Below are 63,048 nucleotides of genomic sequence, written 5' to 3' on the forward strand. Positions count from 1 at the left end.
TTCTAAAAATACAACTGAATTACAAATGATATATCATGTTTGCATAAGATAGAATACTCTAAATAATAATTGCTAGTGGGTGATGATGTGGCACACTTGCATGTTGAGCTTTAGAAGTTAGTGGGTACCAACTATATAGGAAGTATAGATGTGCCCTGTTAACCAAACCTCCCTATGGATATTTAATTAATTGAAAATATATAGTCCGGCGTAGATCTTAAAATATGTATTGTACACTACGATTTATCGGATGCTTGAACTAGCTAGTATTAATACCATATACATGTATGATGCATGTCACGTGCAGAGAGCCAGAGATCAGTTCTATATTTTTTTCCTTCTTCTTCTAGAATTCATTATAAAAAAATATAGTACTTGGTAACTGTAAAAGCAAACATTCTTCTAGAATTCATCTGACTAGATGAATATTTGAATGGGTAGTGATTAGTAAATTAATCTTGTCCTATGAATACATCTTTTTCTATGTATACATTGTTCTTGGTGCTGATGGACCTCGTATATGGTAGTAGTAGTAGTAGCTAGAGTAGCACTCACGCTTGGGGTGGAACATGAAAATTTTTGCGCCCCAATTTTGTTTATTGATAATTCGTCATGTTCTACTAGCTAGCAGAATCCAGCACACGCAACATATAGCCTCCTGCCTTATAGCCGACCTTTTGTCCTTTTCTTTTAGATGCCTTGAATTTGTAGAGATTGTACATCTGGCATGTACAGTTAGATTACTGATGCAGTTCACTGAATTTCCAACTCTACATTCTAGATATTAATTTAACAAATTCATCAATGAACAACCTCATTAGTGATGCTAAAATGAATATATACTCATCTGGGTGATGTCATTTATCGGGGGTTGTCATCAATTTAGAATCCAGACCAAATTAAATTTGACACAAAAGAGTAAACTGTCCCTACAACATAGGTTCGTTAGTGGTTATTACTTTGTTTTCTTTTTTAAAAAATATGAATCTATCTTACCGTGGTCTTCACGATTCCTCCTTAAACTCGACCTTATCTATATAAACTTTCATCTACCAATCGATTTTTTTTAACCGAATCCACTAAAAAACCATATCAAATTCGGGTGTTAACATATTGGTAAGATTGTACCATTTGGTGTAGTGGAAGACGACAGTGTTTTGGATATGATTTATGGCCTGTTTGAAACAGAGATGAACAAGACGATGATTAGAGGATGATATATTGCTTATAGGAATCGACTAAATATTATATACTAATTACAATGTTAACAAAATTATAACTTGGAAAAATCAATATGTATAATTAAGCAATGCTGATGGAAAGCTTTTAGAGTAACCGTATTTTTGAAAGCGTGACACGAATAATCAAGTGGAGATAAACTTTTCTAAAGAGTGACAAGTATAATCTGTTTAAGATAAAATGCAGTCATTAGTTTCGAACGGGTCTTATTATGTTGCTCCCTCTATCATAGAGTATAGTTATTTCTTGCTATTCACCTAGTATATATAGACGGGAGTAGGTGAATTTTGGAGCATGGCACTATAAAAAGATACGCCCTATCCAATATATAAAAAGTAAAATTTAATTTTTCAATAAATTCAGAAAAACACATCAACGAGCACTACACACTGTACTAATCTTGACGATGCATAGTATATATAGCAGCAGAGGCAACACAAATTAGGAGGAGGCTTTGAGTACATGAATGGAAGAGATTTTTTCTGTACAACTAACATTAGAATACAATAGCACTAGCTAGTTTCTTTTTGCTTTTTCGTAGTTGTTAAACTCCGGCGAGAACAAATCCGTAGCTGGTATTCGATCTCGGGCTGTTTCCTCTTGGATACCAGTGCTGCGGGTTCGGCCGCAGCTAGAGCAACTGATGGCGTAGTTTGGAGCAGTGTGGAGGACGAGCGGCCCACTGCTGCCAGTGACGACGGCATGCACTGTTTTCGCTGCTCCCGTGTGCCTCATTCGGTACCTCCTTATCGCCCTCAGTGATGAGAAGGCTGATCGGCTGGTTGGGATGCTGCCTTGCTTCTTTCTTCACGACGTCAATGGTGGCCTTGATGCCGGGGTTGTCGCTCTTGTACCATTTGGAGCAGCGGAAGACCACCTTTTGGAGGCTGAGCAGGTGGGTGATGCCCACAGCTGGATCATTGCTGGGCGGGCCTGCGTAGAACTTGAACTCGAGATGCTTGAGCTTGGGCATGGCTCCTTCCTGGAAGGTTATCCGTGGTACCCGGCTGTCGACATGGAATCTCTCCAGCATCCGGAAGCCTGTGTTGTTAATGATGATGGGCTCTCTTTGTGGGGCCTCGAACCTCAGCACAAGCATCTGGAGGTTAGGCATATTGTTGGCTAGAAACTCGTGGTCTTCCTCCTCTAGCTTCCACAGCCAGATGTCTAGGCAAGAAAGAACATCGAAATAATCTTTGAACACCTCCGGGATACACTTGCGCAAGCCAATAACCTTGAATATGCCAACAGGGGGAGATACTAAACGATCGACAATCGGGATAGACAAGACCTCCCTGCACTTTGCGAGGTCAGCCTCGGGAATACCCTTGATTAGATCTTCGGGTACGCCTTTGGGCAGCTGCATGCCCTCTTCACTGTCATCTGTAAGCACGCGCAGCGATTCCCAAATCTGCCCCGCTTGCCATGGCAGCTCTCTCACCTCCGTGTTCCTCACGTCTAGAATCCGTAGATGTTTCAATTCCCCAATCTGCGATGGCAGATCTCTGATACACGTGTTCCTCACGTCCAGAGTCCGCAGATGCTTGAGCTCCCCGATCTCCTGCGGGAGCTCTTCGATACGAGTGCTGCCCACGTACAAAATCTCCAGATGCTTCAGCTTCTGTATCTCCTGTGGGAGCTTAGTGATCCGCGTACCCTTGAGACCTAGGTACTTGAGCAGCCTGAGGCTCTCTAGCTGCTCACATATCTTCTTTAGGTGAGAGTCCTCTATATCGAGATTGTCTTCAAGGTCCAACACTCGCAATCTTTTAAACATATCAAAGGGGACTCCTGTCACGTCACCAAGGATGACGAGGCTCCGAGTGTGTGACACATCCATACTTGGAGAGGATTGTGTGAAGCATTTCATTGGGTACCCTCTTTGAAGACAAAGCCGGCGAATCGCCATTGTTGGAGAGGAGTAGGATGATAGAGATGCACTAGTACTAGTATCAGACCCCATACCCAAACATGTTACAACATTGTACTCCTTCGACTTGTATCTAAGGATGGCCAGCATCATAGGGTGGATCTCATACTCGTTCCACTCTCTATGCTTAATCCATCCTCTGCCGACAAGCTCATCAAAGTAACCTTCTGCTTCTTTCTCTTCTGAAACAAATCCTTCAGCAATCCACCTTGTGACCAAACGGCCCCTTTCAACAATCCCACCATCAAGCCAATGGTACACACTACAGCATAACAACAAAGTCCTCAGATAGAGAGGAAGATGGTCGTAACCACGGCATAAACTCTCTGCCAACGGCTTCAAGGATGGGATGTCCAAAATACCATCCTCTACCAGTCTAAGAGCCCTCCATTTTTGCCGTTCATCATCACCAGCTAAAGCTTGTATCTCTTCTGCCAATGCTGACGACACACAAATTAGTGCTAACGGCATACCATAGCACATGTCCACGATATAATAGCATGGATTAATGTTCATACACGTGACAGACTTTCTTGCTACCCTGTCACACAACAACCAAGCATCCAGATAATCCAGAGCCTCAGTTTCGTAAACAAACGCATCAATGTCATCATTGCGACACTTTTCAGCTATTGAATTAAGACGAGTAGTCATGATTATTCTACTACCCAGATCATTCTTTGGAATGGACTTTCTGATGACTTCCCACTCTTCCCAGCGCCAAACGTCATCAATTATAATAAGATACCTTTAGAAGTTGAAAAGAGTAAATAAGCCTCAATATATAGCATATTACTACTACTATATTAACACTAAGAGCAAGTTCAATAGTATAGCCAACTGCTGGCTCCAAATCATCTATAGCTAATCTAATAGCCCATTCATACAATAGTTACCTATAAAAATACACTACATCATTAATACGCAGTCCTACCTCTCATACACTCATAACGTATTGGAGTCCGTATTACAGCCGGCTACAAATCTGTAGCCCGCTTTCTTCTCTCTCTTCTCTTTTCTTCTCGATATGTGGTTATAGCTGGCTTATAGCCTGCTATTGTACCTGCTCTAAGGCTTAGTTCTATTTCTCCAACTTCAACTTCAACTCTCTCATTTTTCGTTAGCACGCTTTTCAAACGGTTAAATGGTGTACTTTTTTAAAAAAAATTCTATATAGAAGTTGTTTAAAAAAAGCAAAGAAATTTATTTTTCAAATTTATAATAGTTAATACTTAATTAATCATGTACTAATGAGGTTTCTCGTTTTACGTGCGTGAAAAATTTTCCTCCTTTTCTAAGCATCGAACCGGGCCTAATACATGCAACTAATAATATATAGCTTATCTATCCTACCACATGAGAAGCTTAATTCCCCTTTGAGATGATCGAACAATCAGCTTTGATGTCAGTTTGTCATCTACCCTCTTTTTATAGAAATTCTAATTAAGACCATTCTGCAGAATTTGATATCAAACATTTTTTTTCATTCATTTCTCTTATAACATATTTTCAATCACTGTGAAATTAAAATCATATAAAAATATTTCCAAATACGAATTTAATGATGCCATGCGCATATGACACTAAACTTAGTTTAATTATCTGTTAAAATTTTCAAATACTGATTATTTTTCCTATGAATATTGATGTGTTTTAGGCCGAAGGAAGTAGTTTTTTAAATTAAAAAGGAAGACAGAAGTGTTTGCCCTCATGGTAATTTTTTTTATTGATATATTTTTGGTACTGTACTGGAACTCATCGATCGAGGACAGCTGACAGCAGACAACATCAGCATTATATTGATAGTTTGTTCACTTTAATTTGGGCCACCGATCGAGGATCTATGTAATCTATAGCATAATTTCAATGTAATATTGTAGAGAGGTAGAGAAAATTTGCGGGCCTATTCAGACGATTGTTGGTATTTGGCAAAATGAATCTTTTCAAAATTTACAATGTTAAAATTTTAGCAAGTTGGTTACATTGCTAAATTTCCTAAAAAAAAGTTACATTGCTAAATTTTTGTAGCATAGATTAAATGTGTTGTTGCTAAAATTTTTCAGGCATTACAAATGTTTGTTAGCAAATTAAATGCATCAACATGTTTATTAACTTTTTTAAAAAAAGTAATATAATTTAAAACAACATCAATCTAAAAAGCTCTGCTTACTTTTTGGCGATGAGATAAGCTGATATGTTGTCAATGAGACACTGTTGGTGCGGTGTTCCGGTCCCACAATATGGTGTTGCATCATTATCTGCTCCTACTTGCAAGAAAATATCAGTAAGAGTCTCGGTGAGATTGGCACCCGGAGAGACTGACACGAAAGCCCGGTATTGGAATTGCTGCTCTGTCGTTGAGTGATGGGAGTACAGCAGTTTTGCAAGAGTTGTTTTGCCTGCGCCAGGCAATCCAAGGATGCATACTGTTTTGACCTCGTGAAATTCACAGGGCATCGTCGTCGTCTCCTCCACCTTTTTTCCCTTATCCTCGACCTGCACCAACTGGGCGTGGCCCGCCTTATTCCGGAGGGTGGACAAGAGCTTGCGGATGTTCGCGCCTTCACCATCCAACTGCAACGTATCTCCAAACAAACTTCCCGAACGAAATCGTTCAAACGAATCACGCGCCCATCTAAATGGATGGTTCGGGCCGCCCCACTCTCTCTCCGGCACCTTGACCACAATACTTTGCTGCAGCAAAAAACATTAGTTGATCATCGAACCATTCTGTTACTGCAGTCTACGGGAATAAGACGCTCCAATTTAATGGGTTGTGTTTTTCTTTTGACAAATCAATCCTTTTTTTTCATGTATCGTACGTTCACTTTTTACAACGCTGATCCATATCCAATAAAAATTGTATGTAAAATTAATCTAGAAAAGAAATAAAGCAATTAAGAAGTTGCAGATCATATTATACTATTTTTTTTAAAAAAAAAGACTCCAATAATAATGGTGAATAATAAACATGCTACCGTCCACCACAATTACCAAGTGAAATCCCTCACTTGGTAAAAAAGAAATAAAAGGAGTAGAGATATGTTTTACCTCCTTATCATGCCATGGTGTTGCGGTGCGCCACCGGGAAGCATATGTGCTTGTGTCCGCACCTTGTTCCAGCAATTTGATGAGCTCTTTCAAATGTTGTTCCATCTCCACGAGCTCCGACACATCCATCATGTTGTGGACGAAGCGAGCGTGAGGAGGTGGAGAGTCTACGGTTGCCGCGGTTAGGGATGGTTGATGTTGCTCCACCGGTGGCCTCCAGTACCGGCTGTCGGAGAACCGCTTGGAGACATCGTCAACTCTTGTCTTGAGCTCATCATCGAAAGGGCTACCGTCGCCGCCCTCCAAGAAGAAGTCGTCGATGGCGTCGTCGATGTCGTAGGACAGCTCCCGCACCGCCGCCATCAACTCATCCTTGCACAAAGCATCGACATCCTCCCCCGTCATTCCCAAATTAATCCTCGGGAGGAGGAGAGAGTGCACGGCCTCCAGCTGGCACCTGATGAACATGGCGTCGCTCCGGGTCCTCTCCGAGTGTTCGTCGCCCAGCAAAGCGGACAGCTTCGATAGGACGGGAGCCAAGGCCCCCGTAGCGACGCTGTATACGGCCATCGGAGCCGCCCGCCGCCTCGGCCTCTCACTGATTTTGGGCTGGTGAGTATTCACTAGCTAGCTAGCTTGTGGACTGGTGGTCACTAGGGTAGGGTGGATTGCGAGTTAAGTGAGCATCCGATGATTGTTTTTATCTTAGTGCCAAACCAGCGCCCGCCTGCACCAGCTTAGAGCTGAGTATTTAATGTTAAGCGGTTTCTTTAAAAATTGACACAACGGAAATATACTTTAGGTGAAGTACAGAATAAAAGGTGGGTTACATAGTTGTAACGGTAAGGGTCTGTTTGGCACAGCTTCAGCTTTGTCCAGATTCTCTGTTTTTTTATGGAATTAGTAAAGCTACTCCTAAAAAATGAACTATGAGAGTGGAGCTAGGTTTTTCTGCTCCATAACTCCGTTTCAATCCAAAAGACTCACAACCCTTTAATTTTTTAACATATTTACACAAAAATGCCACTGAACTATCCCCAAACTCATCTCCTCATCTCTCTCCCTCCCACCTCCCACGAGCGGGCCCCCAGGCGGTGGCCGACAGTGGTGCTCCAACAGGGCCGGGCTAGCGGCACACGGTGGCGGCGGACGGTGCACAGGCGGCTGTGTGTGGCCGGTGATGGGCAGTGCAAGCGGGACGACACACGGGCGCACAGGCGGTGCGAGCGAGGACGACGATAGGGCGGCGGGTGTGCTGCGCGTGGCGCGAGCGAGGACAGTATATGAATAATTAAGTATTGTATAAAAAACTTTATAATTTGGTTAATATGATTTTTTTAATAACTATTCTATAGAAAGTTTTGAAAAAAAAAATGTTTCGTTTAATAGTTCGGGAAACGTGCTCATGATTAGAAGTTGAGAAAGGGAAGTTCCAAACAAAAACTAATAGTTAAGGGTTCCTTTTTGAACAGAAAAAATATCTTATAAGATTTATTTCAAATAGACCCTTTTATAAGGGCACCTGAACCGTAAACCATGGGCCGTTCTTATTCCCCTTGTTAATTTGTTTTTCAGGGAGCGTCTGCACTCTACCGTACCGTAGGCTGCTGATGCCTCCGCCCAAAACTTCTACCTCTAGCTAGCTGCTGCTCTGCTCTCCTCTCCTCTCTGTCCCTTCCGCCTGTTCCCCCGTTCGCCGTTGGCTTCTGTTCCATGGGTGCCTCGTGCCCATGCCCATCCCTCCAGTTTTACTTTCGTATTGAGATCTCTTGGAGCTTCTGAAGAATCCTTGCCATGTTAGCCAGCCACCAGTTGATGTGTCTGCTGCCAAGATCTTCCGTGCTTTGCCAAGGTGAACAATCTTTTCACTCTTGGGTTTTTCCTTACTGCAAGCAATGAAGGTATAGGTACCATTAACTTTGAAGCTTGGAGGAGGAAAAAAAGATGTATCTGTTCATTTATTTGGTGGGGTGGGGTGGGGGGGTGGCAGTTGGTAAAATTTCAGTGGTAGGAGAGTAATGCTTTACTGCTTGGTACATTTGCATAGGTTGTAGATTGGTGACAATTTATTGCATGTTCACATGAATTGGTCATACTGATTCCAGTTTGTATACTATTCGTTATATTGTTTCTTACGAATATGCATGCATGAAAGAGGTACTGCGTAATAGAAGAATATTGATAGAGCATATACATATAAGTTCTAAAATTAGAAGAAAAGAAACATATTTACATGAGGTAGCACTGGACAAAAAGCGCTCCTGAAAATAAAATTACTTTCCAAGTATTATTAATGAGTATTCATTCACTGTATGGTTGGTTTTTGTTTTCATTTTTCTCCTTTTCCCTGGGCAGGCCAAGGAAACTCTCAGCTGGGGTTCAGTGCTTGATCTCAACGTACTGTGTATGTCTCACTCACACTCTCCAGTGCTTGCAAGAGCTGACAATTGCAGCGAAGAGTACAGAAGACAAGATGGAGTTGGTGGTAGGTGCTTCGGAAGCCACCATGAGATCTCTCCTGGGCAAGCTGGGCAACCTTCTTGCCCAGGAGTATGCTCTCATCAGCGGCGTCCGTGGTGACATCCAGTACATCAATGACGAGCTTGCCAGCATGCAGGCCTTCCTCCGTGACCTCAGCGTTTTGCCGGAGGGTCACTACCATGACAACCGGAGTAAGGACTGGATGAAGCAGATCCGAGACATCGCCTATGACGTTGAGGACTGCATCGATGACTTTGCCCACCGGCTCCCCCAGGATTCAATCAGCGACGCCAAATGCTCCTTCCTAGTCACGAAAATGTATGAACTCTTGACATGGTGGCCTCGTCGTGATATTGCTTCGAGAATTGCTGAACTCAAGGTACGGGCGCAACAGATCGCGGATCGGCGCAACAGATATGGAGTGAACAACCCAGAACTGCACTGTGACAGCAGCAACAGGCCCAGAGCCCGTTCTGCGGCTCAAGACATTGCTGAGTATCAGGTCACAAAACTTCAGATCATCGGTATAAAGGAGCCTGTGGCGATGAAGACTGTCATGGAAGACCTTGAGAAGTGGTTAACCGAACCTCGACCTGATAACGGGCGAGCTGTTCTGTCCATTGTCGGTTTCGGTGGTGTGGGGAAGACCACCATTGCCATGGCTTTGTACAGAAAAGTCAGTGGTAAATTTGGCTGCCGGGCGTCAGTAGCTGTGTCTCAGAACTATGACCAAGATGCAGTCCTCAGGAGTATTCTGAATCAAGTCAGCAACCAGGAGGAGGCCGGTAGCAGCACAGAAAGTAGTAGAGATACCACAGCAAGTAGAGAGGAGAACACTGCTGAGCCAGGCACTAAAAGCACGTTTATCAAATTGAAGAAAGCCCCATCACTGTCACTGCTCGGAAGAAATGATGATAAGACACCGGTCAGGCAGCAGGAAACAATGGACTATGTTCAGCTTCGCCAAGAACTGAAACGGCGCCTGGGCGAAAAGAGGTATCCTGTTCGTAAACATTTGTTTTGCTCATATGCCAATTAACTTGTAAATCCACATGTTTATTTCCTTCTACACACAACACCACCAGTTTTTGAACGGCATTTTTCTTCTCTCTGAGGTGTGCTCGTTTTCTTTTCATCATATATACAGATATATCCTCTTGATTGATGACATTTGGTCTGCCAATACATGGTTGGATGTCGTCATACCGTTTTTGCCGGATGAAGCTAATAACAACAGCAGAATAATAGTGACTACAAGATTTCATGCTGTTGGTTCCACATGCTCCCGTGGACATAAAAATGTTGAGGCCACATCCTCCCCTAGACCTGGAAATAATCGTGTGCATAAAAATGTTGAGGCCACATCCTCCCCTAGACCTGGAAATGATCGTGTGCATAAAAATGTTGAGGCCACATCCTCCCCTAGACCTGGAAATGATCGTGTGCATAAAAATGTTGAGGCCACATCCTCCCCTAGACCTGGAAATAATCGTGTGCATACTGTTGATTTTCTCAGCGATGACGAGTCCCAAAACTTATTTAATGCAAGCATTCCTGATTCAATGAAAAGTGCAGATAGAGACAAGGAGTTATCGAGCATATGTGGGGGATTACCTTTGGCCATTGTCACCATGGCTGGTCTTGTCGCCTGCAACCCAAACAAGACCGACTGCGATTGGAGTAAACTTTGCAAATCATTATTTCCAGATCCAGTAACTACTCTTAACCTGGATGGGGTTACGAGGATACTGGATTGTTGTTACAATGATTTGCCTGCAGATATCAAGACCTGCTTATTGTACTTGAGTATATTTCCAAAGGGTTGGAAAATTAGTAGGAAGCATTTGGCCCGGCGATGGATTGCTGAAGGTTTTGCTACTGAGAAGCAAGGGCTAACCGAGGAGGAAGTTGCAGAGTCATACTTTAATCAGCTCACAAGAAGGAACTTAATACGTCCTGTGGAGCATGGCAGCAATGGGAAGGTAAAAGCCTTTCAAGTTCATGACATGGTTCTTGAATACATCATGTCCAAGTCAATCGAAGAGAATTTTATTACTGTGGTTGGTGGACAGTGGCAGGTGACTGCACCAAGCAATAAAGTCCGTCGACTGTCGATGCAAAGCAGTGGATCCAAGAATGGAAATTCAACAAAAGGCCTGAACTTGGCTCAAGTGCGATCACTGACAGTGTTTGGGAACCTGAACCATGTGCCATTCCGTTCATTCAACTATGGGATAATACATGTGCTGGATCTTGAGGGTTGGAAGGGTTTGAAAGAGAGACATATGACAGAGATATGTCAAATGCTTGTACTCAAGTATTTGAGCATCCGGCGGACAGAAATTGCCAAAATTCCCTCCAAGATCGAGAAACTCGAGTATTTGGAAACTCTTGACATAAGGGAGACAGACGTCAAGGAGCTGCCTAAGTCTGTAGGCCAGCTAAAACGGATCCATAGTATACTTGGAGGGAACAAAAAAACACGGGAGGGGCTGAGCTTGCTTCAAGAAAAAGGAAATAAGACAATTAAAAACCCGTTGCCTCAAGGTAAAACAAAGGAGCCTGCAAAGAAAGGATTCTTGTCCCAAGAAAAAAGTAAAGGCATAATGAAGTCACTCCATGTGCTGTCAGGGATTGAGATCGATGAGAAATCAGCAGCTGTAGCTACAAGCCTTCATCAGTTGACAGGACTAAGGAAGCTTGCCATATACAAGCTCAACATAGAATGGGGAAGTGAAGTATTCCAAGAATTACGCTCCTCTATTGAGTACCTTGGCAGCTGCGGCCTGCAGACTCTGGCCATCAATGATGAGAATTCTAACTTTATCGACTCATTGGACGACATGTCCGCACCTCCAAGATATCTCATCGCCCTTGAGCTGTCCGGCATGTTGTACAGGCTACCCGAGTGGATCACCAGCATTACTACTCTCAACAAGTTAACCATATCTATAACAGTTCTTATGACTAAAACTTTGGAGATCCTCCGCAGTTTACCTTCATTGTTTTCCCTCACCTTCGCCTTTTCACTTAGTGCAGCGAAGCAGGATCTGGACAAAATAAAGGACATCCTTGAGAACAATAAATTGGCCACTGATGGGGAAATCGTCATTCCAGCTGAAGGATTCAAGAGTCTTAAGCTGCTTCGTTTCTTTGCACCTTTCGTGCCGAAGCTCAGCTTTTCGGACAAGAATGCAATGCCAGCACTCGAAATCATTGAAATGCGGTTTAAAGACTTCGAGGGTCTATTCGGCATCGAAATACTTGAAAATCTCCGTGGGGTGCATCTCAAAGTTAGCGATGGGGCAGAAGCAATAACCAATTTCCTAGCAAGTGATTTGAAGGATAATACTGAGAAACCAAAGGTATTTGTTGATGGCATCGTCACTGCATGACAAGTTAAATTGTTGCAAATCGGAGAACTTACAAATCATCTGATGCTGCCCCTCTATCATTACTCTTATAATATATTGCTGTTATTACTCTCCTGGCTAAATAACATAGGATGGCATGGTATATATGTTACCTCTTACCATGATCCCATCGTAGTTTGATTTCACTTGTTGTTATAGTGTCTGTTGAGCTGTGTTTTCTCTTAATAAAGGGGAGATCCCAGCAAGAAACCATTCTGATCCTTTTATTTAGTTATTAAACTCTTTAAATGATGGGATTGCTATATTTATGGTTCCACAATTTCCATGAATACAATTTATTTTAGCCTTTGGCTGGTGTGCAGATGTGTACTGTCATTGCTCACAAACCATTGAAAATAGTTGATGGGCAATTTGGTCTCACTGTTAGTATAATTCTTGTTCTAGTTAGTCTTTTGGTTATGTTAGCTAGTTAGCAGCTGTTGCTCAGTTTGATTTTTTTCCCCCTGTGGATAGCTGCTATTAGCGGTAGATCAATTTTGATTTTACCACTAGCTGAATACAGCAGCAGTAGAAGTCGGTTCAGCAAACCGACTTGACCATCTACCATATATCACCCGTTCCCTTGGAATGAAAGGTACCTTCAGAAAACTACTCTATTTTGCTTCTGCTCTCAGTCCTATTCTGCCTCTCGCCTACTCTGCTAGTTCAGAAACTTCACTCAATAAAGGCCTAATGCTCCTCTATTATTGGTGCCCAAAATTAGCCTTTGCGCTATGTTTACAGTTGTAAAACTTACGTAAATTTTGTGTATTAGTACTGTAATTTTGTGATTTTTTTTCGTCCAGTAATATTTTTATTTACCAGAATTGTGATTTCAAGGTATATCTGGTAAGCTTCAACCGGATTCGTTCTGTTTTTAATTTAATCTAGCTAAAATTTTAACAGTATGCGTGCACTGGTTTTTCCCGTTCTTATCCAATGTAAATTTATTTCATGCCAATACAAATACTGGCAACTGGTGTCATTAACGTATAAATGGGCCACCTACATAAAACCTGTGAAGTTAGTTGGGCTGTCTAGAGTAACCTCAATGGATTAATGGGCCAGTTGGAGAAAGAGAAATAAAAAGAAAATTTATATACTACTAGGTGAGAAAACACTTGGCGAAACAGCCAACTCTAAAGACCAAAGGTACACTGTACCGACCACCCGCTCGTTTGTCCCTGTTGCTTGTTCTGAATTGTGTAGTTCGAAATTTTGACTGCTTTTGTCATACTAGTTTTGTTTCTAAGGATGGATATGGTAGTAAATAAGAGCCACTGCATGGAATATTTTTTTTTTCAGTTGTACAACACAAAGATTTCTAATGGATCACAATACCATTTTTGTTCTCTTTGAAGGGATGTATGATCTGGCAAGTAAAACATGGAGCAGGTGCAGCACCAGAGTAGAATAGAAGCGACCCAATATTTATCAGAGCAAAGTCAACCACACCTCCAAGCTATGGCTCTCAATTTGTAACCAGTTATTGACAATACTATATGTTGCCAAATAATTAACATCAAAGAACTAAGGCAGCTAACTGTTGACGCCTTTTCTGGTCACACCGCCAAACATGATCCACGGTCCACCTAAAGCTTTGCGGTGATATGGAGTCGCTAACCCCGGGTTAAGATGGGTTTAGAAGATCAAAACCAGCTAGCAGAGCCGATTTAGGCAAATAGGGATAAACACCTGTCTCGTGGGCGGAACAGAAGTCAGAACAAACCTAGAAAGAGAACCCGCACTCTCGCGACAAAGATGGACAGCTATCAGCGCAAACCGACGAAGATGGACAAAATTAGACTAAAACCAGCCTCATGAAGGAAATCGGGTCCTTTCCAAATTTGGCCATATTTTCCTATATCCGCTTTAGGTGTCAAACTAGGAAGTTGGCCCGCGCCTATGCACGGGCATTTATATTGTTGAAAGATAACATTATAGTTTATTCAAAAATTATCTTATAGTAGTAGATAGAAAACTAAATATAGGACAATATCCTTTTAAAATATCCAGGGGTTTTATTTTTTAACATATCTCATAAACCATTCATCAACTTTTGAATAGAAGATGGATAAGCTCATATAATTTTTGCATCGAGTAAATATTAAACTACCGCTAGCTAATTATCATTCATATCATTTGTACATATACTATGTAAATATGGGTACAAGCGAAACTTATGAGATCAAGGAACTCAAAGTTCTTATGATTGAATTGACTCGTGAAGGCACATGACAAACAAATTATGTGTAGATTAAAAGTTAGATTTTTTTCCCCCTCTATACAAGTTCAACAATATTTTCTTCATAGTATTAAAGAACTTTAAACGGTTTTTGTTGGTGTAAATATGTATTGTACCAAGGACCTATCTGTAAAGTGTTATGCTAATAGAATAGATGAGGAAGGGGTGAGCTGAGTAGGCTAACCCTAGAAAAATTCCCCAAATTGAACAATATGGTATCAGAGCAGGTCGCCGGCGACTGGGGAGGTTGAACCCTAGCTGGCGAGGTCGCAGCGGCGCGGGCCGAGGCGAGGTTGGCGCGGCGTGACGACGCGCGCGCGAGGCCAGCGTGGCCGCACGCGGCGGAGACAGTTGGTGGCCGCGGCAGGAAGCGGCGCTGTGCCGGCGCAGGACGGCAGCGCTGCTAAGGCGGGACGTGGAGTGAGGAAGCGACGGTGTCGACGGCAAGGAGCACCAACGGCGACGACGCGTGCGGAGGGCTAGCTGGTGACGGCGTGTGGCAGAGGAGCAGGTTGTTGCTGCTGCTGGTGAGGTGTTGGTGCTGCTGCTACTTGAGAAGGTGAAGTGGGCGCTTGGCTTGCTGTTGCTGCTGTATTTGCTGCTGCTGTGCTGATTTGGGGAAGAAACTGAGTACTTGCTGCTGTGCTGAAAACTGAGAAGTAGTGCTATTGCTGCTGTTCTGTTTTGGTGAGAAACTGAGGAGTAGTGTTGTTGCTCCTATTAGTTGATTTGGCTAATATTTGATCTGCCATGGGGGATTGAAGTCTGGTCCTTGTTGTATCTCTGTTAATGTGGTAAAGAAGAAGCTAAGGGAAGAAAAAAAATGTCTTCTGGGGAGGGAAAGGAGGTTGTGGATACTTCCTTGCTTGTTACTAAAGGTGATATGAAAGGTTTGCTAGAGGATTTGCTGAAGATGGGCATGATAGGTCCTAGGAATGCGGCTGGAGTGTCTGAAGTGAAACTAGAATTGATGCCAAATGAGTTGAGGTTGGAGGGGAGCAAAAATTATTTGAGTTGGTGTAGGAGAGCCCAACTGATGTTGAGAGCAAAAGGGGTGGATCATTTTTTACTAGAGAGTTGTGAAGAACCTTCTGATAAGGAGAGCCAAGCATGGAGGACGTGGAATACTACAAATTCCACTGTGGTATCTTGGTTGATGACCTCGGTGGCTCCTTCTATTGGCAGGATGATAGAAGCTATCCAGAATGCTGCAGTTGTATGGAAGACGCTGAGCAACATGTATTCAGGAGAGGGAAATGTAATGATGATGGTTGAGGCTCAGAACAAAGTGGAGAATTTGAAGCAAGAGGGGAGAACAGTCCAAGAGTACGCTAGCGAGCTGCAACAGTTATGGGCAGATCTTGATCACTATGATCCCCTACAATTGAAACATGAGGATGACATTGTGATTGGAAATAAATGGCTGCAGAGGCGAAGAGTCATTCATTTCTTGAAGGGGTTGAACAAGGAGTTTGAGGATAGGAGAGCAGCTATGTTCCACCAAGCTACATTGCCCACTATGGAAGAGGCCATTTCAGCAATGGTGCAAGAAGAGATGAGATTGAGGTTGATGAGAGGTACAAATCCTATAAGATCAGCATACATTGCAGCTGATAATAGGGAATGCTACAATTGTGGGCAAGTGGGTCATGTGAGCTACAATTGTCCCACTTCCCGGAACATTGGTGGTAGGGGATCGATTCGAGGAGGGCATGGTGGAACTCGTGGTGGATTTGGAGGAGACTGTGGTGGTTTTGGGGGAAATCGTGGTGGTAGAGGAGGTGATCGTGGAGGTCGTGTTGGAGGTCGTGGTAGGGGCAGAGGTGTTCCTCAGGCCAATGCAGCTACGGAGGATGGGAAAGTTGTTACCCTAATAGGTGAACAAGTGACACAATGGGAGGAATGGCAGAAGAACAAGACCAATGAGAGCTCTAACACCACCACTCACTTTGGTAACTTCGCCAACTACGCCCAAGTGGGTGAAGGTACTCAGGCACAGGCACTTGCATCTACATATAGACATCCTATAGATTGGATCATAGACTCAGGAGCATCAAAGCATGTCACAGGATTGCATAATACTTTCACATCATACACCCCTTATATCCACTCTGAAACTATCCAAATCGCTGATGGTACATCCAAGCCTATTCATGGTATAGGGTCGGTAGAGTGCACATCATCAATGAACTTGTCTTCTGTTCTGCATGTTCCTTCCTTTCCAGTTAACCTTCTCTCAGTTAGCTCGGCTATTGATCAACTCAAGTGCATTGTTGTATTTGATGAGAATTCTTGTCTGTTCCAGGAGAAGGGGACTGGGAGGAGGATTGGGACTGGAGTCAGGCGTGATGGGTTGTGGTACATCAATCATGAGGAACTGGGACTAGCTGCGGTGGTTGGAGATGTTGAGAAGGAGATCAGTTTGCTTCACTGTCAGTTAGGACATCCATCTTTTGAGATTTTGAGTAAGTTGTATCCAGACCTCTTTAGTAGAGTGGATAAGCATAGATTGGTGTGATGCTTGTGAGCTTGGCAAACATACTCGCTCTACATATGTTGGAATTGGTCTTCGTAACTGTGAGCCCTTCATATTAATACATTCTGATGTTTGGGGACCATGCCCAGTTACTTCTGTGAGTGGTTTCAAGTGGTTTGTCACCTTTATTGATTGTCACACTCGTATGACTTGGATTTATATGCTTAAACACAAAAGTGAGGTCCTTCGTTGCTTCCAAGACTTTCATAAATTAGTGACAACTCAGTTTGATGCAAAAGTTAAGATTATTCAGACTGATAATGGAACAGAATATATCAATAATGAATTTGTGTCATGTCTCAGATGAGGGGATTATTCACCAGACTACTTGTCCTGGCACCCCTCCTCAAAATGGTGTAGCTGAGAGAAAGAATCGGCATTTGCTAGAAGTGGCAAGATCTCTGATGTTCCAGATGAATGTACCAAAGTATCTATGGAGTGAGGCTGTGATGACAGCAGCATATCTTATCAATCGCATGCCTTCCAGAATACTTGGTATGAAGTCTCCTGCCGAACTATTATTGGGTAAGCGAGAGTTCAAGGTTCCTCCAAAGGTGTTTGGCTGTGTTTGTTTTGTGCGAGATCACCGACCTTCTGTTGGCAAGTTAGATCCTCATGCAGTAAAGTGTGTGTTTGTTGGCTATGCTTCGAGTCAGAAGGGGTATAAATGTTGGGATCCCATTGGGAGAAGACTGTTTGTGAGTATGGATGTGACATTTCGTGAGTTTGAGCCCTATTATAAAAGTAAAGGAGATCTTGACCAATTTCTTGAGGAATTCTCGACTGTCATGGAGATTGATAGTCGAGAGGGGGAGAGAGAGAGAGGTGACATACATGAAAAAAATGTTGGTGACAAGAATGGAGAGGCAGTAGTGATTGGATCAATACCATGCTCTATTGATGATGCGAGTAAAGAAGTAGTGGAAGTCATTGAAGATACACAAGATGAGGATAGAGAAATGGTCCCTCATGAAGAGGATGGAGAAGAAGGAGAAGTAGTTGTTGGGACAATTCCATGTCCTATGGAGGGAGCCGAAAGGGTGAAACAAAAGGATGTGCTAGTTTACCAAAGGAGGCGGTTTGATAGTCAGGGGGAGAAAAGAAAAGGGTTAGTGCAAAGTCAAATTGAAGAGTTACCACACCCAAAATGTCCAGTCCCTGAATCCTCCCAGAGTCTCTCTCCTCCAGCCTCCTTGGCTTCTCTTGAGACAATTGGTAATACTTCTCCAACTCTTGAACATGTAGAATTACCTCTTGCACAACGTAGAGAGACTAGATCCAATGCTGGTAGACCTCCTATACGTCTTGGTTTTGAGCATCTTAGTTCTATGCATGACATTGCAAACTATATCACATATTCTCATGTTTCACCAGCATACAAAACATTTATTGCATCATTACAGGCAGTGCTTATACCAAAGGATTGGAAGTGTGCAAAGCAGGATCCAAAGTGGAAAGATGCAATGAAAGAAGAGTTGAATGCCCTTGTGAAGAATAAGACTTGGGAGCTTGTAAAACTTCCACCAGAAAAAAGGGCAGTGGGATGTAAGTGGGTCTTTACAGTGAAGCAAACCCCTGAAGGGAAGGTGGATAGGTATAAAGCAAGGTTAGTCGCAAAAGGCTACAGTCAAACATATGGAATTGACTATGATGAGACATTTGCACCAGTGGCAAAAATGGGTACAGTGAGAGCTTTGGTATCTTGTGCGGTGAACTTTGGGTGGCCCCTTCATTAGCTTGATGTGAAAAATGCATTTCTCCATGGTGATTTACATGAGGAGGTCTACATGGAGATCCCTCCAGGATTTGGGAATAGCCAGACAGTTGGAAAAGTATGTAAACTCAAGAAATCCTTGTATGGGTTGAAGCAGTCTCCACGTGCATGGTTTGATAGGCTCAGGCATGCAGTGTGTGATATGGGGTATTCTCAGTGTAATGGAGATCACACTGTCTTTTACAAACATAGGGGGACACACATCACCATCTTGGCTGTGTATGTTGATGATATAGTGATCACTGGTGATGATGTAGAAGAAATCAGGTGTCTAAAGGAAAGGCTGGGAAAGGCATTTGAGGTGAAGGATCTTGGTCCTCTTCGCTACTTCCTTGGAATTGAAATTGCTCGTTCATCAAAGGGGATTGTTCTCTCTCAGAGGAAGTATGTTTTGGATCTGTTGACAGATACAGGATTGCTTGGGTGTCGTGCAAGTACTACGCATATTGATAGGAATCACCAATTGTGTGCTCAATCAGGTGATCCCGTTGATAAGGAAGCATACCAAAGACTGGTGGGACGCTTGATCTATCTTTGCCATACAAGACCTGATATTTCCTATGCGGTTAGTGTTGTGAGTAGGTATATGCATGATCCTCGAACTGGTCACTTGGATGTTGTTCATAAGATTCTCAGATATCTGAAAGGGACTCCTGGAAAGGGATTGTGGTTTAGGAAGAATGGGCATCTAAATGTGGAAGGATATTGTGATGCTGATTGGGCAAGTAGTATGGATGATAGAAGATCTACATCAGGTTATTGTGTGTTTGTTGGTGGTAATCCTGTTTCTTGGCGAAGCAAGAAGCAGGCAGTGGTGGCTCGGTCTACCGCAGAAGCAGAATACAGAGCTATGGCTTTGAGCTTGAGTGAGATGTTGTGGATGAGGAGCTTGTTGACTGAATTGCGAGTGCTAAGAAGTGACACTGTGATGCTTCATTGTGACAATAAATCAGCCATCAGCATTGCAAACAACCCTGTTCAGCACGATCGCACTAAACATGTGGAGATTGATAGGTTCTTCATTAAGGAGAAGATTGATAGCGGGGTGCTTAGGTTGGAGTATATTAAGTCATGTGAACAACTAGCTGATTGTCTAACAAACTGATTGTCTAACAAAGGGGTTAGGTCCTAGAGAGATTCAATCAATATGTAACAAGATGGGTATGATTGATATCTTTTGCCCATCTTGAGAGGGAGTGTTGGTGTAAATATGTATTGTACCAAGGACCTATCTGTAAAGTGTTATGCTAATAGAATAGATGAGGAAGGGGTGAGCTGAGTAGGCTAACCCTAGAAAAATTCCCCAAATTGAACAATAGTTTTAACGTGCAAAAAGACCTACACAATTGCTTTGCTTGATAGTGCAAAATATCATCGTTTGAAGCTAGTTTCTTTCTTTTTTTTTGCATGTTCGATTGTTTTCTTTGAAACAATATTTGTTTGTAATAAGGCCATAATTATATAAATTTAATTAGTATGTGTAGTTTACTAAAGTGTTCTGTAGTAAAGTTTATTCGTCATGTAGTACGGTTATTTCAAGAATTTATAGTTTTATCATGTAACTTATAATCAATAAGTTCAATATGATTTATATCACCAAAATTAATGAAACTTTGTAAAACCAACCATGACTACTTGAAAAAATGGTTTGCCTAATTTATTTTTTAAAAAAAAATAAAATAAGCACATATTCTCATTCTTACCTATGTTTTTGTCATTATTCATAGTAAAAAAAACTCTTTGTACAACTGATACATCCTGCCATCACTCGGTCATATATATAGATGTAAACTAGTTATGATTATTTTCAATTCACTTATTGCTGCGTGGTATCCTCTACTCACCCATCATCTTGTGATAGTCATATATACCATATTTTATCTAAATTTATCTAGTTATTTATTTGGCATAAGAGGCAACACCACACTACTCCCTCGTGCATCAAACATAGGGTCCAAGATGTTTTTCTTCCAAAAGTATGTTCTTAATTAGCACATGTAAATAGATTATTATATGTGTAATATATATGTACGTGACCCAGGGTAATTTTTTGTTCTATCTTCGCCCTCTTTATATAGATGTAGAGAGAAATTAATTATATTCAACTCATGGTGCTTGAATCTTCTTCTCTCTACACCACATCTTCGATTTTGTCGAGGAGTGATCCTCTCTAGCGGGAGGCTGTGAGGCCCCCTTTTGTGAGTTCGGCCGGGGGCAGCGGGTGAGATTCGAGGACTTGGTGAGCGAAACTGTGTGATCTTGAGGGGGTCAGGCCCCTCCGAGACCTTGAGACAAAAGGGGTTTATACAGGTTCGGGCCGCTGAGAAGCGTAATGCCCTACTCCTATGCTATTTTGTTTATGGGAGAAATTACAAGATCTCCTTCAGGCTGCGAGACCTCAGCCTGAGTTCGTCGAGAAGTCCCCCCCCCCCCAAATCACTAGGCCTGGACCTCCTTTTATACCTCAAGGGGTTACCACACGGGCCCAACAACCTAACTTAATGGAGAAGTATTACAATCTTTGTATTAAATACATGTCTTGTCTCTTGACTTGGGAAGCCAAGCGCACACCGCCTTGATAATGGGGCCCGTCAAATCTTGCCGCCTGACATGGGGGGTGCCCCTGTCAGTCGCCATTTAAGGAACGAAGACTTCTAGGCTCCTGTTTGATCAGTGCGGATAGACCGACTCCGGCTATAATGAGACTAAAAGGCCTCTCATTATGATGTGACGGGACAGAGCACGTCGCGCGCTGCCTAGCATACTGACAGGGTGGGGGTACACAGCCGCGTCCCATCGGTCATTCGACCGGTCACGGACCAGTCACAGATCGGTTGAGTGCACTGCACGCCGCATTAAATATGGCGTGGCACAACCGCTCAGGTCGCCATAAATGCGGGTAGGTGGGCGCCTGGAGGCAGCCACCTAATGCACCGCACGTGGCGACCTAGAGAGGAGTCGGGGGAGCCCGACCCCTAGTCATAGGAGGGGGCGGCCACCGCCCTGCCTCGGGCCCGACCCCCCTCGGGGGAGGGCCACGTGGCGCTGAGGGCAGCCTCCTTCCTCCAGTCTCGTGGGAAGGAGTGGCCGCCGCTCTGCCTCGGGCCCGACCCCCCTCGGGGGAGGGCCACGTGGCGCTGGGGGCAGCCTCCTCCCTTTAGTCTCTGGGAAGGAGTGGCCGCCACTCTGCCTTAGGCCCGACCCCCCTCGGGGGAGGGCCATGTGGCGCTGAGGGCAGCCTCCTCCATCTAGCCTCTGGGAAGAAGTGGCCGCCGCTCTGCCTCAGGCCCGACCCCCCTCGGGGGAGGGCCACGTGGCGCTGAGGGCAGCCTCCTCCCTTTAGTCTCTGGGAAGGAGTGGCCACCACTCTGCCTTGGGCCTGACCCCCCTCGGGGGAGGGCCACGTGGCGCTGAGGGCAGCCTCCTCCCTTTAGTCTCTGGGAAGGAGTGGCCACCACTCTGCCTTGGGCCTGACCCCCCTCGGGGGAGGGCCACGTGGCGTTGAGGGCAGCCTCCTTCCTTTAGACGCGATACCCCCGGGCCCATATCACCGACATATTTGTTTTCAAGTTATTAAAAAAAATCGTTATCCATTGATGATTTGATACGTTTTCATCTCGGCAAAGCAGTAGCGCTACAGCGGTCATGATCACCTTAGCTACCTTAGATATGACACTTCATCATGTGTGATGTGTGCGGAAGGCAAAGACGCGTACATGCGTTGTGCAGAGCTATAAAGATGCTAGAGAGAGGTCTTCGAAGGCTTTGTTTTTCTAACAAAAGATAGATCAATCTAATGGTCTAAATAATAGGTCCACCGATTAAAGTGAACATCGATAGACAAATATTTTTATTAAAAAATAATATAAAATAATGGGTACAATATAATATAATGGTATAAACTTTATTTTCAAATACTATAGAGCTAATTTATTTATGTCTACTTGTATAGATTTTTTTTAAAGAATACTTGTATAGATTTATATGCTGGTATATTCTATATTTGTAAAGTAACTTTTATTCAAAATTTATTATCACTAATCACTAATAATAATAATAATAATTCTTGTCTCAACTATATACCTGAAAAAAAAAGAAAGGTAACGTACCTGGAAAAAAAGAAAGGTTATGTTACGCTCCTAAACGGAACGCAAGCAAGCAGTACGTACCCATATATGGAACGGAATAGTAGTCACTATTCGGTTTGTTTTGAGATAAATCTAATTTAACGGTTTATAATATTGGACCCACCGTTTTAAGTGAAAATTGAGAGATAGATATTTTGTTTTTCTCTTAGATTTTTTAAAATTTTCTCTAATTTATTAGAGCTTCACGTGGCAGCTTGAGATCGTTTTGAGGAATCAGCAATGTCTGCCTAGCTTCCGCACATCCGATCCTCGACGGATGCCAATGAAGAAACAGCAATTGGCTTCAAGCACAGGAACCTGAACAAGGAGGAGCAGTACACAAAGTATCAAGCTCTGTCCCATCGACCAACACAAAAAACATCATGCAATGCAGCAGCACAGCAATCAAAGTACCAGATAAAGTATCTGATGATATTCCAATCTGAATTAGGCCGACGAAGAATCGAAGCCCAGTCGACGCCGCAAACCAGATCGTCGGCGCCGCCGGCACCGCAATCTGCAGGCACGTCCCGATGTTTGTGCTGTGGATGTGAATCGTAGATGCGCTTGGCTAGTGGTTGGAATTTCTGGAGACTGGTTATCAATCCATGCCACTGCCATGGCTGGCTGGCTATGTACTCTGCTCCGCTCCTGGGAAAGGGGATCTGGCGGCAGCGGCGGCGGCGGCGGCGACGATGACGGCGAACACGAGCACAAATACACAACCGAGAGGGTGAAGGAGCGCCGCCACCGGCAATATCTTTTTTTTTTAAACTAAACCGGCAGGAGAACTGCCAATTATATTTTCAATAAGCAGGAGTAAAAACTCTAGACGGGTTACAAGAAAAGAAAAAACAACCACCGGCTGGCTGAACAGCTACACAGCACTCGCCACAACTCACTAACTGAAAAACCACTGACGGAGTCCAACATAGGGTGTCGATACCAAATTGACCAAAAGCAGCATGGGAGGTTTCAACTTTGCAATCGTGTCATCGTTGCTGAGCTTGCCGCCATGCGACACAGCAGCTCCGACTTCAGGATGCAACGTCGATACCTAGCACGCTACCAAAGTGATCAAGTGGCCTTGACATCCCACAAAGGACTTCAGCCAAAGCCGCCTAAGTGCCACATCCTATTCACGGCTAGCAACAACACCCCTAGAAAGAAACTGCAGCATGCCATCGTTGCCCAGCTTCGTTACCACAACGAAACAGCTCCGACTCCACCTAGCAAAATCAAACAAGGAGCAGAGGTCGCCCACCGCGAAACAAAGGTGGAACCAGAAAAGCGAAGGCCTCGTCAAAACCTAGAACTAAAAAGCTTCAAAGCCAATGCATAGACCAACAATGACATCCTATACGAGGAGATTTCTCCAAAGCGGTGCCCCCAAGGGAGACACGACGTGGTCGCCGCCACCGCTCGTCCGGAATCCGGAACAAGGTTTTCACCCAGAGAACAATGAGGAAAGGAGAGGGGTCAACACCATAACAACGCCTCCAAGGAGGGGAGCGACGCCAAAAGGCGCCGCCGTTGTCAAGCCGGCCAACAGCCCGGCGAGGCTTTCGCCAGTGATTCCCCGTCCAAACCCACACAACCATTCGCACAAGAAGGATCGTCGCAAGCCGCATCGTCCATTCAGCGATCAGTCCTAAGCCACCATCCATAGCTACGACAGACCCGGCCGCCAGCCACCATGGGATCCCCGCCGCGTCCGAGACCACGGCCACGGGCCACCTCCTCATGCCGATGGAGCCAGCAGCACCTCTGGAGGGGGGCACCAGCCGAGCTGCGCCCGCCTCACCGCCGCCCGGCACACGCGCCATGGCCACGACGACCTCCATTCTTGCACCGCCGGTGCCTCCTTCCTTGCGCACGGACTGCGTTCTTGTCGCCGCCCCGACGCGCTGGCCTGGGCTCGTCGCCGACGCCGCCGCCCGGCCTCGTCGTCGCTGGTCAGGACCGAGGGGCGCCGCCAGCGGTGGGAGTACCAGATCCGGCCAAGGGAGGGCTGGATCCGAGCTCACCATCGCCGCCGCCCGGCCTGGTCGTCGCGTGGCTCGCGCCGTCACCGCCGCCCAGCCTCGTCGTCGTGTAGCTCGCACCGTCGCCGCCACCGGCAATATCCCCTCCTCGTGGGATCCTACCCGCCCGCCGCCGCCGCCGCCGCGCTCGAGTTTCCTGCGGAGGCGGCGAATCCGTGGCCGTGGTGGGGTTCGCCAGATTTCTCATCGGTGTTGCGTTGGCAACTTTGGAATTGGGGGTTGCCTTCCCCAGGAGGCCGACAGGTGGGCCCCATGGGTAAGCGTGGGAGACGGGAAGATCCATCGTGGGGGTGCTTTTGCATTTAAGATCCTCATAGTATCCCATATTTCCATTTAGGTCCACCAAAATAGGATCGCTTGTTCGTACCGTCCGATCTAACATACGCGGTGGAGATTGAGGATGGGTAAGAACTCAACTGACGGTGTATTTTCGTTCTGGCCCTCTATCGTTATCGTATTTCCCTTACTCCGAATCTCCGATCGATGGCGGCGGAAGCGGAGCTCCGGCGAGCGGTGACCACCGGCGATGGTGGCAATGGCGCGCACAGGGATCGACATCCTTCTTAGGTGAACAGGTAATTAATTGCAACCATTCTCTGAAAAAATTGACTAGAAGTCTGAAACCATGCCTGCTAGTCCCTAAATGCTTTAGTTCAATCTCCATGTAAACTGATATTTGTTAGAGCTTTTGCTATTTGTTGGGTAATATAGCTGGGTAGGAACGATATGGTTTTGATAAATCACCATCATTTTCCTATATGCAGGTAATTTCCAGGGCAACTCATTGGCTCTGATTTTGGACACAATTACAAAGGTGTGATGAAGATAAAGAGTTTTTGAAAGTTGCATGTCGCAAGTTGGAGACTACAATTATGCAACTTTTTGCCAATTATGGTTAGAGATTTACAAATAGACTTCAATGATTGTGATCTCCTTACGTTAGTTTAGATTTTTTGTTATCCTTTGTGGTATGTTTTATTCGTTTAGAATTACACTCTGTTCTTAGTGTTACTATGTAATAATTGGCTGTAGCTTTTTTGAGCAAAGGCCAGGATTTTATATTCCATTATCTAAAAAAAAAAGTTCAATCTCCATAAAGCTCCATCCAAAAAAAAAAATCTCCAGGTGATATTTCATTAAAAACATCATGTCTAGAACAGTCCAATATCCAAGAATGGCTATGATATTTTCTGAATTGTGGAATCGGGACTTGTATTACATGTATCAAATCCAATTATTTTCTGGAGCTACACCAGATGAAACCATCAAGTAAAACTACTCCCTCCATTCCAAAATATAAGGCACAACCACCCTTAACCCAAATACCAAAAAATAATTATTCCAAAATATAAGGCACAACCACCCTTAACCCAAATACCAAGAAATAATTATTATCACCTCATAGTTTGGATTACACAATAAATAGAATGTATACACCCAATAAAATTAGAGATTTTGATGGTGAAGGATTCGAATAATAATATTTTAGTGGAAAAGATGTGCTAGTTAATGACATGCATGCATGCATGCTTTATATTATGAAACAACTTTAAAAAGTAGTTGTGCCTTATATTAGGGAATTGAGGGAGTATTATATAAGGACGGTGAGTTGTTAATTAATTACAGCTTTGATAGACCACTCTGTTTGTTAATGCCTGACAAGAGTTTAGAAAGAAAAAAATATACATGATTACAAATCTTTTTAGATACTCCAACCTAGTACTATCTGATGTGTGTTAATTCTCTCAAATACTATGTACCTGGAAAAACAAGAGAGAACATATCTGTGAATTGTGATCTCCTCATGCGAGTGACCTGAAACTCTCTACAGGGTCAGACTCCTCAAGCATCACCGCAGCCTGGAAACAATCAGCAGCATCATTGATCCTCCCATCATTCTTGTGAACTTTCCCTAGATGAAGCCAAGCCATCCTGTTCGTAGGCTCAATTCTCAGTGCATCAGAGAGGAAGCTTCTCGCTGCAGGGAGATACCTTGACCCTTGTTTGCAAAGAAGTGCACCAATGGCCACCTTAGATGGAACATGCTCTAGCTCTATCGAGAATGCGTTAACGTAGGCAGCCAATGCCTCTTTGTTCTGATCTCGCACCTCGAGCATGTAACCTGAATTTATATGGCATCCATGAGTTAGTAGATTTTTGGTGTTGGATTCAGTTAAATTCAGAGTTTTGTCATGTAAGTGTTACTTGGATAGAAGTGGTGAAAGTTCAGGTTTGGTTGGGGCACACCTTCTGCATGCATTGTTGCAGCCGAGTAGGATTTCAGAGCTCTAGCCTTCTGCAGACATATCTCAGCATCTCTCCAGATTGAGAGACTTGAATACAAGTTTGCAAGTCCTTGCCAGATTTCGAACTCGCTTACACTGTCATTATGTCCCTGAATATTCAAAAAGACCCAAAACGTGAGAGATAAATATTATGGTAATTATTCCTTCTACAGTTATACTATAACTAACCAAACAAATTAAATGTATTTGTAATAATCACGTTATGCTAAAATCTAGCAGACTACACAAATATAAACTGTAATTTTGTGCATTGGTTTGGATCAAGAAAACACACCTCCGCATCAGTCTTGCTAGATCCAGAGGAATTCTTTTGGGCCTGAACAAGAGCAAGGAGGGCACGGTATGCTTCCACTGCTTCCATAGGTGATGATTGAGCAACCTTCAGCTTAGCCTTTAGACTAAGTAATGACCCTTGGTCCAACTTTGCAGTCTCATCCAATGCAGCATTTGTTGCCACTTCTGCTTCAGGGTATCTCTGTTGTGCAGAAAGAACCAATGCTAGCAACCTCCAACCTTTCGAGACTGATCCACCGGTTGCGTCGATATATTCCTTTGCGCATCGCAGTGCGGCATTCATGTTCCTCTGCTCAGCATATTCAACTCCCATGTCAAATATCAGGTCTGGATTGTGCCGGTCAAGAGCAATCGACTCTGAGAATGACTTTAGAGTTTCATTCTGCAAGAGAGACCTTTGGTGATCTGATGAGACAGTCTTTGACTTCTTGCCAAGACAATTCCCCAAGAAATGGAGTCCCACACTCTTCAGATGAACATCTGAAGATTCAGAAAGTTTGATCGCTCTTCTCGCATATTCGACGCCCTCGGAAGCAAGATGTCGCTCCTCACTGCATATCTTAGTGGCCAACAACAATGCCATTATATCATTTGGATTCTCATGCTTGTTCAGAGACTTCCTCAGAAAGTTCAGTGCAGCTTCTTTCTGACCAATTGCATAATAGCAAAGAGATAGAGTGTGCCATCTCTCGGTGCGAGGATATATTCCAGGCAAAACCTCTTCAATATTCTTTGCAAGAAGAGATGGTTGGTCGCAAAGCGATAATGCGTATGTCAAATGTTCCATCACCGATGGATCCCAATGCGTCTTCCCCTGGTACCATTTCTTCAGTACTACCATTAGAAGTAGAATGGCCTCTTCAACATTGTTCTTAGGAATAAAAGAACCTTCAACTTGTGATCCCGAGCTGGGTGGGCTCCCCTCTACACAGCTATACAGCAGAAATGCAGCGAATCTCTTCTGAATCCTTGTGCAACATTCATCGTCAAGATTCCATTGGCTGAGAAGACCGCGTCGGTACGAAGCTAATGCTTCTTGATGTGATCCAGCTTGCTTCCATGCCTCTGGGAGAAGCTCAACGGATTTGTTGATAGTTTCTTGTAGCTTCTGTTCGATGTCAGGAGGACCATTCTGGAACATGCGTTCGACTGAATCAAGAACGCTCTTGCACTGATTTGCAGCTTCTGCATGTTCATTGATAATTTTTTGGTTAGTACATATGATATCCAAAAAGCAACAAAAAAATAGTTTTCTAGTGGTATGTGCTTATGTGTACCTGTTGATTTTCCTAGCTTCTGAAGGGACAATGATTTCAAGTAAATGGCTTCAAGAACAAGGGTAGCAGGATTTTCTATGCCTGATTCTGATTTCGTCTGGCCTTTCTTAGATGTCGTCTTATCAGTAAGTGATGGTTGGAATCGTTGGATGGCAGCTTGAAGGTCTATGCCATCAAACACACAGAGAGCAGCTTCTACATTACCTTTTTGAAATTCCAGTCTTCCAAGGAGAGCTCTCGCTTCCTATCAATCAATAGGCATACCGATATACTTGGAGTCCAAAGAAAAAAAATGTAACTCTTCATGTGCTAAGCTAATTCTAAATGCAAATATAACCGGATATCAATATCATAATAATTCAACAGTTAAATATTTCTCAACATAATGTGTTTGTCATGATTTTTTCTATACTAAAAATCCCTACATTTATCAGAAAATAGAATTATTTTTACACGTGTCGGAGTTGGTCAGCATTATTGGTACGCTTGTTTGCTCACATTTCAAGGTATATTTCCAAGAGGTGAAGCCTCTTTATTATATGTTGGTAGATCTTTTATTTCCTTTTATTGTAACAACAATGTTGTAATACTTTTCATTTTTGGGGAAATTTGCAAAAACCACCCCATAAGTCACTTGAAATCTGACAATCCACCTCATAAGTCATTTTGTTACAAATGCCCACCACCTACTTAGTTTCATTGCAAAATCCACTCCAGTGCACACGTATTTAATCGGATCAACATGTTTTCATAAATTATGAGCCATCAATACGGTCTTTACCCAAACTAAAGACTTTTAGAGTATAGTCTAAACACTTTTTTTTGAAATTCCACAGATAGAAAATGGTGATGGGAGCTTAAATATTATTGCATTGAGTTTCACTGTATCTAAACAAAGTTCAATGAAACATGAAGAATAAATTTAATGCAAGGACTTGGACAAAATTAACTTGGCTAGCTTAGCATGTGGTAGCTCTACATCAGCGATAACAGGCTGATTCGGTTAAGCGAGTGCGTACTGGGGTGTTTTTTAAACAAAACTGAGTAGGAGGGTGGACATATGCAATAAAATAACTTATGGGATGGAATGTCAAACTTTAAATAACTTATGGGGTGGTTTTTTTTAATTTTTTTCTATATTATTTAATATAGTCAGCCTTGTCTCAAAAAAGTAGATTTTTTTTAGAAACTCCCATGTTAATTAGAGAGAAAATCAATTTTGTTGTTTTCTCTCAATCTATGGCATCTACCGTACATAAAGGACCGATGCTTGTACCATGGATAATGCATATCAACTAACTCAATGAACACCTCTAGTTGATAATTAGAAGAACTAAAAGTTGTATAATGGAATGTTTCCTTCGACACGCAAGAACCCGCAAGCATAGCCTGATATAGAGACTATTGCCAATGCCAACAGCTAGCCCAGTGTGGTTGGATATCAAAGTTGATTTTAATTACCTGTAGATAACTATAATGTATGGCTTTATTATGTTTAGGGGATTAGGTCAAGAGGCTGAGGCCCATGTCTAAGTCCAAGACGTGGCCAAGGAGTAGTACCCTCAATCAAGCGTGTGAGAATTAATATTCAAGCGTGGAAAACATTTAGGGGAATGATATTTCCTTCTGTAATAATTTGATCAGATTGCCATAAAGGGTATTTGGTTAGTCTTTAGAATATAGCAATAAATCTGAATTTCTCTTGTTTTTCTCCAAAGTTATTATCCCAAATCTATACTCTCCTTTGGTCTTCACAAAGCTAACGTCGTCTAGCTCTTAGCAGTGTTATACAAAACTGAAACCTTTGCCCATAACAATTATCTCTATTTATGTCAATAGTGCCTTCGGTTCAATAATAGTCAGAAACAAACAAACAACAATAAAAATAGTTGCATGCATACGTACGGTTCACAATTAGACTTCTCGTAAGAAAAAAAATGTCTATAATGCATGCATATTATTGAATGTTATAATCAAATCTAAATGTTAGAATTGGTACATATCTTAACAAATAAGGTCAAAAGTTTGGTCATAAATATTTGAAATTTCATTTTTTTTTCTTTTTTTAACTCAACAATAACATTTTAGAAGATGAAATGTTTTAATTTTCATTAAAAAGTAAAACTACATGATATCTCTTTAAAATTGTTTGGGCAGGCAAATGCATGAGTTGCTGGTTGTATTAGTAACACTTCTGAATTCTCATATACTGCAAAATGGTTGTTGATGCAAGGATATAACACAAATGTAATTTTAGTTAACACTCTATAAGTACCAAATCTTTGCGTTGCAATTGGACAATCATAATATCAACGTATGATTGCCCCAATCACAAAGAGATAAAGGAATAGCACGCTTACACTATCACACAATCATCATATTCAAAGAACATTTTGTACACATCAATACATCATGAAATGTTCCAGATGCTTGTAAGATGTGAAAAAAAAAGAAATAACACATTTGTGGCAAACTTTGGAATCTATGATCAAAATGGCACTCAAAAAGGCCTCCTTGGACAATAATATCTATGTCCAATTTGCCATAATAAATCGATAACCTTGTGTCAATAATGACATCTAATCATGTTAGACCCTAAAGACGCCATGCTGTATTCGCCATTTTTGTTGATCAACTTATTCAAAAGAAAATTTTTCAAAAATTCTCACCTCGTAATTTAGAGAGAGACCCCCAGTTTCTTGAGCATTACTATTTCCTGCCTTCACTATCTCCATCCCAGTCGACGCCGCTTGCTCCTCCTTCTCTGCCGTCGTGGGCGACGAGGAGTCATCGGTGGTCGTCTCTGTAGGTTGCACCTCTCCACCATCCTCTGTGTCTGAAGCCATGCCGACGCCGTACAATGGTCTCACCGGCGAACACCCAGTTATCGAGTTAGGATGAATCCTATTTTGATGTTATAGGAGCAGAGAAGCCTGAAGGCGACAATAACCATGCTTCTTACTTGCCTTTGCATTTCCCCCCGCTCCACTTCTCTATTTTTAGTCACTAACAAAAATACTATCTCTATTTGTTTTTTTAATATTTTCTCTTCGGCCATATGTAAAATCTAGCAGAAAAACCGGACATACCAAAGGGAGAACCTCACAACTCATCTCGATAAAACTTTTAACATATCGACCAAAATAGCATGACGCCTTTCATAAATAGTTTACTAAAATTTGTACGCATTTGTTTTCATATACTTCATGCATACATTGTGCATGAATCAACTAATAATCATTTGGATCTGGAATCTCTAATAACCTATCTCAATTGAAAAAATGCAGTACTGCTCACTGACATGTGGGTCCAGGGGCTGTGGGGCCTACATGTCAGTGAGCCCATCCTATCTATCTTCTACGGGAAGGGGGGGGGGGGGGGGGGGGAGTAGGAGGAATATTACGTAAGCCCAGTCCAACCCTCTTTACTGCTTTCCTTCTCTCTTCCACCCCCCCAAATCCCCCCCCCCCCCCCCCCACGGCGGACGACGCTCCCCCCCATCCGCCGCCGCCGCCGCATCCTCTGCGGGCTCCGGTGACCGGTTCAGGTGAGCTCCCCGCTTCATCCCCCGCGCTGCCCCCATCCGTGTCGCCTTCGGCGCTGCCATCGGTGGTCGCGGCCAACCCCCCCGGCCGACGCCGCCGCCGCAGCGATTTCGCCCCCGGGCAAGGGGGGCGTCCTGGCTGCTTTGTGTTGCCTTCTTCCCCTTACGCCGCTCACCGTAGCCCTGTATTCTCCGTGCCCCTAGGCGCTGGCGCTGCCCATCGCCCTCTCTTGACCCGCGGGTGGTGGCGCGCCCTCGCCGCGCACTGCAAGATGGAGTACTTACTAATAGCAGTTTATTTGTTTCCTGAACATGATTGGGGATTAGACTTGTGCTTTGTTGGGTTTGTCTGCGATGTCGATTCAATTAGGTACTTTCTAATGGAATTCCATTATATGAGGTTATCTTTGGGGGTTTAGGGTTAGGGTTTATGCTTTAGGGTTAGTGTTATGATTTGAGTGACAATTGAGAGTTGTTTATATTTGGGGTTTATGGATTGAAGGTCTGTGTTATGGTTTCGGGCAAAGGCGACAATTAAATCCTGGTTTAGGGTTTAGGCTTTATGATCAATGCTATGGTTTTGAACAAGGTGACAATTAAGAGTTATTTTTTCTTTTTGGCAGGCCAGCTGAATGATGTTCGTGGCATAGGAAGGGTGGCATTGTGAAGTGAAGCAAGAAAAGTTGTTGTACATGGCGGCTACAGAGGCCGCCGCAGATTCATCTGGTCCACGATATGCTCCTGATGACCCAACGCTCCCTGCACCCTGGAAAGGACTAATCGATGGCTCGACGCTGTACTACTGGAACCCTGATACTAATGAGACTCAATATGAGAGGCCGGTGGCCGCTGTGCCTCCCTTGCCAACAGGTCCTCCTCCAGTAACATGTACACCTATGCCAACATCAGCATCAGGGGCTTTTTCACAGCCTAGCATGCAGTCAAACCAAGGTGGTCAAGTATCACAGTCCCAGCAGGAACGACCTGGTCAGACAGTATACCCTCAAGCCAGCCATATTGGGCATCAGCAGCTCCAACAGCCAACCCAGCAACCGCCGTTTCAGCCAACGGCTCAGCATCAAGCTCCGTTTCAGCATTCACAACGAGCGCCCTATCAACAACAGCAGCAGCAGATGTCGCAGCAACCTCCTGCCCATCAGTACCCCAGCACACATCCACAACATATGCCATACCAGCATGGCCATTATATGCAACCCCAGCAGCAGCAGTTTCAGCAGGGCCCACAATATTCATATCAGGTTGGCCAGCAGCAACAGATGCCGCAAGCTGCCTACAATCAAGGTCAGCAGCAGCCTATTTCTCAAGCTGCCTACAACCAAAGTCAGCAGCCAGCGCAAGCCGCGGGTGCCTACAATCAAGGTCAGCAGCCGCCTGTTTCTCAAGCCTCATACAACCAAAGTCAGCAGTCAACACAAGCTGCAGGTGCCTACAATCAAGGCCAGCAGCCGTCAATGCCCCAAGCTTCCTATAATCAAGTTCAGCCGCCACAAATGCCACATGCTACTTACAATCAAGGTCAGCAGCCACCAGGAATGAGGATCCCTCAGGGTCAGGTGCAACCTCAGCAATCACCGAGCTTTCATCAATCCGCTCAGGTTTCACAAGTGCTGCAAGGTTCACAGTCTCAAGGACTTCAAATGCCGTCACAGCAAGGCCAACTCCAGCATGGCTTCCATTTGACGACTCCTCAGGGAAAACAGCCACATCATGGCCATGTAGGTCCTCAGTTGAGCCAAGTGTCACTTGGGCAGCAGAGTTCCACTCTGAAGGTTGACGAGACAGGAGTCACAGGAGGTCTTGATGGAAAACAGACTGGTTTTTCATTACCACTCAGTCAGCAGCGTGGCCAGGGTCCTGTTTTAAAACAACAGTTACCTTCTAATCATCAACTTCCTGGATCACATAATCAGCCAAATATTCCTGGAGCTGGAGGGCCATCATATCCTGCAAAGCATCATCTTGGTGGCTCATCCCCAGGCGAGGCTAACAACATGAATTTTTTGAGCTCACCTGCTCAAATGCATCAAGGTAGTATGGATATAAACTATCGGCAACATCCAGCTAGCGGTCCTGTCGTTCCAAATCATATTGGTCCTTCACCAGTTCGGCCTCCAATGGGTTTCAAGATGGGCAGTAGTGAGGATCACTTTGAAAGAAATGAGCTTTACTCTGCTGGCAGGATGGATGGAACAAATAATCTCCAGCAGCAGCCAAAGCTTGCTGCACTACCACCACTAAACCGGCCGGTAATAATTTGTCATATGTCACTTTGATGTCTTAATAAAGTCAATATTGTTTGTTTTGTCACAAGTGATGTAGCCAATAATCTTGCTTTGTTACAAACATAGGCCATATGATACTATATAGCTTAAAAGTTATGAAGTTCATTCTTATGGTCTTATTGAAATGAAATCTTTTTACACCATATTTTATTATTGGTATCTGTGCACTAGAAAAAGGAACATAAGGAGTCCTGTAATGGTGTAGAGTTTTTACTGTCTACTACAAAGATTATAGTCCTTATGGCTTCAATGCTTATTATCAATGATCTGAAATCTTCATACATTCTGAAGCTATCACCATTAACTCTACTCTTCATAATATTGTACAGCAGGATATGAGGAATGGGCCGCCTTATCCTCAGCCAGATAATTTAGGGGCTTTTAACATGGGACCTCCACATTCAGTGCCAAATTTGCATAACCATGGTCCGTTTCCTGAAGCTTCAATGAGGCCTCCGTCCAGAATGTTCGCTCCCCCAAATTTTCCGAGCATTGCTTCAGCTGACGCATATCGTCAACACCATGAAGTCACTGCAGTGGTAATCACTAATGGTCCAATTTGCACTATATTATGTCAAAACAATTGAATCACACTTCAGAACTTCAAATATCTTGCAACATGATATTTCTGTTTCTCTTTGTATTTCTTGTCAATAGATTTTAGCGTTCTGTTCCAAGTGTGACTAATAAGCTTTAAATATCCAATGACATGTTAGCTTCTAAACCTTTACAAGACAAAGATAATGAAATTGTTTTTTGTAGCATACCCAAATCTAAGTATCTGGCATGTCAAATGTGGTGTGTGGTTACATATGTCTGATCAATCCTGGCAATCACATCTCCTAATAGAGAAATGGGAGGGATGAAAATATTTCTATATTCTTATTAGATTTTCTAACATGCCCTGCATAAAGACAATGGTTATAAAATACCACAACGACGCATGTGTATTTGTAGATACATCTTTGATCAATGTAATTGAGGAAAGCGAATGGTATAGTCATATAGCTGGTTTTACCCGTCAATCTTGTTTTTGATTATCACCCTTAAGTTTGTAGCTTATCTTGAGCATTTTTTGGATAGCAACTGTTACTTTTCTGTCTTGTCATATATTAGGTTCCTGTGGTACCCTTGTGTAGTCCATTGTTTATATAATAATTCCTGGAATGGCTCTCCGCTACTATCTGAAAAAGGAACAAGTACTATACATTGTTTGTAGTACTTCCTTGTATATTGAACCCAAGAGATTTGTATTTGGCCATAATTTGGTTGATCTGCTGTTCATGTACAATTCAGAAAAAAATAAAGATTGTGGAGCTTAGAATCCATTGTTGTGTTTTCATGTGCATGCTCAACAGTTCTACTATTGCATCTTCATTTTTCTAGTTGAGTTGGTATATCAATGTTATCTGCTTTATTTTTCATTTACTGTAAAACCTTTTCACATGCTATCCTGTTTCTAAAATTTTCAGGGTGAGAATGTGCCTCCTCCATTTATGACATTCGAGGCTACTGGATTCCCTCCAGAGATATTGCAAGAGGTATGTTTTCTTTGGAGTTGCACTGTGCCACTAGTGCATGGTAAATTGTTAATATAGAAATTCTTGTCAGCATGGACCATTAGAAAGATTTCTTGGGAGTGAAGATTAATTTTTGAATAGCAAAGACAGCAACTTCTTATGCTGACATATAATTTAACAACTAGTGCCATCTTGTGGGCATTGTAGTGGCATACTTGTGGCTGTTTTCTGCTGACAAGTATTGGAAAGATTGGTGTTCTTTCAGATTATATAAAATGTGGCTGAGGTTTCCTGCTTCTAGTCTCTGCCACTGTGAATCTACAAAGAGCCCCTTCATGTCTTGAGTTGCTTAAGTAAGCAGCTATAATCACTTAGGATAGCATTTTCCTTTTTGTCATTATAGACAACATTTATTTACTTGGCACTACGCGCATAATATGTAAAATGGTGGAGATGCACATATGCTCATGGTTCTTACTTCATTTTGTGATTTCAGATCCATGCAGCTGGCTTCTTAAACCCCACTCCAATTCAAGCTCAAACATGGCCTGTTGCACTGCAAAATCGGGACATAGTAGCTATTGCCAAGACAGGATCAGGGAAGACGCTGGGGTACCTTATTCCTGCTTTTATACATCTTAGGAGATACCAAAACAATCCAATGTTGGGCCCTACAGTGTTAGTTTTGGCCCCTACCCGAGAGCTTGCTTCACAAATACAAGACGAAGCAGTCAAGTTTGGTCGATCATCTAGAGTCTCCTGCACTGTAAGTTCTGACTTGTTTTTTTATATGAATTCATATGCTTAATCTGTCTTGATGAAAAAATACGCTGGAATTTTGGACTCTTGTTTGTTCTCCATAAGTTTTGATGTTACTTACGTTTTTGGCACATGTAGTTTTAGTCTAATTCTTAAAAAAAAGAAGAAAAAGAAAATCTCTGGAGAAGCAAATTGTTCTTGTAATGTCATATTGGCGTTGCATGAACGTGCGCACCAAATAATAATTCTGCTGATGTCTTCTCTTCTGTTATTAGATGGCACACCTCATTTCTTGATGTGATGTTGATTATTGGTCTATATATTATCAGTGTCTGTATGGGGGGACTTCAAAGGGCCTTCAGCTAAGAGAACTTGAGCGTGGAGCAGATATTGTCGTTGCAACTCCTGGACGTCTTAATGATATCCTGGAGATGAGGAAGATTAGTCTCCATCAAGTTTCATTTCTTGTGCTTGATGAGGCTGACCGTATGCTTGATATGGGTTTTGAGCCACAAATACGTAAGATTGTGGATGAGATTCCTCGAAACAGACAGACTCTGATGTACACGGCCACTTGGCCAAAGGAAGTTACAAAAATTGCTGGGGATTTACTGAAAGATCCTGTTCAGGTTAATATTGGTAGCATTGATGAACTCGTTGCCAACAAATCCATCACACAGGTATTTATATAATCAAATGCATTGCCCTACTTCTTTGTCATACTTAGATGCTCTCCTTCATTTAGGGTGATCAAGTTCTTGTCACTTTAAGGTTTGCAACTCCTGATTGATGTTGAGGACTCTGAAACTGTTTAGGTCATGTGGAGATTGAATTCTTTAGCACCTAATTCTAATATAGTGTCCTTGTTATGCCGTTTTAAATGGCCTTTCTTCTTTTGGTAATTCAGTTCTAAGGTTACCTCCTGTGTGTGTGGATGCAGTATGTAGAGGTGGTTCCACCATTGGACAAGCAGCGGCGATTGGAGCAGATACTTAGAGCTCAAGAAAGGGGCTCTAAGGTCATCATATTCTGCTCAACCAAGAAAATGTGTGACCAGCTTGCTCGTGACATTGGTCGTAGTTTTGGTGCTGCAAGTATTCATGGTGATAAATCACAGGCTGAAAGGGATAATGTTCTGAATCAGTTTCGCACTGGCAGAGCTCCAATATTAGTAGCCACAGATGTTGCTGCTCGTGGGCTTGACATCAAAGATATCAGGTGAGGCTTTCTGATTGTCACAAGTTAAAGTCTTCTGGTGTTCGTGTTGTCTCATCACTTACAAGTACTTTATGATATTCATATTTTATCAATTGCTCAACTCACTGAGACTTCACATGTGTTTCTCAGAGTAGTGATCAATTATGACTTCCCCACTGGGATCGAGGACTATGTTCACCGTATAGGGCGTACAGGAAGGGCTGGGGCAACTGGAGTCTCATATACTTTCTTTTCTGAACAAGATTGGAAATATGCTGGTGATTTGGTGAAAGTCTTGGAAGGTGCTAATCAGCATGTCCCTCCAGAGTTGCAAGAGATGGCTGCAAGAGGTGCAGCTGGAGCTCCAAGAAATCAAGCTGGTGGGATGAGCCGTTGGGATGGACCTGGTGGTGGTGGTAATCGTTTTGAATCTGCTGTTGTTATTCCTGGTAGTTATGGTGGAATTAGGGATGGCCCAGGTGGCTTTGGTGGACGTGATGGCCCAGGCGGTTTTGGTGGACGGGATGGCCCAGGGGGCTTCGGTGGTCGGGATGGCCCTGGAGGTTTTATTGGTCGAGAAGGTCCTGGTGGCTTTGGCGGTCGGGAGGGTCCTGTTGGCTTTGGTGGTCAGGAGAGTCCTGGTGGCTTTGGTGGACGCAAGGGACCTGGTGCCTTTGAAGGTCGAGAGGGTGCTGCTCCTGGTAGCTTTGGTGGGAGAGGTGGTCGTGGACCTGGTGGTTTTGGTGGCAGAGGTGGAGGAAGTCCTGGTGGTTTTGGTGGTCGTGGTGGCAGGGGTGATTCTCCTGGTTTTGTTGGACGTGGGAGGGGTGACTTTTCTGGCTTTGGTGGACGTGGCAGGGGTGATTCTTCTGGCTTTGGTGGACGAGGCCGTGGTGATTTCTCTGGTGGACGTGGTGGGAGAGGGCGTGGATTTGGAGGGCGTGGGCGATCTGACCGAGGCCCACATGACCGTTTTATCTCAGATGGACGTGGAAGATACGATAACCGTCGAGGATTTGGTGGCAAGGGTCGGGACCGGAGCTACAGCCGTAGCCCAGATAGAGGCCGCTCGCGAGGCTATGACCGAAGAAGTGGCAGTAGGAGCCTAAGTAGTAGGAGCAGAAGCCGAAGCAGGAGCTGGTCACGTAGTAGGAGCCGCAGCAGGAGTTGGAGCCGGAGCCGTAGTCGCAGCCGCAGCCCAAGTCGCAGCAGGAGCAGAAGCTATGACCAGGGCGCAGGACCGGCACGCAGACCCCGGCCTAGATCCGGCTTCGATGTCCTGCCACCTGCAACCGGAGCCGGACCTGCTTCAACTGGTCCTGGGCCTGTAGCTGTACCTGCATCTGGATCAGCAGGTCCTGTTCCCCCGCAGGTACCTGCACAATCACTGGCTGATGCATCTGCAATGTCACCAATGTCACCAGGTGGCCTAGCACAAGAAGGTGCACCGTTCAACGGCGGGAACGATGGCGGCCTCGTCCCAGCACAAGGGGTGCTCCCTTTCCAGGGTTCTGATGTAGCAATGCCACCAAATTTTGCTGCAGCTGAAGCGTTTCCAGGCCCTGCAGTTGAGCAGGAAGCCCCTGATGTATAATGAGAATAATAGTCAATCTGTAGCTCAGTGCCCTTTTCTTCCTCATTTTTCTTAGTCCGGTGTACGATGTAGAATGGTGGTTTTTCCTGCCAAACGGGCTAACATCCTTTGCTGCTGCGACATTATTTGGTCTTTGGAGATATGATGATGACATATGGTTGTATGGTCTTTGCTGTGACGGGAAGAGAAAGATCGAGTGCTCTATTGCAACCGTAATCTGTATTTTGGATGTCTTGCAAAACTGGCTAGTTCCTTTTTTTTTTTCATTTCAATTTCTTTATACTACACCACTGTTCTTGTGGCTTTCAACGCTAGTATTGATGCTGTGCTGCTCCATCAAAAATTGATGGAAAATTGTTCCTCGTTTCGCTCCGGCCTGCCTTGCTGTCCGAACTCATAAGCGTATGGCCCACTTGTCAGTGTCACAGTCCTTCCTTCCCTTCATCAGCATATGGCCCACAGCTCAGTGGCACACACCAGGGCTCTCTATCTCGCGCTCCACCTCTGACTGACCTGTGGGCCCGTGCTATCATTCCAATCTCGCTCCTCCTTCCCTTTTCCCTCCGCCTCCGCCGTTCTCCGCCCTCCGCCTCCGCCTCCGCCGCCGGAGAAGAGAACCCTCTCCACCTGCACTTGCCGCCGCGCGGCCCGCGCGCACCGGAAGGCCTTGCCGAAGCGGGAAGCCATGGTCGCCGCCGTGCTTGCCGCCGACAAAAGGTGGTATAGTGCGCTGCCTCTTCTCCTTCGCCTTCTCCCTTTTGCGTTTTGGTGCTCCTCTTACGGGTTTAGTGGTCGTGTTGCTCCCGCTGCTGCTGCAGGTTGGGGCCGTCTGCTGCTAAGAGTCCCAGCGCGAGGGTTCCTGGGGTGATCCCTAAACCCATCAATCTGCCAAGCCAAAGGTAAACCCACCCTGTTTTTAAAATCTCAGCACTTGATCATGGGGTTTAGCGGTGGGGTTTACCGTGCCATTGTGTTCATGGATCATATCTTCTTGTATTGCGGGTCGATGTGGTGATGAGGCTTTGCTCGCTTTTTTTTTTTTGTGAGAAGGTTGGGGAAATTGCTCCAAAGTAAGCTGCTTCCTTTTACCATGTTTCAGGTGTTCTTAGGATATGGAGAAATAAAATGCGGTTTTTGTTCTTGTTACATGTTTCTACAATGTTTGATTTCATCAGTTAGAGAACGAAAATCATGCCAAGCAGCGTTAATGATTTTGTGAATCGATAATAGAATGGGAATGCTGTTTATTTAGATGGATGTATAGTTTTGCTTCGGTGTTGAATCATCGGTTTTACTCGCATGCCGGTCATGGGGATTCCAATGGTGCACTGTCCAGGTAACACTGGTTTAGGCATTTCTCTATTATTGTTATCTGATGGGATTTTTGGGATGGATATGTCAGGGGAACGGCCACACAGGGCGACAAACCGATGCCTCCAGCATCAAATGCATGGGGTTCTCCTTCGGTTATGTATCCCAAGAATGATGGAGGTTCTGATTCATTCAGTCACATTAGCGACCGCCCTTCTTCTAGAGGAAGCTCGACTACATCAACAATTGGAAGTGACTTCCTTGACATACCTAGTGTACGGGGTCCAAAATCAAGTCATTCATCAGTATCACATGTATTACCACCAAATCATTTGCCAACTGCTGCAAATCGTCTTCAAAGCAAAGAGACAATAGCAAGAAGCTCACGACCTTCTCGGTTTCCAGATTCTTTCACTCAAGTTCTGAAAGCACCATTAAGAACTAATAACAGAAAACGGGTATGTTTTCCACCCATACCTCCTGGTGACAAGTAACCTAATGTATATATCTAATCATCCATTTTGGCTATGTAGGGGCTTAAAATGCCTGAGAAGGGGTTCACCCTAATTATGGATGATTTCCCAGTACTTGGCTCTGTGAACTCTGAATCAAACACTCGACGAGGTGACTATCTTCAACATAGCATTGCTCTGGATAAAGTCTGGTTACAGCTTTGCTTGTTTGGATTGTAGCATGTCTAATTCTAACTTGTCGTTCTGTTTAGTTCCATATGAAAATACGGAATAGAATCAATTAGCTGCTATTTTTCTTCCTTGTTTGGATATATCTATATTTTCTGCTGAACTGAGGTGCCAGAAGCTTTATCAGTTCCATAAAGTTTGAACCAGTATACATGTTCCCCTTGTTGTCTTCTCATTTACAGGCCATAATCTGCAAGGGAGATCAACTTTTGGTTCTGGTACTCAGATAGCACAAGATGAACAAAGAAAGATCCATCTTACTGGTAATACTATGTCACTATTTCATACTCCTAGTTCATTACCTCACAGGTGCTCATAGAGATTTGCTAGCAAATACATTTGTTAACCTTTCCATATGGTCATATATGTTTCTCTAGTGTGGGCATATGATGAGAAATAATATTTTGTATGGCAGGAGTTGGTGAAGTAATCTCATCTTCTAATTATGAGCATGAACATGACTTAAGAACAGACTATGTCAATGAAGGAGATGCTCAGGTTACTGCTGCAATCTTACCATGGGGGGCCAAGCATGCTCAACAACATGGTACAAATACCCCTAAGCAAAGTGTGCCTCCACCATGGTTCAACTACTGGCATCCTCCTCCTGATCATCCTCCGGATGGAAATGAAATGCTGCATGAAGGAACAACACCATGTGGTTCAGACAAGCCTGCAGACCCTCATATGATTTGCTCTGTTGAACCACTTGCTTATTATGGTCAGTTTCTACTCAACCAGGAGGCAGCACCAATGCAGGGTCTAGGATATGGTGGTTATATCTCAGACAACCAGGATGGATATCACTGTGACATGGAAGCTGATGCTGTTATCGTAATTCAACCTCACATTCTTGGGAAGGTCAAGCATGGCCATTCAGAGGGACTTCAGAAGCAATCTCTCATCAAGAAGGATGTAGCTCTACTGGAGAAAATAAAGTGTCTAAACATCAAAGCTAGAAAACTTCGTGCCTGTAAGATCTCTGAACTATCGTCATCGAAGGAATCCATGATTGAACATTCAAAAAACACAGATGAAAAGGCTGATCATGTGAAAAAAGATGTTCCCTTCAGTGCTATCACCAGTGATACTATGTCTGCCTTTGACAGCGCTAGTTCTTTTTCTGAGAGTAGCGATTTTGTGCCAAGTAATTCCGCAAATGTGCCTGGTAGTGCAACTATTACTAGCTCATCAGAAGTAGAAGCTACCGAATTTAGGAAAGCTGGAGAGCCTGGTAAATTAGGTGACCATGATGCATATGGAAGAGTAAGTACTTCAAGAAGCAGGCACGATGGTTCTGCCAAGAACATGTCATCAAATATTTCTGAAAATGGATGGGTAGAGCACTCTACAGTTGGCTCTCTGCAAGTTGTTATGGCAAATGCTCAACAAGACAAATCTTTTTCCAGGAATGTATCACTGCATGTGCATGTGGCTGCTGTTGATGAGATGCTAAATCTGCTTGATAATGAAATCCAACTGGTATGTGGTTCTAATGCCCGTGTCTCATGAATCATTGAATTGTTTACAAAGAGAAAATAATGCAATATATACATGTTTTTGGAGACCCTGTGCAAAGTCTGATTGAAGTGCGTATTTTGGGGCAAGTGTACTTATTGAAGGTACTATATAACACTTCCATGCAGAAAATCCAGTCTAGTTTGCAATTGCTCGCTGGATTCTGATAAATCTATTGTTTTCTACATTAACAACTTCATTCTGAGGTACAGTTTACAATGAGATGCAATAGTAGGTTAATAGACATAAGAATGATTGAGTTATTTATGTTACTTCGAGGAATGCTCTTACATGCTTATTTGCATCTATTTTATTTTTCATTTAGATGCCTATCCCCCTAATGTTTCACTCATTCCCAATATGATCTGTGATTCTTCACCGTGCATCATTTTAGAGATCCACCTGTTTTGTTTAGGCACATTATTTTGTGTTGTGATATTACTCCACTTCTGTTTCCTATAGATTTCTTAATGGAGTGCCTAAGAAAGTGGCACATGTACATAAATGAAATGTTAGAAATAGGAAACAAAAAATGCAAAAGGTTTGCTGAGATATGCTATCTTCATTGTTGTTAACTAGTGTTTTTTTTTTGGTACATTCAGCATTCAAGAACAAGAGAGTTGTCTGCTCATCATGCAAAACAGGTACTGGAGGAGCAGGACTGGAATAGCCAACAGAAGGCAAAATCCATTACAGAACTGGATGAATTGATAAGGCATTCACCAGAACAGAGTCAGAAGACAAATGATGCACCCTTGGAAGAAGATAATCTTCATCTGAGACAAAAAGATGGCAACCATGGAACTACTACGTATTGTATTGCCTCCTCTGAGAGTTTCTATGCACCTTTGCCAGCAAATAGAGTTGATCATATTACAGATTCTATCAGCTTTACTCCAGCATCAAATACCACGGGTATTAGTAAAGACCCTGTGATTCATAAGGTCATATCTCCAGCAAAGAACACAGAGATTAACATGATGGAAACTGCTCCTAAAAGTACCTCACAGTCACAAGACAACAGTGCTCCAAAGCATTGGAAGATTGACAATAGGCAAAGGCATGTTGAGTCATGGGAGAGAGTTACAATGGAGAGGTCAAATATTGCTGAAAAAGCGGAATATGTTAAAAATATTGCTGAGACTCCTACAGATGCACCGAGTGCTGAAGCTCAATGTCATGAAGACCTCTCAACCGTAGACAAGAATAGCTGGAGAGATGCTTCTGCAGCTACTACTGCATCACAACCTGTCTTTGATAAGAAGAATGCAACAAAAGTCCCTAGTGCGCATAAAACTCTTTCAGGTGTTGTCATCAGCAATTCTATGATTCCTGTTACTTCTGTTTCAGGTCTTACTGTGGGAAGTATAATGCTTGGGGATATTTCATTCATATCAGTGAACCAGGTGGGAGCTACAGCTGCCAGGGAAATACATGATACCAAAAATACCCACTCAAGGACGACTACAATTCAGCAGCCAAGCAAGAAAGAACAGCCTGAGGAAGGTGCTCCGAACAACATGGCAGTAGCTGCTCCCACCCTGCTATCTGGAAATCACAGCATTGTTCAGGAGACTGCCATGATAGCAGAATGGTCTGAAATGGAGAAGCATAAGTCTGTAGAAAAAGAGCAGCTGAACCAGTGGAATCTGGGGAGAATGTTACCGGCACAAAGTCATAGAGCATCTTATGGTAATCCAGGAACATTCAATTTTGGGGCTGAGAGTCGTGCTAACAAAGCACTTTATAATTTCACCGCTGATAAAGCTGAGGTCACAACTAAGCTTGATAAATGGTTGGATAGGGAATCTAGCTGGGTTCAAGTGAAGACTGGTCAACAGTATACTGATGGATCGGCTTCAGTGATGCAACATCTTACGGAACAAGTAGACAAAATTGATCAGTGGCAATCACTTGAACCTGATAAGCAAGTAAAGAGGCAATTCGAGTTCAAGACCCACGATGGTTCTGACAGCCGTCTGGAGCCAATTCGCACAGCTCCCTTGCCTGTGAATAATCGGGAAATGCATCATGCAAGTTACAGTCAAAAGCAAAACCATGTTGAGGGTCAAAGAAATGTTAGGACTAGTGATGCCACAAACATCTACGAGGGGAGAGACAGGACACGTGCATTCTACGAGGTTCCATCTTTGTCTAAATCCTTCTCCGATGCACTGAGCAAATCACAAGGCACTGTTGTTTCTGAGTGGATGCAGGATCCATACCAAGGGGTATATAACATGGATAACTCCCAGGGCTTTAATAGTGCTTTTGTAGACAGCAGCTGTAACGAACTGATCCAGAATGTTGATGGAGACAGTGAAATGGATCTTTACAGCGGGCAATTCAAAGAACAAGTGAAATTTGAAGATGGACACCTTCTGATATGGAATCCGAGAGAATGGGAGTACCAACTTCCATCACCACCTCCCCATGGTCAGCACAGTGGGAGTGAAATGGAACTTTGCAGTGACCAAATTGAAGGAGACATGATTTGGGAAGATGGTCACCCTTTGATATGGAATCCAAGAGATTGGGAGTACCAACCACTCAACCTAGAACCACATCACCATGGCCATGGTCAGCACAAGGAGAGTGAAATGGTTCTTTACAGTGAGCAATTCGAAGAAGACATGGTACAGGAGGATGGACACCCTTTGATATCGAATCCAGAAGATTGGGAATACAAGCAGCTCAATCCAGAACTAAATCAACATGACCATGCACACAGGGGGAGTGAAATGGTTCTTTACAGCGAGCAAATGGAAGAGGATGTGATATGGGAGGATGGGCACCCTTTGATATGGAATCCAATAGATTGGGAGTACCAACCGCTCAATACAGAAACACATCAACATGACCATGGTCAGCCAATGGGGAGTGAAATGGTTCTTTACAGCGACCAAATCGAAGGAAACGTGATATGGGAGGATGGACACCCTTTGATATGGAATCCAACAGATTGGGAGTACCAGACGCTCAATCCAGAACCACATCACCTTGACCATGGTCAGCACAGGGGAAGCGAAACCGATCTTTACAGCGATCAAGTCGAAGGAGACGTGATATGGGAGAATGGGTGCACTTTGATATGGAATCCAACAGATTGGGAATACCAACCGCTCAATCCGGCACCACATCACCATGACCAACACAGTGGGAGATATCACAGAGGCGGTGACACGTACTCGGGATGGGGTTATGATGCTGGGGAGCCAACTTATGGCACGAACGGAGGGAGACGAAAGGGTGGCATACATTCAGAGTACCAGTCGAAGCCAGTAGGATCGTCTGATGTTGCCCCAGACATCCAGCGGAATGCAGGTGCTGATGATCAGAGCAGGCGGCATCCAGCTTCAGGAGCAGCGTACAGGGAGCGCAGATACTACATTTGATGTTGCTGTTAGGAAGCTGTACGTGTTACATGGAGGTGTAATCATGGAACCATCATCATTCAGCCCTGTAACCATAATTTGGACGTGTTTAGTTGATGAGGTTTTGTAGTAGGAGTAACACTTCGTATCACATTAGACACTGTTTTGCTGGGTGCATGCTATCTGTCGCTCTCTCTCCTATTGCCCGGCGGAAATATTGTCGGGGACATTTTTATGGTATCTAAGGAGGCTATCATGAGACTATCATACTTTGTAATGTAAATCTGAGTAACTCTACTGCAAAAGCAATACAAATTATGTATCTATGAAGTACGTGGCTTATAAAAACTGGAGTATAGTGAAGTCGTCAATGGAAGAAGGTTCATATTCTTCCCACATGTTGGTTTAGTATACAAAACTCAACACTTGGAACAAAATTTGACTAGATTTAATCATGACGACCTGCTGCTGTGGAGGCTGGATGTCATCCTTATATACGTCACCTTGGAAGAGAAAGTCATGGATGCAGGCCGTCTTGCTGAACGTAACATCGCAATACCAAAGACAACGGACATATCTTCAACCGATCGATGCACTATTTGTCATCTCTCTCTATATGTTCATTGCAATATCTATGTCTATCTTTTGTTTATGCAGGAAGAGGACAAAGATGGAAGCTTCAATGCGTTCGCATCAACATCTCCATTGAAGCCAACATCGGAGGAAAAGAACAATTCAGAGAAAGCAAAATAAAAAGGCAACACGTAAGTAACAACATGTCTATCGGAAGGAAACACCACGGTCAATATTCCAAAAAAGACACCATGGTCAATAGGAACTCCCTTCAGTATGTAGCTGCAAGTTGTAAAAGTTGGCTAAACAGTACTATATATTTGGGTACTGCCCCATCAATGGCTACAACATTGGTTTATTAATGTTACAATGTTTGTTGTCTGCTATATTTTGGTAAGTGCATTCAAAAGCCTGTAAATCCTGGTGAATGAAGACATGTTCTTACGACTTCACCCACAGCATAACCCATGTGTCAAGACTCACCCTCTGTCTATGAATACAAGCACCGTTGGCACACGGAGTGGGTTGAAACCGATTTAAACCTATATATAACAAAAAAAAACAAGTTCAAAGATCCGAAAATGTATTTTGAGAGTTTAGAAATCTTGATGGTGCACCCGCAAAAGTTTAGGACCACACGTGCACTCTTTTTCTAAGCACAAATATGATTCACCTAATCGCATATGTAGATATATACACAGGTAGGAGTATCACAAGGGAAGATGAACCATCCGTTGAATTTTTCTTACTCCCCTGTTTTAAATTACTATCGTTCTAATTCTGTGTTAGGTCAGATATATCTACCTTTGATCGTTAATTCTTAAAAACTCCATGTAGTTCAACAAAAGTGAATTATGTGTTATGAAAATATTTATTATGATAAATCTAAAAATATAAATCTCATAATGTTAAACTATACGAGTTTATAGAAACTGATGATCAAATATTAAAATACAAATTTAATGCTAGTACTTGTGTGTCACTAAACAAATTAATATATTGATAGCTTAAGTATTCCTATAGATGGCCATGTGGGCCACCCGGCACGGCACGGCCTAGGCCCGGCCGTGCCTGGGCCGAGGCTTGTCGGGCCGGCACGGCCCGACCGACGCACCGGGCCGTGCCGTGCCAGCCCACGTGCCGGGCCGGCCTGAAGGCACGATGGGCCATCGTGCTTTTCCTCAGAATAAGTCTAATCTTCCTCCCTCCAATTGGGCTGTGACATATATATATAGCTAAAAAAGTCTATTGTACCTCCCTCTTCTTTGGGCTGTGGTATATAAATAGCTAAAATAAGTCTATTTAAGGTCCCTATTCTTTGGACCGTGACATTTATATGTCTATTTTTAGTCCCTATATTTTGTGTGCCGGGCCTGGCCTGCCAGGGCATCGTGCCGAGCCGGCCGGACCATGCCGGGCCAGCCTAGCGTGCCGGTGGGGAGGCCCAGGCATGGCCCGGCGATCGGGCCGGGCCGGCACGGGCCCGACCCAAGTCGGGCCGTGCCGTGCTTGGGCCGGGCCAAAAAGCCATGCCGTGGGCCGGGCCTTCGGGCCTCGGGCCTTATGGCCATCTATAAGTATTCCTTAGAAGTTACAAATATTAATTTATCGAAAATACATACACATATTATATTCTGAACATGGGGCTATATGATTAATAACTTCTATTCTAGCTTTTCATAAACTTCAAATATATTATATAATGATATCCAGAGTACTAGAAGTATATATCAGCGAAGTATCGATCAAGTATCCGAGAAGTAACAGTAATTAATGTATTCTTTTGAAAAAAATAAAATTATCACTACGTGACCAATAAACATACGAGAGTATCCGATACGTATCTATATCTGATATACCAGTTTTTAGAAGTATCCAGGTAACATACGTGAAGCTAGCTAGTCGTGAGCCATGGACACTTTAAATATATTTCCATATGCATGCACGGCAGTATTCGATCAGAAAAATTCCAACAAATTAGAAGAGGAGTTTAACTAACTGTCGTATTTCAACTTTCTTGTCTTACAAGGTGGACTTGGCACATGTACGCACGTCCGGCCATATGTCTGCATCTAAATCCGGCCAACAATTTTTGACAGTCTTATTGTCTTAGGCACAGGTGTTCAACCTTAGGATCATCCACTATCACAAGTGGATGGTTAATTTGTATGTGTCCAGGCCCAAAATTCTTCCTCATGCCATCAAGTTTCGTTCTTTTTTGGACAAGTCATTATATATTGCACCCTAAGACAGCACGATCACTATCAAATTGCAAGTTGTGAAACTGTGAAACTTCGAAGCGACAAGCCCCTGTTCATTGGACAGGCTAATATGGCCACGATACATTGGTTGATAGCAGCGATCGATCTCGGCCGTTGAGTAACCGTGAAACTTCGCAGTAACCCAGATGTATTGTCTCATCTATGCACGGTACGTTTCCCTTTACTAATAAGAACAAACTGCATGTATTACTCACGTCGACGTCATAGTTGTCAGTCGTCATGCCGATTAATAATCCAACATTCCCAAACCAAGCAGGCCCTGAGGCCTAGCATCAGTTGACTATCGCTACTTAGAAAAAACATTTTTCCCGACGTGAGATTTTTTTTTCACAGGCGGACATGACCCTTAGAGTCAAATGACCGTCTACAAAAATATAAATCGGGGTGAAGTTCGTTGTATTTTGGCAGGCGGACCACTTAAGCGGCGCCTACGAAAATGGATGATTTTCACCGTCGTTGGTCTGCAGGCAGTCCTTCCCTCCGCCTGCAAAAATTGTTTTTGGCCGTCTGCGAAAATGCTTTTTCTAGTAGTAGTAGTGTATCTTCCTCTTTATTTAGGCATAACCTGGCTGACATATAAGAGCAAGTAATAATTCTAGCTATTTAATTGGCTCCAAAATTATCCACACTATCTGAATCTTATGTGGTAGAGAGGAAGAGGGAGAGAGAGCAAGACGGATGCTCATGCTGTCATGCAGGCACCAGCGCTAGCATGGAAAAAAAAAGATCTATCGTCCGCTTGCCGTGGACCAAAAGCGCTACACCCACATGACAAGATAGTAGTAGAAAAGACCGAAATAAGAGAGCTGATGACATGCACATTAGTAAATTAAAATATAAAATATTGTATAGCCAAGCGTGTACCCACTAGCTATTGCACACACTAGTATCTCCGGTTCCTTGATGTATTGTATAATGGCATGGTCTTTAAAAATACATCTTTAACTTTATTTTTCTAGTAACATAATATATATAATAAATAAATATATGTTTATTTTTTTTATATTACTTTGAAAGATAAATTTATATATGTTGTTTTAGTTCTTCTAAACTAAATATTTTTAAAATTAGTGATACTTAAAGTTATAAAAGTTCTGACCTTAACCTCGTCCAAAGCATCAAGAATTATATAGAACAGGAGTTGTTTGTGTTAACTCATTGCTGATGTACTCATTTTTGAAGTTCATGGTCCGCACCTCTATTAATCTTGCTCTAAGTTGGTGGCTTCTATGACGTATATTTCGAATTGTATTTCTATTTGGACTCTTATTTTTTTCTCTAACTAATTAATACGAAAATTTTTAGTCTGTGTGAGTAAACATGTTTTAGCTTGATTTGAAAAGTGCTTCTTGTGTTTGTGTACATACCGTAGATCCTCTCAAACTCAGCTTTTGTCAAGTACAGATTCTGATCCGAAAGCTCCAGTTTCATAAGAGTTTTCTTCAAGTGTCCTTTCGTGTGTATCCATCGTATAGGATCCACAAGTCCATACTGTCAGCACATCACAAAGTGTGAACGTCCAGGTATTGACAAACTTAATTAATTCTTCCTTATCATTCCATTGCTCTTTCTCAGCCATGGCTATATATATATCCGTTTCGGTCTTGCTCTTCCAAACAAACCGACATTATAAGAGTCAAGTGATCAATATCCGTATGTACACGACCAGGTTATATTAGTAAGAACTAGTATGGATCCGCACAGATTATGTGGCTAGTACATTATATTTATCTATCATATAATAGCATATAAATTTTCTTAATTTATTATTATTATTAATATATATATATAATAACAACATAATTTTAAATTTAATACTAACTTTACCAAAATATCAATGTGTAATATTCATATTGTATTTTATATACGTGATAGTTATTAATTATTTTTAATATCAGATTTAAGTTATTTCTAAATTGTATTCCTAGACCTGTCTTTCAATATTCCTTATTTTTTTATTGATTTTTTTCCGGTATTTGTAAATTGTATTTTTATATAGACTCTAGGCTCTTCTTCCAATATTATTTATTTTTAATTCTGAATTTTTATTATTTCTAATTTTATTTCTATGTGGACTCTAAACTCATCTTTCAATATACTTTACTTTTTAATTTCGATTTTCGGTTACTTCTAAATTGTATTCATATATGAACTCTAGACTTTTCTTCCCATATTTTTTAAAATTTAGAATTTAGTTATTTGTAAATTGTATTTCTATATAGACTCTAAACTCTACTTTTAATTTTATTATTTTTATTCCGAATTTTAGTTAGTTCTAAATTCCTATATGGACTCTATACTCTTCTTCTAATATTTCTTATTTTTTTCCGAATTTATATTATTTTTTAATTGTATTTCTATATGGACTCTGTACTTTTCTTCTAATATTCTTTATTTTTAACCCGAATTTCAGTTATTTCCAAATTGTATTTCTATATGAACTCTATACTCTTTTTTCAATATTTTTTAATTCCAAATTTTAGTTAGTTCTAAATTGTATTTCTATATGGACTCTAACCTAATTTATATTTTTTTAAATTCTGAATTTTCTTTAGTTCTAAATTGTATACCGGCATGGACTCTAGTCTCCTCTTTCAAAATTTCTTATCTTTTAATTCCGAATTGCAGCTATTTATAAATTGTATTAATATGAGAATTTCTAAGCCGTGAGAGCGAACATGAAAGCTCTTTTTTCTATTACTTTAATAAGTTAATAGATGGACTAATTTGGCTTTTACTCGCCTTGACGTTATAGAGTCTTTATATTTTCAGCTATACAAATTCACCGAGAAATCCGCATGCAGCTGCAATGAACGCGTGTAGACAATTTATTTTCGTCACAAGTTCAGTTCTCTAAATTATGTACACAGAACGTTCGGAATTTTAGTCCATAATATATAATTATATATTTAATTGTATTAAAAATTTTTAAGGCCAAACTATTTATCATGTTATAGTGTGCTCAAACAATTTTTTTAAAACAATATTAATAGACAAATTAGTTTTAATTGTTTAACCCAACCTCGTTGGAAACGTAAGAATTATGGAACGCAGATAGTAACAATTTGGCTGGCCAATTTGAGTATATTATTTCCATGTGCTGCAAAACACATATTAATTAATTCTAGACAACAATTATAGACTGAGTTAGCTCATGTTTATTACATGGATTATAAACACTTATTTTGTTTTTAGTACTCCGTAGTAGTACCGTAGGATGAAAATACAAGATACTCAACATGTTCCAAAATATAATAATTTAATTCTAAAACTCATAATTTATCTTAAAATAGTACTATACTAGCATTATCTTTCCAACCAATCATAATCCGTAACCATTTAATTTATCCACCTACTTTCACTTATCAATTAACTGTACCTTGCTTCATTTAATTAACTCTAACTATTCTCTTAATAATCATGTCCAATATACCCTAAAACTTTCTAATAACCATGTCCATAATATAAGGCATGGTCAAACTTGACACGGTCTTCAAAACTAATATTTGTTTTATATCTCATATATGATAAAGTTTGTAGCAACAAAATTATAACTAATGAAAGTAAATTCAAATGCCAATTAAATGATATAATTTTTAATATAGTAAAAATTCAATTCATACTGTACTAAATATTGGTCAAAATGTTTTGAAAGTGGGATCTTGAAATACGTGAATGTCTTATATTATGAAATGGAGGAAGTAGTATTAGCTAGACACCCATCAACAAGATGAAGAGGAGTAGTACTGCATGTTTACTAATTAAGTCAGAGGATCCGCTTCCTATATAAAGAGATGCATGGCAAGTGCAAATATCGCACATATATATGTTCTAGCCAGTGGAAGCCGTGTACATGTAGTTGTACGTACGTGCGGGGTTTAGTTAATTAGCAACACACCTAGCCATGGCAGAAGGAGTGATGCTGTGGTATGATGATCTCCTAGCAGTATTAGTACTTTCTGTGCTGGTGGCTACGTCGACGGCGGCGAACTGCGGCAGGAAGTGCGGCGACGTGCGCATCCCCTACCCGTTCGGCATCGGCGTCGACTGCGCCTGGCCGGGCTTCGACGTCTCTTGCAACCATAGCTTCACCCCTCCCAGACCCTACTACTTGAACATAGAAATCATGGACATCTCGGTGGAGGCAGGGGAGATGCGCGTGTACACTGACGTCGTGTCCAACTGCTATACTTCGTACAATACCTCCGAATACGTAACGACCTCCTCGCAGGTCGACCTCGGTACGCCGTTCCTGTTTGCGCGGAGCAGGAACGAGTTCACGGCCATCGGCTGTGGCGCGATTGCGTTTCTATGGGGCAGGGACGATGCGAGCTACTCGACCGGCTGCATCACAACGTGTGCGAGCTTGGAGGAGGCCGCCCACGACGGTGACCACTGCACGGGGCTGGGTTGCTGCCAGGTGCCCTCCATCCCGCCCAACCTTAACATCTTAAACATTTCCTTCGGCCCCGGAAGCCTCATCGGCAACCCTGCTTGGAGAGAGAGCCCCTGCAGCTACGCCTTCGTCGCCGAGCAAAGCTGGTACCAATACGTGCACGTACTATATACATACCATACTTATGTTCATATTCGTAATAGTACGTACTACGACAATTTCAGTCTTGATTGCTCTATTTAATTTTCATCCACTGATCGGTTAGTTTACTGATGCATATATATATGTACACGTACGATCGATTCAGGTACAATTTCAGCCGCCAAGATTTCAGTCTTGCCGGCAGCAAGAGCTTCGTCAACCGTACCGGAGATAGAAGTGTCCCAACAGTGTTTGACTGGGCCATCAGGGGAAATGGATCGTGCTCGTCAGCAACAGGGGCTCCTGCCTGTGTCAGCGCCCACAGCTACTGTGTAAACGCTACCAACGGCGAGGGGTACCTCTGCAACTGTTCCGCAGGGTACTCCGGCAATCCGTATGTCACCGGCGGATGCATAAGTCAGTCCTTAATTAATTATATATTCTCTCCTTCCCAAATTATAGAGCACCCTCAATCAAACTCGATAGCTTTTAACTAACAATAATACTATCTTCATATTTTAATGTATGACACTATTGACTTTTTATCCAACGTTTAACCATTCGTCTTATTCAAAAAAATATGTAATTATCATTTATTTTACTGTGACTTGATTCATCATCAAATGTTCTTTAAGCATTATATAAATACTTTCATATTTGCACGAAAATTTTGAATAAAACGAATTGTCAAACATTGGTCGAAATGTCAACGGCGTCATACATTAAAATACGGAGGGAGTATATACTAACCATATTTGCTAAGTATTATGCATATTATATCATTCATATTTTAAAGTACTCCATGTTATGCTAAATTTATATTCGTTGGGAACATAAAATAAAATAAATTAATGATCAAAGTATGTCATTGAAAACTGTGTAAAAAATATAGGTCTTGTAATTTGGAGTGGAGGGAGTATACTACTTTCTTTATTTTATATTATAAATCGTTTTTTATAGTCAAACTTTTTTAGGTTTTACAAAGTTTATACAAAAATTAACATTTATAACACTAAATTAATTTCACTTAATATAACATTGAATATATTACACAATATATTTGTTTTGTGTTAAAAATATGTCATATTTTTCTATAGACCTTATTAAATTTAAAAAATTTGACTAAGAAAAAGTTAAAACAACTTATAATATGAAATGAAGGGAGTAGTAGTTGTTAATCTACACTTCGCTCATGGTGTTGCATATATTCGATCGAATAACTGATAATTTATTATTTGAAACAAAAATTCATAGCCTTTTGCATCTAATAGTGTCAATTCCTGAATTAATAAGTATAACGCTTAACTCACCTTGGAATATAATATTTTCATGATTTAATCATTCTGAAATTTGGAATTAATTTATCAGTTTTTTATGGCATGCATATAGCTAGATAGGGTATCTAGCTAGTATTCTTGTTATTGATTTGGCATCATCATTTACAAGCTAGCCAGTTATTTTTTTTAAATAATGGAATATAGTATCCAACCATTGTGTGCAGATATTAATGAGTGCGAGCTTAGGAGAGAAGGGCCTGCCATGTATCCCTGTTACAGTGGTAGCAAATGCTATGACACAGAGGGTGGTTACAAGTGCAAATGCCGATTTCTACATAGAGGAGATGGCAAAATCGACAAGGGATGCAAACCGATAATTCCAGCGACCGTAGTCGCAACAATAGGTCAGCATTTTTTTCTTTATTCCCACCATCTTAAAATGCTGTGGATCGTCGTTTCTTCCGTGCTTTCAATTCTATGCATTCATGCATAACATGCCATGCACTAATTAAGTCCTAAGTCTTATTCCCCTGATTTATATCCTCCGACAGAAAAGAAAGATCATGTTTGACTATTTTATGATAATATTTGAGATGAGATTTTGAAATAACATAGTTTTGGCTAGCATTTCTTTTTATATAATATATACAACATGGACAAATATATTGAACTACCATAAAAGGCATTCTACACATATTTTTGAAGTAAGCTTGAACTTATGCGGAGGAGACGGGGGGAGGACCGAAAAAAAATAAACTACAGATTTGTTAGCTGAGCACGAGCTTTGAGCACGAGCTTTAATAAACTGTGCAACAGTTAGCTGAGCATGAGCTGTATGTGAGAGAGATGTGCTCGATATTAATGATGTAGTATAAATCTACAGCTAACTATTGCATGACCGAGCTATTTGTTCGGTTGTAGATGATGTGATAATTGTTGAAGCTAGCAGTTGATTATATTATGGTACTTGCTCTAACAGTAAGTCCATAAATTTCCATATTTTTTAGGCAAAACAGACTTTTTTTTCTTTTAGAAATTGAACATGCATTCAACTAATGGAATATTGAGGATGCAAGGGGCAAACCAAAATCCGGGGACCTTTTCTTTAGTTAATTTTTTTGGGACAATTTGCAAATTTACCACTGTTTTGAATCGTTATTGCAAGATCGCCACTAGAAAATTGTAAAAATGCCACTTAAACTGTCATTCGAGTGGCATCCTTGCAAAATTGAAAAAACCAGTGGCAAATTTGCAAATGACCCCTTTTTTTCGCGGGGGGCACATGAGAGATTGGTTTAATTAATGTTTGGAGCAGCAGAGGAAGTTTATCTTTTAAGTATATGTTGTACATATGCATATAAAAAATTATAGTCTCTTCTGTCCTAATATATAGTCATCTAGGACTGGATGAGACACATCCTAATATAACGAATCTGGATAAACCCCTATAAAAATTTGTTGTACTAGGATGTGTCCATCCAGTTATAGATTGCTATATATACGGACGGAAGGAGTATATCCAATGTCATAATAAATGCTTTCTCAGTATCACAATTAATTACATAAATTTTTAATCCATAGAAAAGAATTAAGCATTCAAAGTTAGTACCCTGTTGACCCCAAAAGTTGAAATCAACCAGGCCCATCGTTTGGCATATGAGAGAAAAATACGAAACAACATATTTACAAATGAAAAAATAATTTATGAATATAACTTTTTATATATGTGTTCTTAACGACCTAAAAGCAAAATGAAAAAAAAATCCCAAAATCAACTCCACATTTAAAGTTAAAAATTAAAATTTTGACTGACAAGTATAATTAAGCGAAATGATGAGGCTGAACATTTGAACGGGCTTAATTGACTGTCGAGGTTTCAAAAGTTTGATTGGATCTTATTGAAAACATCATTTATGTGTATTTTACTGGAAGAAATACCAAAATGGTTCATTTAATTATTTAATTTGTTAATTGCCAGCAACTGCTGTCGCCGGAGGTATTATGGCATTGGCGGTGCTGTACATTCTCAAGGACCGTCAGAGGCGGCGGCGGAATAGATCATTCGATAAAAATGGTGGCAACATACTCAACAAGATGATGGATATCAAAATCTTCAGCGAAGAGGAGCTGAAGAAGATGACAGGAAACTACTGTGAAAAAAGCAAGATCGGGGAAGGTTACTTTGGTAAGGTTTACAAGGGGATCACAGAGGACGAGCAGCAGGTTGCTGTGAAGTGCTTTGTTAGAAATGGCCATGAGCTTAACAAACAGGATTTCGCGGATGAGATAACGAGCCAGGCTCGGATCCAGCATGAGAATCTGGTCCGTCTAGTCGGGTGCTGCCTGCATACGGATGTGCCCATGCTGGTTCTGGAGCTCATCCCCAAGGGTAGCCTCTACGAAAAGCTCCATGGCGATGGTCGGCATACGCATCTCCCGCTACCAACTCGCCTCGACATCGCCGTTGGCTGCGCCGAAGCTTTAGCATGCATGCACTCTAACATTGGCCACAAAAGCGTCGTCCATGGGGACGTCAAGTCCGGCAATATTCTTCTTGGCAACAATCTAGAGCCCAAGGTCTCTGACTTTGGATCGTCCAAGCTCATGTCAGTCGCCAAGTCCGGCAACTGGTCTGTGATGGCTGACATGAGCTACATCGATCCTACCTACATCAAGACAGGCCGTTTCACGGAGAAGAGCGACGTGTACAGTTTTGGAGTCGTGCTGCTGGAACTCATCACCCGGAAGAAAGCCTTGGACGACGACAGAGAAAGCCTCCCATTAAACTTTGCCAAGTATTACAAGGACGACTACGCGAGAAGGAACATGTACGACCAGGACATGTTGTCATCAACCGATGATGCTCTGCGGCCTCGCTACATGGAGTGCCTCGACAGGATGGCCAACATTGCGATTCGGTGCCTTAAGGAGGATGTTGACGAGAGGCCCACCATGGCGGAGGCGCTGGAGGAGCTCAAGCAGTTGAGTGCAAGCCTGAACGTGACCTAGCTTGATAACCGCAACGACGACGGTCAACGAACGCATGTAGAATTAAAGCTTATTCGATCGATATATCGTTTGTTTCGTCAATGATCATTTCGTTTCACCTCGTCATTAGTTTCTCCTCAATCTCTCAACAGATATGAAGTATACTTTGGTTTGGTTAAGGTTATCAGTAGGTAAGATTATTACGTTATATATTTGCTATATGCGCTTGTGGTGTGATCTACATATATAATGTTGTACCTTTCGTGCTGTAAGCTACTATTACTTTGAACAATTCGGTTGTGATATCATGAATATATGTAATGCAACATGATTTAAGGTTTCGAGGTGCATGCATGCTGCACTCCTGAAATATATGAGATTAAATTAATTATAGCTGTTGATCTTGCGTACAAATTTAGATGCATATGCCCCCCAGAATTTTGGTCTTACACTCTTTATCAATGCCTCTTGCAACAATAATTTTACCTAAAGTGCTAGCTCAAGCTGTCATGCAGCAGTTGCCGGACCTGACTTGGGCCGCCCAAGGGGTAATGGGAACAGACTTGGGCCAATGGGCTGAAGTATTCTGGCCCAGGAAGGAGGAGCAACCCAACCAGCCAAACTTGCTCGAGCACGAGATTGCTACTATGCGAGCGATCGCCCAGGCGATCAGGCTGATCCTCCTGTTGGCAACTTTTTTGACAAGTTGACGAGCACGATCGTAGCACCTTAAGTTTTACGGTGATCCTAGAGTCGCCAACCACCTCGATCTAGCAAAGAGCTAAACCTAGATGGGTTTTAATAACTAAACCGGCTAGCGAAGCCGATTTCTAGATAACTACCCGTCTCGTGGGCAAAACGGAAGGTTTTCAGGACAAACCTATAAAGAGGTGTCACACTCTCGCAGCGGCGGTGGACGGTTTACGGCGCAAACCGACAAAGATGGACAAACTAAGAGAAAACTAAAAGCAATATGAAAAGAACGATTCGATTGATTGATAGTAGATTGATTTTTACAATGAACCGGCCTTGTCCCTTATATAGGGGTTGGTCTTGCCCTCTGCAGGCCCTTCTCCACGTCCAACTCGGGGTAGAAACCAAAGGAAACCCGAAATATGCCTTCCCGAGCAAGGAAACCTCGAAACCCGACGCAACAGAATCGGAATCGGGCCTGTCGGTCAGACCGGCCACATACCACCGGTCTGACCGACCTACAATCGGCGGTCTGACCGCCCAACACATGGCGGTCAGACCGGCCCACTCGGAGGAAACCGGTAGATTTCTAAATTTTGGCAATCTTTCCTATTTTAATCCTAGGTGCCAAATTTGGGTGTAAACACCTCCCCCCCCCTCCTCCTCCCTCCACGTGGTTTCCTTTTTTTTTTGGCATCGCATTACTTTTCTATTTTAGTAAATTTATGCACCTAAAGTTTGCACACTTCAAGTTTACATATCTAAAGTTTAGAGACCCAAAGTTTATAAGTCAAAAATGTATATATCCGATTCAAATTTGAATTTGAATTCAAATATTTTTTATATATAGTATTTCTATACTTCTAAATTTTATACAACTAAAGTTTACAGACCCAAATCAAAAGTTTATATACCCGTTTCAAATTTAAATTTGAATTCAAATATTAGTTTATAGACCCAAAGTTTATAAGTCAAAAGTTTACATACCCGTTCAAATTTAAATTTGAATTCAAATATTAGTTTATAGACCCAAGTTTATAAGTCAAAAGTTTACATACCCGTTCAAATTTGAATTTGAATTCAAATAGTAGTTTATAGACCCAAAGTTTATAAGTCAAAAGTTTACATATCCGTTTTAAATTTGAATTTGAATTCAAATATATTTTTATATATAGTATTTCTATACATAAATTTTTTTAATTTTGTTTTTTTGTTTTTTTAAATTTTATGGTGTATTGTAGTAGGAAGGAAAGAACTGGATAAGGAGGAAGCGGGAGAGAAGGTATAGGGGAGGGGCGAGCGGGTGTCCCCGCTCGAGCATGCATATGCGTGCGAAGTAAATAAACATCTCAATCAACAGCACACATTTAATTATGTCAACTTATTATTATAATATTGATGTTGGCCACGATAGAGATGCCCTGCGTGCTTCAGCTTTAACCACTTCCACGCCATCTACTAGCTTTGACCCCCAACTATCAAAGACAGCTATAATTTAAACTATTCGAAGATCTGAGATGTCCTATCTCTAAATTTAGTCTTGCCCTGTCGCCTTGGAGTAATATCATGGCTACTACACTTTGGGCCTGTTTAGTTCCCAATTTTTCTAAAAAAGACATCACATCAAATCTTTGAACACATACATAAAGTATTAAATATAATTCTTTTAAAAAAAATTAATTGCATAGTTAAAAGGAAAATCGCAAGACGAATCTTTTAAGCCTAAGTAATCCATGATTAGCCATAAGTGCTACAGTAACTCATATGTGCTAATGATGGATTAAATAGGCTCAAAAGATTCGTCTCACGGTTTCCAAGCGAGTTATGAAATTAGTTTTTTTATTCGTGTCCGAAAACTTCTTCCGACATTCGGACAAACGTCCGACATGACACCCAAAAATTTTCATTTCACGAACTTCTTTACTTGGTTTTTATCAGAATGGAAGTTAATGGGGATGTTCAGTTACATTAATTGATCCACAAGTTGTCTCGCATAGAAATATTCACTGCTCTTCTTATGCATGCATGTGCTTCAATTATTACAAATATAATTTAAGTGAATCTAGATCTCTAGATCGAATGTACCTGTGATTTTAACTTAAAATAGTATTTATAAAATCACCAAGATCGTATAGTTCAATAGCTAAGTGTGTGGCCATCTTGTTAATATCTTTAAAATGATACAACCATATTTTCTTGTTTTGAATATGAGTGTTTGACAGCTTTAAAATTAAAAGTAGAAGATCCATTATCCTAATAATCAATCACATACTGAGTAAATGAAACATTTAAATCAAAATTACATTCGGTATGATGACTTAGATTACTTAGAATTAGTCTGGCATCACACCAGTATGTTTTTTCCTACTGTGTGCATTATTACTCATCATTAAGTTGTGATATAGAAATAGCAAATATATATTTCAAACTGATTATTTGTAATATTTTTCTACTGACAATAAATAAATAAATGTGCGAGAAAGCACATTTAGATAACATAACCTTTAGTGAAAATATTGGGAACAACCACATCTGTTATTTTTTTTAAAAGGCAGCCATTTGTGTAAACTTACTCTTTAAACCTCTACTTGTTATGAAAGAATATATTTATGTGTTTTTTACTTTTTCTTTAGTTGGATAGTTTAAATGAATTGTAAAAGTAATCATTAAAAAATTATATGTTTTAATCAAATTATTATACATATAATTTATTATGCCTTCGAGCCCCACCCTATTATATTATTTAGCACTATCCTTGAGCTTCTACATAACCGCGTTTCTAATTTAGATCGCGCCACAGTGAAATATTAGAAAGCCGAGAGACGCTAATTTTCAATCCGTCATTGACATTGTAAATAAGGCACTTGTGAAGTTTAAAAAGAAGTGTATTCGATATGCTCCGTGTCCAAATACATTGTGGGTTTGCTGCCACCCTTGGTTCTCATGCCAGGATAACGGCACAAGCATTTGTGGGTTTTACGTAATGAAATTTATGTGAACTTTCATGGAGGACTCCAATTGGAACATTACAAATGCTAAGGTTCTCCAATTTTGTTAAGACGTAAATCTACATTTCTAAACACATAGTACATTTCCATATCTCCAATACTTCCATTTGTAGAAATTAAAGCTCCCGACAAGTAAATTGCTGTCACATGTTTGCTTGTCCCTCACTGGACAACTCTGTGGATTCATTGTCAATCATATCATTTCGTCGAACAACGCATACCACGTTTCAAGAGCTCTTGCTGAACTAGTGGGTTTCATTGAGGCTCGCGACCCTATTGACACTGTAGATAGCCGCTCAATGACAAAGGATATACAATCTTAGAATTAGTGGTCATAATGTACCCTTTAAACATTTTCTAAGTATCTTGTAGATTAGATATTTGGATTGATGTGGTTTTCTTAATGTCTCGAACATGAACTAAGTTTATCTATTTGTTAATATTTATCTATTTGTTTTCTTGAATACTTATCTAATCATGTATTAAGTTTCCTTAATTAATATTTTTATCCTTCAAAGCAACAAGTGATCTCACTGACTGGATGTGGCATGGATGAGGCTAGCATCATCGTTGTTGTCTCTGTAAGCAGCAGTTGAGCATGTGTAACTAAAATTTTCATATTAGAGCATTTGAGATGTTGTAGATCTCAAGCGAACTTTTGTCAAGTCTCCTGAGATGTGTAACACATCTGGTCACCGCCTTTGTGTGGTTTAACAGGCATGTCTCAAACTAAAGTTGGCTGGCACGCTAAGTCTCAGCAATATCTCCTATGCTCTCTACTCGAGGCTTCAGGTTTTATATGTTAGGTCTTGCGAAACTAATTAATTATAAATTAATGGTTGTTTTTGGTGACTAATACTTTAAAAAACAGAACATGCTAGTTTGCCAAAAGTGAAGCCCTAATTTTTTTGTCATAACATGACACACGTAACATAGTCAAGTTGTGATCAATATTTTGTCATTCCTTTGTCTGCCTAAATCTGAATTGTTTCAATTTTCATTGGCCACTAAAGAGTAAGTTCTTCTTGCTGAACTTTCTAGCTCATGGTCAGCACATTTATTTTACCTGTTCATGTCTAGCAGATTGGACACTTTAAATTTTGATGTTGCCACTGGATATATTGGGAACACATGGTTGAGTTATAAAATGA

At 41.9% G+C, this 63,048-nt stretch overlaps 6 protein-coding genes across 8 annotated transcripts; 4 read left to right on the top strand and 2 right to left on the bottom strand.

The window, feature by feature from the left end:
• Nucleotides 1-1,670: 1,670 nt before the first annotated feature.
• LOC127754186 (disease resistance protein PIK5-NP-like) lies at nt 1,671-6,904 on the bottom strand. The gene is made up of 3 exons (XM_052279665.1): nt 6,221-6,904; nt 5,340-5,863; nt 1,671-3,917 (listed from the first exon to the last, which is right to left on the bottom strand). The coding sequence occupies exons 1-3, from the start codon at nt 6,788-6,790 to the stop codon at nt 1,871-1,873; spliced, it is 3,141 nt and encodes a 1,046-aa protein (XP_052135625.1). The 5' UTR covers nt 6,791-6,904; the 3' UTR covers nt 1,671-1,870.
• Nucleotides 6,905-7,697: 793 nt separating this feature from the next.
• Nucleotides 7,698-14,634, top strand: LOC127755938 (disease resistance protein PIK6-NP-like). 2 transcript variants are annotated; one of them, XM_052281547.1, is made up of 3 exons: nt 7,698-8,072; nt 8,576-9,697; nt 9,849-14,634. In XM_052281547.1, exons 2-3 carry the CDS (start codon nt 8,694-8,696, stop codon nt 12,094-12,096), a joined length of 3,252 nt encoding a protein of 1,083 aa, XP_052137507.1. In that variant the 5' UTR covers nt 7,698-8,072; nt 8,576-8,693; the 3' UTR covers nt 12,097-14,634. The 2 variants fall into 2 exon arrangements, with proteins under 2 accessions (XP_052137507.1, XP_052137506.1); XM_052281546.1 differs by lacking the exon at nt 7,698-8,072 and having other exon boundaries at nt 8,278-9,697.
• An 11,392-nt stretch (nt 14,635-26,026) lies between these two features.
• On the bottom strand, nt 26,027-31,646 carry LOC127755162 (protein NPG1-like). Its single transcript, XM_052280806.1, has 5 exons — nt 31,388-31,646; nt 28,719-28,962; nt 27,422-28,626; nt 27,089-27,236; nt 26,027-26,963 (listed from the first exon to the last, which is right to left on the bottom strand). The coding sequence occupies exons 1-5, from the start codon at nt 31,562-31,564 to the stop codon at nt 26,644-26,646; spliced, it is 2,094 nt and encodes a 697-aa protein (XP_052136766.1). The 5' UTR covers nt 31,565-31,646; the 3' UTR covers nt 26,027-26,643.
• A 539-nt stretch (nt 31,647-32,185) lies between these two features.
• On the top strand, nt 32,186-39,798 carry LOC127754425 (DEAD-box ATP-dependent RNA helicase 40-like). Of its 2 annotated transcripts, none has more exons than XM_052279948.1 (8): nt 32,186-32,265; nt 32,886-34,529; nt 34,895-35,104; nt 36,038-36,106; nt 36,582-36,851; nt 37,174-37,524; nt 37,785-38,062; nt 38,192-39,798. In XM_052279948.1, exons 2-8 carry the CDS (start codon nt 32,955-32,957, stop codon nt 39,633-39,635), a joined length of 4,197 nt encoding a protein of 1,398 aa, XP_052135908.1. In that variant the 5' UTR covers nt 32,186-32,265; nt 32,886-32,954; the 3' UTR covers nt 39,636-39,798. The 2 variants fall into 2 exon arrangements, with proteins under 2 accessions (XP_052135908.1, XP_052135909.1); XM_052279949.1 differs by having other exon boundaries at nt 34,898-35,104.
• Nucleotides 39,799-40,169: 371 nt separating this feature from the next.
• LOC127754986 (uncharacterized) lies at nt 40,170-46,988 on the top strand. Its single transcript, XM_052280604.1, has 7 exons — nt 40,170-40,352; nt 40,454-40,534; nt 41,038-41,404; nt 41,480-41,570; nt 41,830-41,910; nt 42,063-43,129; nt 43,768-46,988. The coding sequence occupies exons 1-7, from the start codon at nt 40,321-40,323 to the stop codon at nt 46,558-46,560; spliced, it is 4,512 nt and encodes a 1,503-aa protein (XP_052136564.1). The 5' UTR covers nt 40,170-40,320; the 3' UTR covers nt 46,561-46,988.
• A 6,240-nt stretch (nt 46,989-53,228) lies between these two features.
• LOC127754189 (wall-associated receptor kinase 1-like) lies at nt 53,229-58,589 on the top strand. The gene is made up of 4 exons (XM_052279678.1): nt 53,229-53,936; nt 54,098-54,348; nt 55,433-55,612; nt 57,187-58,589. Exons 1-4 carry the CDS (start codon nt 53,299-53,301, stop codon nt 58,215-58,217), a joined length of 2,100 nt encoding a protein of 699 aa, XP_052135638.1. The 5' UTR covers nt 53,229-53,298; the 3' UTR covers nt 58,218-58,589.
• The last annotated feature ends 4,459 nt before the right edge of the window (nt 58,590-63,048 follow it).

The sequence above is a fragment of the Oryza glaberrima genome, chromosome 11, assembly GCF_000147395.1.
Source record: "Oryza glaberrima chromosome 11, OglaRS2, whole genome shotgun sequence".
Classification (NCBI taxonomy): domain Eukaryota; kingdom Viridiplantae; phylum Streptophyta; class Magnoliopsida; order Poales; family Poaceae; genus Oryza; species Oryza glaberrima.

What these genes read in the sequence shown, in the direction of transcription:
- LOC127754186 (XM_052279665.1), bottom strand. Translation starts at nt 6,790, where the DNA reads ATGGCCGTATACAGCGTCGCTACGGGGGCCTTGGCTCCCGTCCTATCG. An exon ending in CACCATGGCATGATAAGGAG is followed by an intron (nt 5,864 to 6,220) that starts GTAAAACATATC and finishes TTTTTGCTGCAG; the next exon opens with CAAAGTATTGTGGTCAAGGT. An exon ending in GCTTATCTCATCGCCAAAAA is followed by an intron (nt 3,918 to 5,339) that starts GTAAGCAGAGCT and finishes CAACTTCTAAAG; the next exon opens with GTATCTTATTATAATTGATG.
- LOC127755938 (XM_052281546.1), top strand. Translation starts at nt 8,514, where the DNA reads ATGAGTATTCATTCACTGTATGGTTGGTTTTTGTTTTCATTTTTCTCC. An exon ending in CGGCGCCTGGGCGAAAAGAG is followed by an intron (nt 9,698 to 9,848) that starts GTATCCTGTTCG and finishes TCATATATACAG; the next exon opens with ATATATCCTCTTGATTGATG.
- LOC127755162 (XM_052280806.1), bottom strand. Translation starts at nt 31,564, where the DNA reads ATGGCTTCAGACACAGAGGATGGTGGAGAGGTGCAACCTACAGAGACG. An exon ending in GTCTCTCTCTAAATTACGAG is followed by an intron (nt 28,963 to 31,387) that starts GTGAGAATTTTT and finishes ATTGATTGATAG; the next exon opens with GAAGCGAGAGCTCTCCTTGG. An exon ending in TGCAACAATGCATGCAGAAG is followed by an intron (nt 26,964 to 27,088) that starts GTGTGCCCCAAC and finishes ATATAAATTCAG; the next exon opens with GTTACATGCTCGAGGTGCGA.
- LOC127754425 (XM_052279948.1), top strand. Translation starts at nt 32,955, where the DNA reads ATGGCGGCTACAGAGGCCGCCGCAGATTCATCTGGTCCACGATATGCT. An exon ending in CATCTAGAGTCTCCTGCACT is followed by an intron (nt 36,852 to 37,173) that starts GTAAGTTCTGAC and finishes ATATATTATCAG; the next exon opens with TGTCTGTATGGGGGGACTTC. An exon ending in CTTGACATCAAAGATATCAG is followed by an intron (nt 38,063 to 38,191) that starts GTGAGGCTTTCT and finishes TGTGTTTCTCAG; the next exon opens with AGTAGTGATCAATTATGACT.
- LOC127754986 (XM_052280604.1), top strand. Translation starts at nt 40,321, where the DNA reads ATGGTCGCCGCCGTGCTTGCCGCCGACAAAAG. An exon ending in AAGAAAGATCCATCTTACTG is followed by an intron (nt 41,911 to 42,062) that starts GTAATACTATGT and finishes TTTGTATGGCAG; the next exon opens with GAGTTGGTGAAGTAATCTCA. An exon ending in TTGATAATGAAATCCAACTG is followed by an intron (nt 43,130 to 43,767) that starts GTATGTGGTTCT and finishes TGGTACATTCAG; the next exon opens with CATTCAAGAACAAGAGAGTT.
- LOC127754189 (XM_052279678.1), top strand. Translation starts at nt 53,299, where the DNA reads ATGGCAGAAGGAGTGATGCTGTGGTATGATGATCTCCTAGCAGTATTA. An exon ending in TGTCACCGGCGGATGCATAA is followed by an intron (nt 54,349 to 55,432) that starts GTCAGTCCTTAA and finishes CATTGTGTGCAG; the next exon opens with ATATTAATGAGTGCGAGCTT. An exon ending in GACCGTAGTCGCAACAATAG is followed by an intron (nt 55,613 to 57,186) that starts GTCAGCATTTTT and finishes GTTAATTGCCAG; the next exon opens with CAACTGCTGTCGCCGGAGGT.